General features: G+C 47.0%; 1 protein-coding gene across 1 annotated transcript; it reads right to left on the bottom strand.

The window, feature by feature from the left end:
• Positions 1–9,907: 9,907 nt before the first annotated feature.
• ARHGAP25 (Rho GTPase activating protein 25) lies at positions 9,908–54,743 on the bottom strand. The gene is made up of 11 exons (XM_030551982.1): positions 54,264–54,743; positions 35,345–35,544; positions 30,731–30,818; positions 29,218–29,337; positions 24,426–24,633; positions 18,338–18,470; positions 16,902–16,975; positions 15,465–15,586; positions 14,605–14,807; positions 12,691–13,286; positions 9,908–10,964 (listed from the first exon to the last, which is right to left on the bottom strand). Exons 1-11 carry the CDS (start codon positions 54,322–54,324, stop codon positions 10,754–10,756), a joined length of 2,016 nt encoding a protein of 671 aa, XP_030407842.1. The 5' UTR covers positions 54,325–54,743; the 3' UTR covers positions 9,908–10,753.
• Positions 54,744–71,929: the final 17,186 nt, after the last annotated feature.

Below are 71,929 nucleotides of genomic sequence, written 5' to 3' on the forward strand. Positions count from 1 at the left end.
GTATGTGTGAAACTGATTGCTCCTTCCTAAGTGGAGCACTTTGCATTTGTCTTTATTGAACTTCATCCGGTTTACCTCAGACCATTTCTCCAATTTGTCCAGATCATTTTGAATTTTGACCCTGTCCTCCAAAGCAGTTGCAATCCCTCCCAGTTTGATATCGTCTGCAAACTTAATAAGCATACTTTCTGTGCCAACATGTAAGTCGTTGATGAAGATATTGAACAGAGCTGGTCCCAAAACAGACCCCTGCGGAACCGCACTTGTTATACCTTCCCAGCAGGATTGGGAGCTATTTATAACTACTCTCTGAGTACGGTTATCCAGCCAGTTATGCACCCACCTTATAGTAGCCCCATCTAAATTGTATTTGCCTAGTTTCTCGATAAGGATATCATGCGAGACCGTATCAAATGCCTTACTAAAGTCTAGGTATACCACATCCACCGCTTCTCCCTTATCCACAAGGCTCGTTATCCTATCAAAGAAAGCTATCAGATTGGTTTGACATGATTTGTTCTTTACAAATCCATGCTGGCTATTCCCTATCACCTTGCCACCTTCCAAGTGTTTGCAGATGATTTCTTTAATTACTTGCTCTACTATCTTCCCTGGCACAGAAGTTAAACTAACCGGTCTGTAGTTTCCTGGGTTGTTTTTATTTCCCTTTTTATAGATGGGCACTATATTTGCCCTTTTCCAGTCTTTTGGAATCTCTCCCGTCTCCCATGACTTTCCAAAGATAATAGCTAGAGGCTCAGATACCTCCTCTATTAACTCCTTGAGTATTCTAGGATGCATTTCATCAGGCCCTGGTGACTTGCAGGCATCTAACTTTTCTAAGTGATTTTTAACTTGCTCTTTTTTTATTTTATCTTCTAAACCTACCCCCTTCCCATAAGCATTCACTATGTTAGACATTCCTTCAGACTTCTCAGTGAAGACCGAAACAAAAAAGTCATTAAGCATCTCTGTCATTTCCAAGTTTCCTGTTACTGTTTCTCCCCCCTCACTAAGCAGTGGGCCTACCCTGTCCTTGGTCTTCCTCTTGCTTCTTATGTATTGATAAAAAGTCATCTTGTTTCCCTTTATTCCCATAGCTAGTTTGAGCTCATTTTGTGCCTTTGCCTTTCTAATCTTGCCCCTGCATTCCTGTGTTATTTGCCTATATTCATCCTTTGCAATCTGACCTAGTTTCCATTTTTTATATGACTCCTTTTTATTTTGTAGGTCATGCAAGATCCTTGGTTAAGCCAAGATGGTCTTTTGCCACATTTTCTATCTTTCCTACCCATCGGAATAGCTTGCTTTTGGGCCCTTAATAGTGTCCCTTTGAAAAACTGCCAACTCTCCTCAGTTGTTTTTCCCCTCAGTCTTGATTCCCATGGGACCTTACCTATCAGTTCTCTGAGCTTACCAAAATCTGCCTTCCTAAAATCCATTGTCTCTATTTTGCTGTACTCCCTTCTACTCTTCCTTAGAATTGCAAACTCTATGATTTCATGATCACTTTCACCCAAGCTGCCTTCTACTTTCAAATTCTCAACGAGTTCCTCCCTATTTGTTAAAATCAAGTCTAGAACAGCTTCCCCCCTAGCAGCTTTTTCAACCTTCTGAAATAAAAAGTTGTCTGCAATGCAGTCCAGGAACTTATTGGATAGTCTGTGCCCCGTGGTGTTATTTTCCCAACATATATCTGGATAGTTGAAGTCCCCCATCACCACCAAATCTTGGGCTTTGGATGATTTTGTTAGTTGTTTAAAAAAAGCCTCATCCACCTCTTCCACCTGGTTAGGTGGCCTGTAGTAGACTCCTAGCACGACATCACCCTTGTTTTTTACCCCTTTTATCCTAACCCAGAGACTCTCAACACTTCCGTCTCCTATGTCCATCTCCACCTCAGTCCAAGTGTGTACATTTTTAATATATAAGGCAACACCTCCTCCCTTTTTCCCCTGTCTATGCTTCCTGAGCAAACTATACCCATCCACACCAACATTCCAGTCGTGTGTATTATCCCACCAAGTTTCAGTAATGCCAACAATGTCATAGTTGTATTTATTTATTAGTACTTCCAGTTCTTCCTGCTTATTACCCCTTACTTCTCGCATTTGTATATAGGCATCTAAGATACTGGTTTGATCCTGCCTCCCAGCTTTGCCCTGACCCTCCTTTCTCTTTAGTATTAGAAACAGAAGATTAGTATTAGATCAGAAGATGGTCTCTTCTGGTCTTCAAATGTACAAAAAAAAGTGAGTTCAGTCTCCAGGGCCCATTCAGCTCTTGGCCTCTCTGATTAGCGTTACCAGATAGCAATTGTGAAAAAATGGGACAGGGGGTGGGGGGGTAATAGGCGCTTATATAAGAAAAAGTCCCCAAAACTGTGCCTGTCCCTTTAAAAATGGGACATCTGATCACCCTATATCTGATGAAACTGCCAAAAATGGGGGAAGGGACACATGTGTGGGTGTGTGGGGAGGGGGGGATTAGTGTCAATTATGAGGCTGAATTTTGTGATGTGGACACCTGGCACTAGATGGCACCCACTTTTCAGAGGGTGATATATGCCACTGTTGCCTAATACTTTGGAAGAAGGAGGATAGCAGAAAGGGTCTTTTAGTGGTCATTTTTAATACATTATTTTAAAGGAGATCAAGTTTTTATAGCAAATGCTAGAACAAAGAACTCAATGTTGTAGCTAGGAGGAGGAAGAAGAGCCAGAAAACACCTGGTAGGTGGTAACAACTTTCTGTCATTTCTACTGAGCGGTGAAGCAGCTGAGTCCAGAGTGTCAGGAGTCCCATTTACAGTGAGGCAAACTATATTTTTCAGTATCAGCAGAACACTTCAAGTGTTAAGAACTCAGAAAGCCATTCCCATTGTGTATCAACAATATTGAACCTACGAACTTATGACCAACACTACCTATTTTTGTATGCCAGTCCCTGGCTCTTTTTAAATTAGCTAGCTACTTATGCGCATATCTACAACTATGTACCTACCTTTGATACAGAACTCTTGTAACTGTGAGGCCTGGTCTAGGGAAAGCAAGTTAGCACCTTTTTGAACATGTGGGAGAAGTACATTTAAAAGAGTTCTGGTTAACACAACTTCTCTCTAATGTAGACTGGGCCATTGTTTGGCATGGAGAAGATCTGCATGAGGAAGAGAGGCCAGGGCTGCTGATCTGAAAATTTTCACCAGTAGCAGGTTCACTTTAAAACCTTGGTTTGATTGACTGGTTGATTGATTGAAGTGGAAACACTTATTGGAAATCAGACATGAGAGAAAAATGAATGTGTGTAAAGAGGGCCCTGAAAAATTCTCAAACAGCGCAAAAATCAATGAGCACATATGGAAGTGTTTGGCCTAGGCATATATACGGTCTTCCACGGACTTCTAGGACTACCACGGTCTTCTATGAGTGGGGATCATATTACAATGCTAGATGGAGACCTGTAGGTGGCAGCATGGATGCACTCAAAGAATTGGCATTGCCATGTATACTATTTCTTTTGTACAGAGCACTCTGACAGGCCTTGCAGTCCTATGCATGGGGCTTGGAATGCAAATCTTGGATGTGGTCAGAATCATTTCTCTTAGATGCTCTGGAGTAGAGCGTTAAACTCTCCTGGGTCCAGACTGGAAACCCGAAGTGAGTCCTACTGTGATTCTGATATAGGCACTTTGGAGATTTCTGCTCCCGGAGAGAGGAACAATGCAAACTCCAGCTGCTTTATCTCATGCCTTCCTTTTAGCTGCTATTCATGTTACACAGCCAATCAGCATGTAAATCACACTCGGGCTCTGAAACCTGTACTAATAGTGATACTAATACTAATAGTGCACTGCAAAAAGTAATTTTCCCTCTGTTGATATTCACCCCTTCTTGTCAACTGCTGGAAACTGGCCACATCCACCCTAATTGAATTGGCCTTGTTAGCACTGACTAGGGTGACCAGATAGAAAGTGTGAAAAATCAGGACAGAGGTGGGGGGTAATATGAACCTATATAAGAAAAATGTTCAAATATCAGGACTGTAAGGCAACAATTTTTCATGTGCTGTGCATTTATTCCTGCCTACTGTATTTTTCCATTCCATGCATCTGATGAAGTGGGTTATAGCCCATGAAAGCTTATGCCCAAATAAATTTGTTAGTCTCTAAGGTGCCACAAGGACTCCTCATTGTTCTTGCTGGCCTGGTCCACATTACGCTGTTAAACCGATTTTAACAGCGTTAAATCTATTTAACGCTGCACCCGTCCACACTACACTGCTCTTTATATCGATTTAAAGGGTTCTTTAAATCGATTTCTGTACTCCTACAAAACGAGAGGAGTAACGCTAAAATCGATATTACTATATCGATTTAGGGCTAGTGTGGACGCAAATCGACGTTATTGGCCTCTTTCTTTTACAGTAGCTACCCACAATGCACCGCTCCAGAAATCAACGCTAGCCTCGGACCATGGACGCACACCACCGAATTAATGTGCCTAGTGTGGACGCGCACAATCGACTTTATAATATCTGTTGTATAAAATCGGTTTTAGCTAATTCGAATTTATCCTGTAGTGTAGACGTACCCGCTGATACAGACTAACACAGCTACCCCTCTGAAACCTGTACTAAAATAAGCATTACTATAACAGGTTTTAAAACAGGGTTTAAAAGAGAACTAGATAAATTCATGGAGGTTAAGTCCATTAATGGCTCTTAGCCAGGATGAGTAAGGAATGGTGTTCCTAGCCTCTGTTTGCCGGAGGGTGGAGATGGATGACAGGAGAGAGAAATCACTTATGCTCTTATGTAAATTGGTGCAAAGTGACAGTACCTTCTTCTGACTTCCATTTCCTACCCAATTAAACACTGGGGAAGGAGTCTTGCCCCTGGGGTTGTAAACACTCCTTAGCTGGCTGGAAGAGACTTTGCAAGCATGGGGGAGGCTGGGTGTGGGAGTGAGCAGCACACAACACTGAGATGGTTTTGAGTAGCTCAGTTCACATCACTTCCTTAGCATCTGTCTGCACCGGGGGAGACTGCAGCATGTATAGATGGAGCCAAGCTAGCTTAGATCTAGTTTGCTTGAGTAACAATAGTTTGCATGGGCTAGCCACTCAAGTACAAACCCAGGGGCCCTGGTGCGCTCATACAGCCCCTCCAGCAGCAGCTTCACTGTTATAATTACTGGAGCTAAATCAGCTCGCTCAGCTCAGGTATGTGTATAGGTTCTGCAACCACACCTCTGATTGCAGTGTAAACATGGTTATGCTAAGAACTGCTTCAGGCCCTAGGTCTGGGAGTTTTGTGCTGTGTCCCTCAGGGTGGATGTAGCCTACAGCTTATGACTTACAGTGCTGAGCGTAGGAGCTAGATCTAGGTCCTGCTCTGTTACAGACTTCCTGAGTGATCCTGGGCAAGTCACTTAGTCTCCGTGCCTCAGTTTTCCATCTGTACAATGAGGATAATAGCATTGCCCTGCCTCACAGGGGTGTTCTGAGGATACACACATTAGAGATTGTGAGGTGCTGAGATACTACAGTAATGGGGCCATATCAATACTATAGCCTGCTACGCACCTGCCATGTAACTTACCCCTGTTGTTTAGGTCATTGCTGAAATTAGCCCATGAAAGCCTCATCTAATTACTTTTGGTTCAGGCTCTGACCTACTGGAGGTGACTTTCAGACCAAGTAATTGTGTATTCTGGGAAAATTATTGTTTCTCATAATTAAGATTGCAACAAGAATGCCATTGTAGGGAACAATCCTCCAACCCGCAGGGGACAGAGAAAATAACTTAATAGGTCTTTTTCCATTATTAATTTCTATTGTGGGAGCAGGAGGGAGGCGAGGACATTTACCTTGGTAAGGAACCTCATTTAGCAATGTTTTTACTTTTATTATTTAAGGCCAAAGGTGTCAATAGTGCTTTAAAAATACTTAGAAAGACAAGGTCCTCTCCCCCGAAAATCTGCAGTCTTGCTCTGGTTTTATAATCTATTTTTAAGTTAGTTAGTGTTCCAGCTACTAAGCCACAGTTCAAATGATATCAATCTTGCTATCTTATTCTGGGTGTGGCTGACTTTATGTACATGCTACCTTGGCTAGAGAGTGTTGACTAACCTTTCTTTAGCTGGGAAATCACAAGAAATCACAAACACAAACACTGCCACATTATTTTTCAGGGCTGTCTGCTGTTTCTGTTTTCTCACATGGAGTATCAGCTTTGTAGGCGCTAATCTCCATAGTTCTTAGAATAGAAAGAAAGTGATGGAAGATTTTGAAACAGCTTCTCCTGCGCAGTGGAGACAAACTATCTACATAGTTCTAAGGTGAAGAATCTTGATAAATTTATGAAGGGGATTACAGGAAGGGATTGCCTGCAGTAGCAGGGGACTGGACTCAGTGACCCATGGGGTCCCTTTCCCTCCTACATCCCAAGGAAAGGCCGTCCTATCATCTATTGGCCAGATCCTCAGCTTGTACCTCCAGATAGCACCGCTGAAGTCAATGAACTTTCGCTGATTTACACCAGGGGTTCTCAACCTTTTTTTTTCTGAGTCATCTCCCAGCCCCAACATGCTATAAGAACTCCATGGCCCAGCTGTGCCACAACTGTTTTTCTGCATATAAAAGCCAGGGCCAGTATTAGGGGGTGGCAAGGAGGGCAGTTGCCTGGGGCCCTACACCACAGGGGGAACTGTGAAGCTAAGTTGTTCAGGCTTCAGCTTCAGTCCCAGAGGGACTCAGGGTCTTAGGCTGCAGTCCCGTGTAGCGGGACTTCGGCTTTCAACTCTGGGCCCTAGCAAGTCTAACGCCAGCCATGCTTGGCAGACCCCCTGAAACCTGCTCGCATCCCTCCCAGGGGGCCCTGCACCTTGGTTGAGAACCACTGATTTACGCTGCTGGAGAATCTGGCCCTGTTCATCTAAGTCAAAGCACTACTGTGATGGGATCCAAGCTAAGATCCTAAATTCCCAGGCTGATGGGGTAGAGGGCATTATAAGACACAACTCATGATTATCCCCTCTGCTGGATGAGCTGACTGGCTGTGGATTGTCTTGCATCTGACTCTCCTCCCTCAGAAGGCATATTTGCAGTAACAGCATTCAAGACTCCAGAGGCCCCATTAGAAAAAATAATGACTGCTTTTAATTAAGAAGCTTAATTCAACTGTGCTCAATTCAAATGACACAGGCAAGAACATTCTGGCTTATCCACAGCTCCCTCTCACAAGCTACTGAGTGACAACACACTGGGCCAATAATCATTACATCATCGGAACAAGCTTTTTCTGGCAATGATACAGACTAACGCTATTTCCATCATGTAGGTTTTGGGAGGGCAGTATTGAGGAGCACTGCAGATTTTGAAAGATTCCTGGAGCATTGGCGATGGGTGAACCTGATGAAGTAGGAGGATTTTTTAAACCCAATGAACAACTTTTTTGGGAGGGTTCCCAAAAATAGTTCAACTTCCCCAAACCTTTCTGTTCCCTTTACTTGAAACTCAGATTTATCATGAGGCTGTTTCAGTTTAAAGACATGCCAGCGTGATTTCTAGCTTACAGAGCTTGGGCTGAGTGTTAGGGACAGAAGGACCCTACTACAGCTAGGATGGCACAAATGGATACTTTATATACAGAGAAGACATTTGTCGTTTGCATTAGCATTGTCCCCACTCCTCATTCCCTTTCACACTGTCTGCATTCGGTTGTTTTTTCTCTGCCTTTTTTTTTCTCATAGTCTTTCCCAAGCAGAACTTAAGCCAAACTTTTGAGCCAATGAGGTCAGATGAATGCACCACCATTGACTATACAGTACATAGGGCACCCAGCTGACTGCAATGGAGCTACACCTTGTGACGCCAAACCTCATCCCTTTTCATGTCCATTAAGGCACTAGTCCAGGGATCTGCAACCTTTGGCACGTGGCCCATCAGGGAAATCCGTTGGCTGACCGGGACGGTTTGTTTACCTGCAGCGTCCGCAGGTTTGGCCGATCGCAGTTCCCACTGGCCACGGTTCGCCATCCCAGGCCAATGGGGGCTGCGGGAAGTGGTACAGGCCAAGGGATGTGCTGGCCACCACTTCCCCCAGCTCCCATTGGACTGGAACGGTGAACCGCAGCCAGTGGAAGCTGAGATCAGCCGAACCTGCGGATCTGCCAGTAACAAACTGGCCTGGCCCTCCAGAGGATTTCCCTGATGGGCCGCGTGCCAAAGGTTGCCAATCTCTGCACTAGTCTGAGGTGCATTTTTGTACTGTGGGTAAATTCTATGGCCCATGTTATGCAGGAGGTCAGAGTAGAGGACCACAGTGGTCCTTTCTGACCTTTTAATCTATAGGTCTATGTATGAATCATTCCCATGTCTGAATGTCCAGTGAAAGAATGGGTTTTCTTGCAGATGTATTGACTTGATTCCTAATCTGAAGCTTACAGCAGCGACAGAGCCCTATGAGCTCCTAGCCAGAGGAACTGGGCTGCCTGTGAGGGACCCACTGGTGGAAAGCAGAAAAAGAAGCAGCCAAAGCAGCAAGCAGCCAAGCTAATACCACAAGGTATTAGGGCTTAGGGCTGAATCGTTCAGTCCTTAAATTGAGTCAGCGAACGCATTATCTGCAGAAAACAGCCCTGAAGTTCTAATTCTGATCTGAACTGCACACTGGTGTAAATCAGGAGTTGCACCAGTGTAAATGAGAGATGAACCCAGCCTTTACGCTGCATTTTCCACACCCTAGCCTGTCTCCATGGTAAAAAATAAAGTGAAACCATATATAAGTTCAGAACTGTTAAACTACAGAGAGTCTCTCAGGGGAAATGGTGCAGGCCCCATTGGCTGTGCTAGTTAAGGTTGTGGGTCACCCTTTGTATTAAAGTTCCAGTCATATACGTAAAAGGTTGTTATAGAGAGGAGGGTGATACATTGTTCTCCTTATCCACTGAGGACAGGACAAGAATTAATGGATTTAAATTGCAGCAAGGACAGTTTAGGTTGGACATTAGGAAAAGCTTCCTAACTGTGAAGGTAGTTACGCACTGGAACAAATTACCTAGGGGGGTTGTGGAATCTCCATCATTGGAGGTTTTTAAAAACAAGTTAGACCAATGTTTCCCAAACTTGGGATGCCACTTGTTTAGGAAAAGCCCCTGGCGGGCCGGGCCGGTTTGTTTACCGGCCGTGTCCGCAGGTTCGGCTGATTGCGGCTCCCACTGGCCGCGGTTCACTGCTCCAGGCCAATGGGAACTGCTGGAAGCAGCGGCCAGTATGTCCTTGGACCTGTGCCACTTCCAGCAGCTCCCATTGGCCTGGAGCAGCGAACCGCGGCCAGTGGGAGCCGCGATCGTCCGAACCTGCAGATGCGGCAGGTAAACAAACCGGCCCAGTCTGCCAGGGGCTTTCCCTAAACAAACAGCGTCCCAAGTTTGGGAAACACTGGGTTAGACAAACACCTGTCATGGATGGTCTAGATCAGGAGTAGTCAATAGGTGGACTGTGAGCCAAATCCAGACTACCAGACGTTTTTAAATGGATTCCGAAATCTATATATTTACTTATTATTATTTTATTATTATTATTATTTTCTCTGGAATCTGGACCCTGAGTATACCTCGACCAAGAAATTTGCACCTTGACAAAAAATAAATGACTACTCCTGGTCTAGATAATACTTAGTCCTGCCTCAGTGCAGGAGACTGGACTAAGATCATATCAAGATCTCTTCCAGTCTTCAATTTCTATTATTCTGTGAGTTATAAATGGTTTGTGAAGAGTTAATAAATGACATTATAAGCAGCTTACATGTGTTATAGATGGTTATAAGCACATTATTAGCATGTTATGTTTATAAGAAATCTATTGGCCTATTGGAGTCCACAGCAATCTAAAATGATTGACTAACCATTTATTAAAACAGTTATGATTTATTAACCTGTTATAAACTATTTATAAATGGAATCTTAATATAAAGTGTGACAGGTAAAATATACTCTGGGGAACAATTCTGCACTGGACTTCTGAGGAGGAGGGGTGCATAAGGTGATTTGTTTGCTTTTATCCATCTTTCTGACAGCAATACTAAAACGTAGACTTTATTCTGAAAACTGTAATTTCACTCAGCCTAGGAGCAGAGGATGGAGAAAAGGGGTTTAACCGTAGAGTGCAGTACAATGTCCAATCTAACTCAAAGCAGTCACCTATATAATGATAAGGACACAGGCTCTTCCAAGTTCCTGGGTCCAGTTTTTCAATGTTATTTTTTTCCCCTCTGAGAAACTTAAAAACCATCAGTCCTTTCTCCCAGGACAAGTGTTATCACTCTTCAGGCCAGGGAACTGGTGTGTGACAGAGAGATTCCTTCAGGGCCACTGTGAATGGGCATCCTGTACAATCAGCACGTGGAACTCCCTGCCACATGGTATCATTCATGCCACGTATATGGATAACTTGAACAGAGCAGGAATAAAAAAGCAAAAGAGAGTTTTGAAAAAGATGTAAACCCTCCTACCTCAAGGCATAAACCAATTTCTCACTACTAGAGGTCAGGAAGGAACTTTCCCTAGAGGAAGATTAACCTGTAGGGCTCCTTACACGCTCCTCTGAAGCAGCTAGTGCTAGCCATTCACAGCAACAGAATTCTGGACAAGAGAGACCCCTGGTTCAATCCAGTCTGGTAATTCCTATCTGAAGGGGGAGGATAATCCACCATGCAGCTGTACTCCATGTGTGTGCACATCCAGGTCCATTCTTTTATTTTCCTTTGTCCCTGGGACCACTCATGGATTTGACAAAGTCCTGGATCTCCTGCTCCAGCACCTTGTTCCTCTTCTCAACGTCTTCCCATGAGCGCTCCACATTCTGAAGCTTCAATTCCAGCGCCACAAACTTCTTCTTCTCTTTCTCGATCTCTTCATTCAGTCGCACCACTTTGGCCCAGACTTCATAGTTCTCCTTCTGGAGGCTGCAATGGGAAGGACAGGGGACAGCCCTGGAAGGTCATCATGTGGCTCCTGGTAGCTTATACCTCCATGTCATTCAGCAATACAATACTCGGCAGTGCTACCCTGAATGATGCACAGCCTCGTTACCCAATCCCATAACACTTTGTCACGTCCAATGAATCCATAGCAACTAAAAAGCTGTGGGGATAATTATGAACCAAATTGTGTCTATTGGCTACAGACCTATACTGGAGGTGGGACATAGCTCCAGTGACCTAGAAGGAGCTTTGATGCACTACAGAAGGATCTACCATAGTGGTTTTTGACCTTTTTTTCATTTGTGGGCCCCTTTGGAAATTTTGAGTGGAGGTGCGGACCCCTTTGGAAATCTGTTGTCTATATATAGCGGACATTTGTTCAGTCAGTTTTCAGTCTAAGTCTTTTGCTGACCCTTTAAACATAGTGGGATCTGCAGACTACAGGCTGAGAACCATTGGCCTAGCATGTGCTCCCCTTCACTGGCAGCAGCAGGGATGAATGGAGCTGTGAGTTCAGAGTGTCTATGGGTCACTAGAAAGGGATGCAGTTATGTCTGGTCCTTACAAAGGGGACAAAAAGGATGAGAGGAGCAAAGATGCATGCACCTTTCTCTGCTCTTGCAAGCTCACAAAGGGGCCTGCGGCACTGGGGCCCTATAGATGGGACCCAGCTAGAGCTGGTCGGGTATTTTTCAATTAAACTTTTTTTGCTGGAAAATGCCAGTTTGGCAAAAACTGAAACTTTTCATGAGAAAAGGCAAGTTTCAACAATTTCTTGACTCAAAACATTTTTGAAGCAAAGTTTAGAAGGTGTTGACACATCCCATTTTGGTCAAAATTAAAACAAAACCTTTTGAAATTATCAAAAAAACTCATTTTGATTGGCCTGATCTAAAAAAAAAAAATCAGATTATCAGTTCATGAAAATTTTCACAGTTTTGACTTTCATCCCAATTTCGGATCTCAATTTGAGACAAGAAACATTTCCAAAAACCTCATAATTTTTTTGTGAAATGGGAAAACGGATTCTCTCCCAGTTTTAGTCCAAACCAAAATTTCAGATAAGCCACCCTTAACTCTGCAGAAATTTGGATCCAAATCCAAGTTTCATGGCTGGCCTCTATCTCTATAATGGCCAAGTCTATAGTAATTAATAATGCCTAATATTAATATGGTAATAATATGATACTAAAAAAACATTAGCAATTACAGCTATATGATAGTGCAGTAACACTATTAATTAGCAGTATTAATTGAGTGATATGATACTGTTGTAATGTAAGTAATCACTACTTCATGATACTATAGTAATACTAGTAATTACTCATGTATAGTATCGATACTATAATAGTATATTATAGTAACCTTAGAAATTACAGAATACTATAGTAATACCAGAAATTAATCTTATATAATATTAATACTATCATATTTACAATAAAATCAGTAATTACTACTATATGATGCTATAGTAATACTAGTAATCAACCCTTTATAATATAATACTATAAGAGTGTGAGTTGAGGTTTTCATACTCTCCTGAATGCAGTACTGAAAATTATTTACCTTAGAGAGGAGAGGTGGGTGAGGTCATATTTTTTATTACCAACTTCCAAAAATCATAATAAAAGCTATTACTCCACCCAACTTGTCATTTTACTATCCTGGGACCAACATGTCGACAACAACACTGCAAACCATCATTTACCTTTTTATTTGCTCTTCATAGTCCTTTTTCTGCATTTCCATTTCTTTTTTCAGCCCTAGGATCACCTTTCGAAGGGACTCCTGGTTCTCCTGACCAGAGCCACAGTTCTCAGCACCGATGTTTGGACCCAATAGTTCCTTTGGCACAAGGCTAGGGCTTTGGTTTTCTAACAAATCTTTCTTGGAGCTGCTGCTTGCTGTGCTGAGAGGGCTAGTGCAAGTGCTCTCCCCACTCTCTGCCTGGCAGGTAGGGACATTGTCATAGGTCGAAGTCCGGTGACGGTCGAGCAGCTTAAAAAGATCCTGAGACAATGTTCTTTTGTGTTCCTTTGGGGAAGTCGGAGAGAACTGACTTCCTGAAGATGTCCAAAAGTCATTGCTGAATATGTCATTTTTATCGCTGCTGGCTTTCTCCCCCTGAGAGGAAGCAATTAGGAAGGATTTCCTGTTAGGAAGGGTCTGAGTTCTTTTCCTGGACTGTATTTTCCACATTTCCAACATATCTTTGGATTGGTTTACATCATTATCTTCGAGGGATGCGTCCAGCCTGACCGCAGCTCCAGAGGAAGTGGGACTGCTGGTATCTAGGTCATCTCTCTGAAAACATAGCCAAGAACATTAGAAAGTAATTTCATTTTCATTCACACACCGTACAGATGCACAGTGTGGTGACAAAAATAAAGCCACACTTTATATACAAGTTAATTTATAACTCGTTAAGAAATGATGAGTGGACATTGTGAGGAGGGCTGGTAAAAAAAATTTCCATCAAAGGATTTTCTGTGGAAAAATGGATTTTCCACTGAATTAAAATTTCTGTGGAAAGTATTTGCTTTCAAGGGACAATTCTGACTTATTGACAAAAAAAACAAACCTCTTTTTTTTAGTTTTTCAGCCAAAAACCAAAACATTTTCATCTGAAAATTTAACTTTTTATTTTTGCTGAAAATGTTTGGTTTTCAGTTTTTCAGTGAAAAGTCTAAATTTTTCATCTAAAAGAAACCCATTTTCCAACCAGGTGTAGTTATAGTCATATTGCAGGGATGAGTAGTATTCGCTGAAAGCACATCAGGATGATGGGATTATAGATGGTTATTAGTAAACTCTTAACCTGTTTGATCCTATAACAAACCGTAGAAACAGATTAACCCTTTATTAAAATATCCATTAATCATTTACTTACCATTTATTAACTAGTTATAATTTGTACCTTAATATAAAGAGTAATCAAAATATCACATGTGGAAAAAATATCCTCACTTACGTTATTAACATGAAATAATTTCATGTTTCATGAAATAATCCTGGTAGGACACCTGAGTTGCTTGAACCTTTTTAAGTTGTCAAAAATTCATATTTTGATGACAAAGAAAACCAGAAAAAAAAATCAAGAATAACTCTTCCCCCACCCCCCCTTTTTAAAACACACAGCTCTATACTGGTAAAATATTTTGAATTTTTGAAACGTATAGAATATTTGTCATCAAAATGGGAAAAATGCAAAAAATTTCTTGATTTTTTTCTTTCCTCTCTCCTTTTTTTTGACCAGCACTAAGTAAATTTTTCCCACCCATAGAGGCAGTATTGCCTAGTGGAGAGAACACTGGACTGTGCCTCAGAAACCTGGATCTTTTCATGGCTCTGCCACTGTCCTACTGGGTGACCATTGGCAAATCACTTCACCTCTCTGTGCCCCAATTTCCACACCCATGCAATGGGGATAATAATACTGACCTCCTCTACAGAGCATTTTCAGATCCCATGGTTGAAGAAGTGGGTTTTTTACCCACGAAAGCTTATGCCCAAATAAATCTGTTAGTCTTTAAAGTGCTACCGGACTCCTCATTGCTTGCATGGTTTAAATATGCTCTAAAAGAGCTGGGAATTATTATTATCTCACAGGATCGAGTCTTACCATTTGGCCATGGGTTACAGTGTTTGCCTTGGACGCTGGTGGATCTTCTGCAGCATCCCAGCCCACAGAACTGCGCGGCACTTGGATCTTCTTGGAATCATTCCTTTGGGCAGGTGGAGAAGGGGGCTCATCTTTTGACAAAGGGAAGAGCTTGGCATGGTCGCTTATCATCACAGTCATCACTCTCTGGATTTGGGGGGTGCCTGCAATAGAAAAGAGACACATTTTACAGCACCCAGGGAGAACTCATTCATACCATTATTTTAAATCAGTGACTTAACCCTAAATCCTTTCCTCCCTAGAATTCACTGCACATTATTAAAAAGAGAGTGGAATTTGGGTTTTGTGTGAAATTCTTCCCTGTAGAAAGAGTGAGACTTAAGCTTCACTTTCAGTGGTCACCATTTCTTAGCTCTATGGTGTGAGTAAATCTTACACACCCAAAGCATTTCTCTATTAGTTCTGGTGCAGTTCTCCCCAAGGCCACAAAGTTCAGTGGAGAGGTTGAAATGTCTGGATCATCTTGAATGACTATTTTCCAGAGTTCCCTGTGTGGTTGCAAAGGTACGAAAGAATTCCACACCTTTCTGAGGCCCAGAACATTGCTTATCAGCCCTTGTATGGATGGAATGCACAATACAAGGGCTAGGTGTTATTATTGTAGGGCCATTTGTTGCCTGATTGACCTGCCGTTGTGCTGAGATACCAGGCAGAATGTTTTCTATCCAGGCAAGGTGGTGTTTTGGCTTCTATACTGCGTCTGATTTAGGAAGTTCATTGTTTTAATCCTTTGGATACAGTGATCTCTTGAATACTGCAAGGGCTGCCTAAGTTAATGGTGTTACAGGATTCCATTGTACCTCTCATAATAACTGAAGGGTCCTCTATCTTTGGCCTGATGAGATTCACTCCAATCACTGTTGCCAGGTTATCCACACTCATCTTGTTGACGCTGGAGTTCACCTGTATTTCATGTAGGAACCTGCCGGAATCCAAGGGGAAAAATTCCACGTCGGAAAACAAACAGTCTGAAGATAAATCTGCTTAAGGTGTTATAAAATCCTAATGATCCACCCAGCACTTGCTCCAGGCCCCCAGGGACAGAAACATAGATACATGCCCCTTGTTATTTCAGAGCACACTGAGGCTTTGTTTTTTAGGCATCTCTACAGAAGCCAAATCTGTCAAGTGGTAAAAGAGCTGTGTCCCCCAAAAAACAAAAAAGAAACAAAGATTGGTTTGATCCTTAATGATGTTGCAAAAAAAAAATGAGACAGCAAGCAGGCCGGGGTGGGGCGAAACTCAGCAGTTTCACTATGCAAGAGTTCAGATAAATATTGTCCTTGATTCTGATTCTTGTGGATTCAATGTGCTACACATGGGAGTGTACATACAAGGCCAAGTTGAGCTCACCGCAGTCAGTGAATTCATAGGTTTTAAAGTGAGAAGGGGGCATTCTGATCACCTGTTCTGCAGATCATCTATTCTGACTTCCTTTATAACAGTGGCTAGAGAATTTCACCCACAAATTACTGCATCCAGCATAAAGTTATGTCTCCGTTCACCAGGGCTAGATTTAAATCATATAGTTTCCCTCTCAGTTTTGGGCCAAGCAAAATTTGTGACAACCCCTGAATTTTTAACAGGTTTCTCATTAAAACTAATTGAAACCATGTGTCAGGTAGTTTTTTATGAGAATCCATAAACTGGCTCATGCTTATTCAAAGCACAAAAAGGTTTGTGAATTTCTGCTCAAGCCAGAAAATCCAGACCCAGGTAAGAAACCACCCAAAGTTTGGGAGTGTCCAGATCTGAGATTTGGTTCAGGCCTTTGCAATGTTTTGATTCAAATTCATGTTCAGATTTCAGACTCTCCCAGTGTCCTGGGCCATGTGGATCCAGGAGGTTGGTGAGAGCCCATCTTTTTGCACCTGAGCTGAATTTCAAGTCTGTAAAAGAAAAAAAGAAAAGAAAAAAGAAAAGAAAAGAAAAAACCCAAAGCAGGTGAGTTTTACATGGTTTGGGATTTACTGGTAGACAATTTTGTTCAAATCTCTTCAGCTCATCTGTTCAGTTACAGAGAAATTCAACCTTGTGCAGGGGGCTCACAAAAGAGGTTAGTCACCTGAAGTTTTAAAGGGTACCTGAGTGGAGCCTAAGGCAGTCCAGTGTTTGCTCTCTGCACAAGTGTCAGTTTCACCTTTAGAGACTAAGGCCAAGATCCACAGATCTGGGTCTAACTTCTCACGCACCATGATGAAAGTTGGGCTGTCTGTACATTATGAAAGAGTACATACCTGCAGATATAACTGAGGAGGTTGTAATTGACTCGGGGAAGCAGAGACAGCTGCTTCACTAGCTCCTGATGACCCTAAACACAATTTTAAAATTGCTTTATAAAGGCTCATGAACATCTGAATTCCAAACCATCTGTGAATTTTCCCAGTCTCTCCAATGACATCCAGGTGTGGTATCTCCTCTCAGTGCTTGCTCGCCTTTGGAACTGAATCCACATACATTATCATAGTCCCATTAGTGTGACGGACAATACTGATTAGTCTGATCCAGAATGGCAATTCCTGTGTTTCTATCTGAGTGACTGGAATGTTAAAAGAAACCCACGGGTTCTCAGCTTCTACATATATAGAACTCCCCTCAGACCCCCACAGGTAGCGACCCACAATGGCTGGTTGGTTGGATATGAGAAAGCAAGGCTGAAGTCATCTGTTGGACATGTCACCCACAGTCCTTCTGCTCTGTTCCTGGAATAAGCTTTTTGCTACGGGGCCAGCTGCTAAGAAAATTCTGACCCCAGTGACTCACTCATATTTCCCCAAACCATTGTTCCCATCAGTTCTTTGCTTCTCTCAGCCCCTTCATTTGCCCCATCTCCTTTCTTGCTCACCCCATCAACTCTCCTGCTGACCATCCTCTAGACTCAGAGTGATATGAGGCATGCAGGATGTTGCATTTCCTTTCTCTGATAATTGTTTACACTTTTCATTTACTGCAGGAACTCAGCTAAAACAGGAAATATGAGAGATGGGGCAGCTTTCAGGATTCACACACCCTGACAGCTAAACCTTAAGATAGGTAAACCCATGCTGCCAGATTGGGGAGCTAAGTTTACTTATTTTAACGGCAGTTCAGACAGGAAGACATTCTGGATTTAAAACCCAGTTAGTCACATACAACTCCCTCTAGCGTGCAACTGAGCATACCCACAGACACTCTTCTGCTGGAAGTGATAACAAGGTGAGGTCTGCAGGGTGGCTGAGTCAAGGGGTGAAGGGGAGAAAGCAAATCGTCTCTTTCCCTAGGACACCAATACTGGCCAGGATGCTAGTGTATCTTCTCAGCTACTTTTTTGAGACTGTAAAGCACCAAATTTGTCCCCCATGTAACTCCATGGCAGTCAATGAACCCCAAACTTGGTAGAATTACACCAGAGGGATAGTTATTAATAATATTTACTACAGTAATGCTCTAAGGGCCAACCAAAAATATGGCCCATTATGCTAGGTGCTGCACAGCGTAGCAGACAGTCCCTGCCCCAAATTGCGTCCCTTCTTTTCTATCTAGTTCCATATCCATCCCTTTAGCTAATCTATCTAGCACGTCCAACTCCATTGTATTTAAGCACTGAATTGTAGATGCTTTTGATTCATAAAGCACTTCCATTTCCAACAAGTGTTTTTTAAGGGGGGTGGAATAAATGCATGGTCATTGGTACCTTCATTTCATCAGCATTCAGAAGCATTCCACACAGGAGGAAGTCCTCATACTGCAACCACGGTACAACCGGCTCGGGGAGTTCCCTCAGGTAGAGTTTGAACAAAGAGGCCACTGTATGTACATCTGTATCGCTGTAGGACAAATGGTGAGATTGGAATAAAAGGATCCACTCAAGTGAGATTCAGACGCTCTTGGCTAGGGAACCATATATCTGTTTTGCTCATCTTGGTTGTGTGAATTGAGCGTTCAGGAAAGGTGCCTATTTTGAGCAACAATAGCCTCCCCCTCAGGAGAGGAGAGAGGCCACAAAGGAACAGAGGACAACTAAAGAGTGGGGACAAATCAAAATTGTAGGAGCAGGCCACCAGTGGGGGACACCAGGCAGAGAACCCCAGGCAGCACCCATTGCTTTGAGACTGGACTAAAGGAGACAGTGGAAGAAAAGTGAATGCTTGGCAGATCTTTCTCCTCTACCATAGTGTTGGTGGTTTCCCAGCAGTCATAATCAGGGTAGTGTTTTCCTAGCCTACCTTTGAATCATGGGTGTTTTTATGCATTTACTTAACAGGCAAATATTATCTAGCACTCACATATTTGGCAGGCCTTTTCCATTCAGAGTTGGCAAAGCTTGTCTGGGTTTTTAAGGTTAACAGCAATTACAGAACATGTTCTACTAGGACAGATGTTTGCAGCTTTGTGTACCATATAGTTTATATTCTGTCAAAAAGAACACTGTCAAGATAGGTTTCTGTTTTGACCTACCTTGAAGTTGTTAAACTGTTATAATCTGCTAGCAAGAATCTACCAGGTCATTTATTTTTTAGGTTGCGTTTTTTCTATAAAGCCTACCACTCACTCACTGAGAAATGCTGTAAAAGCCACCATTTTTGTAGACCCTACCAAAACAAAATGTCATGAGCTTCATCTGCCTGCTCAGCATCAACACTTTGCTAATAAGCACCATGCCACAGTGCTGTGCTGGCAAAGATGACCACACAAAATAGAGAGAGAGAGAGAGGGAGACTTGGAAAGGAGACTGAAGTTATCGAATTGTTGCTGTCGTTGTTATATCAAAAGAGCCAGTGACTGGTCTTCCCCAATCTGTCCCAGGGATCAAAGTAAGAGGAGACAGAGGGGAGCACAGCTCTGCTAAAAACAGATAAAGCAGTGTATGAAGAATCTAGTCCTTTTGCTTTGATCAGTGTTCTAGGTGGCCTTACTGTGACATCTACTCACCTCCAAGACCTGAGATTTTGACAACGCACCTTTGCAGAGTCTAGATCGAAGCTGAGAAATGGTAACACCTGTTTTCTCTTGAGTCCTGACCCACATACAGGCCAAGGGATTTCTTTCCTATTGCTGCAGACAGAACAGTCCTATAAACATGGCACTGGACATGCATGTGTGCTATTGCACCCAGGCTGACAATATGTTGTATACTGAGCTTTCTGGGTCTTCTTTTCAAATCTGCTAGTGATGAAGGTCATCCTTCTCAAATAACATCTAGACCAGGGGTATAAAGTAGGTTCCATTCCTGGCGCTGCCACGACTTACTGTGGGTGTGTCTACTCAGCAAGCAGCAGCCTCCAGCCACGCATCTCAGAGCCTGGGACACCACACTTGGGCTTTCACTATGGTGTTAAAAATAACTGAGTACATGGTCAGGCTCTTAAACCTAGAGAGCAGGGTGAGTGGCTTCAAGCCTTCAGAGCCTGAGCGCCAGCTCAAGCCACAAAGTCTACTATGGCTGGTTTTGAGTTAGCCCCGCGAGCTGTTGACCTGGACCCTGAGACAAGCTTAACCGCTCTGTATCTTGCCTCTGTACCTACCTAATGCCTGATCCTGTCAACACTTAGGCCTTATCTCCACTAAAAAGGGATTGCTGGTATAGCTGTACCAGCAAACCCTCCGAGTGCAAACACAGCTTATGCCAGCTAAAGTGTGCTTTTGAGCTTATACCAATTCCCCAAAGAAAATAAGCAAAAGGGCTTTTTTGCTGGTGTAACTGTGGCTGCGCTAGGGCTATTGCTGGCATAACTCAGTTGGTCAGGGGTGTGATATTTTTTAACTAGCATGGCCCTCTGCTTTACTGTGAATCAGTGAATGGCTCACAGGCTAAAAGCTAAGCATGTATGTAAGTATTTGCAGGACTGGGGCTCTTCTGAGGACTGCTGTGAGTTGGCTAGACACAGATTTTGTACTATAGAACTAGAAGTGTATGTTGTTGCTTTTTTTAACCATTAATGTTATACTGGTGAAATCCCTAGGGTGGATTCAGTTATACTAGTACAAAGGTGCCTTCTGCCAGTATTGCTAATTCCCTTGCCTATACAGGAGTAGTTATCCTGGTATAAGCACCTTTATACAGATATAATTTAGTCCATACTATGCAGGTTATACCATTCTAATTACACCAGTATAGCTAAAGCAGTATGACTTTTGTGTGTAGACAAGCCCAAGACCTGTGTCACTCAAGTCAATGGGCATTTTCCCATTGGTTCAGTGAGAGCCAAATCACTCCTGATGTTTGTAAAGAGCTTAAAGATTCTCAATTTAAGTGCAAAGTATTATTACCATCCAGTGATTCCTAGGAACTCACACATTATTGGTCCCACATCCTGTGATACAAAACCAACATTACAGGGCACTGAGAAAACAACAGCTAATCCAAGTTTTTCTTCTGTGTCCCATTGCAAAGCAAAAAGGCTTTACCTTCCTGTGAACCCAGCACAGGTTGTAACAAGAGAATTTGCCATGGATGTGCCAGGTTGTGATTCAGAATCGCAGAAAGCCAGAGCTGTTCAGCTCCAACAAGCTTCAAACAGGTTTCAAACACAACGGACACAGCAACTTTCAGAGATCAGCTTGGCACAGGGATTATTTTAAGTGTAAGGGCTGTGGGTCACCTAACTGCCTTTATGTGAACTTTCCTTTCTATATAAGGAACAGTAACAAAAAGGAAGGGTGGTCTTGTGGTTAAAGTGTTAAGCTAAGATGTTCAAAAACAGTGGTTCACTTCCCAGTACTGCACATGGGGGAAATTAATCAAAACTTTCCATGGTCTCTAATTTGGGGGCACTGCTCTCTTTTCGGGTGCTCAGTTTAAGATACCTCATGCTAGATTTTCAGAAGGCCCAAGCTCTTGCAGCGCTGTTTGATGTCATCAGGAGCAGCCCCTTCAAAATCAGGTTCAGGGTGTCTCAAAGCTGAGCTTCCCCAAAATCAGCAGTCAGTTTTGAAAGGATTGGCCTAAACCTTGCTCCTAGTGGGAACGTTGCCACGATGTGAGCAGGACTCAAAGGAGGTGCCAATGCTGCAGAGGTCAGGTAAATAACCCCAGGTCTGGCCAGTGCCAGTAGAGAAAAGAGCACTGGCATGACTGTGGGGGAGACAGGTTCATCTATGCCCTGCACCTCCTTATTTCCAGTATCGTGAGTGGGTTGGGAGCTGACCAAGACCAGAATCCCTGAGCCAGGCTGATCTTCCAGTGCCCTGCACTTCATAGGAGTGCTTACACCTGTGGCACATGTTCTGAGTCAACAGCATTTTGCACTGCCATAGGTAACTACACCAGGCTCAGGGCCTGGAGAATCAGGCCCTTATTTATATGGCACCGAGCACCCCGATCCTTCATCAAAAGCAATCACAAAGGGTTTAACCCCATCTCCAAGCAGGTGAGAAGGGTTAGAGATAACGAGACAGGACAGCTCACTAAAGGGAAGGGATTCAATTAGGAACTAATGAGTCAAATCAGGAAACTTTATAAAGAGAAGCCCAGAAACCTTACTCCCCTCCTTTCTTTTTGCAAGGCCTGTATTATAGAGTGCAGAGAGGGAAGGTAGCAGTTTATGCTATTACAAGAACTTCTACAATAGCACATACATGGAGGGAGGGGAGCTGAGGTATAGAATGAAGCCCTTTATTGGTGATTGCATTGGTTGGCAGAATGTCCTGAATCTGAACTTTGTGTTAGCCTTGTGTTAGGAAACACAGCATGGTTTGGAGGCTAGGGGGGAGGGATATAGAGTGGTATGAAAAGGATTTACCCCATTTTGGAAAAAAAATAAATCCTAGGGCTGGAGGGGACCTCAAGAGATGATTTAGTCCAGCCCCCCATGCTGAGGCAGGACCAAATGTTACTCCTTGTCATTCATTATTATTATCTGGATTTCTGTAGTGTAATGCCTCAGAGACTTTGTTATGGACCAGGACCACATTGTCCTAGGTACTGTACCCACACAAAATGAAAGGACAGTCTGTGCCTCCAGGAGCTGACAGTCTAAATATAGGACAAGAGACAACAGATGGGGGAATACAAGGAAACAGTGAGACAATATAGGTCAGCATGGCAGGCAATGGTCTCTGCACATCAACAGCCTAGCTGTTAAGTTTTTTTTATAGGCATCCAGGGCAAAGGAGAGTTTTAAGAAGGGATTTGAAGGCAGATAATGAAGTAGTTAAATGGATGTGTACAGGGAGTAACTCTCAGGCATGTGGGGCAGCATCGGAGAAAGCACCATGGTGCTTGTTAGAAAATTTAACAAGTTGCCAATGGATGCTAACATCCTGGGCAGATCAGAGGCAAGGGTCGACAGGTCAACCATGAACAAAAGATGCTACGAAGGGAAAGGGCTGACTCTGAAGGGCCTTGAAAGTGAGGACTAGCAGCCTTTGTTCAATGCAATAGAAAAGAGAAAACCAGAGTGGGATATACTTGAAAGTAGGAAAGAATCAGTGGGAAAAGCAACTGGGGGGGAGGGGAGGAATAGGATCCTTAAAGATTTAGAATGAATGAAATAAGACCCACCCAAAATCATAGAATATCAGGGTTGGAAGAGACCTCAGGAAGTTATCTAGTCCAACCCCTTGCTCAAAGCAGGACCAACACCAATCTTCTCCACTGAGCCTAATGACAATCCCCAGTTCACTTCCACCTCACCCAAGCATATCCCTTTAATGGCTGACTGCAAAGGCAGATGAGAGAAAATGCCATTAATGCTGAAGAAGTTGATAGCATATCATATTCAACTCCCAGCACTGGCAGCTTCCCTGTATCCCTCACTTTAGGGTTTTGTTTCCTATCTGTGTCTTGGCAGGTGGGAGAATGAATTATTAAAATGGCTCCTCCTCATTACAACATTCTGTTCCTCAGTTCTGCATTTACCCAATTTGATTAATCCCAAATTAATCCCAATTTGAAAAATTACAATCATAGAGATTAAAGCCAGAAGGGACCATCCTATCTAGTCTGACCTCCTGCACATCAGAGGCCACTATACACCATCCAGCCCCTGCCACAAAAAGCTCAACAACCAAAATTTGATCAAGTATTACGTGATAGTCTCCTTTTGAAAGCAGTGTGTGATTGCTGATAGGTAACACCTCCTTGGAATCCTTCGCTAACCTGCCCTTCCACATTTAAAAGGAAAGGTCAGCCATGCCTGAATGTTCCTATCATCTTCAGCCTATTCGGGGACATTTGTGGAGTGAGTTTGTGGGTCTCAGTCAAACCCCTCATTAGTGGCCGTTTGTCCGCATCACCCAAGTCGCCCATTACAGTCAGCGGTAACTGGTGGTTTCAGCAGATGGGCCAAAGCCTGAATGGGTCATGAGGACTAAACTACACCCTAGAGATGGTTCCTCCAGGCAGGATTGGGGCACTTTGTCAAGGCAGAGTTCGTGGGAAAGATCTGCACTGTGGCTATTTGCTGACCATGTTCTGTAGGTAAAGAAGGGACCTGGATTTTGGTCAGTCCAGTGCCTTTCTCCACAGGGCCCCCAGTAACTTCTTGTGATTCTTTTCCTAAACAATGAGCATTGTTGTCTGCCCAGTGTGCCCAGTTATCCCCCAAACCCTGCTCTCACAGCCCAGGCTTTGACTTTCAGTTGACCCCATCTTTTTTTGAACCCTCTTTTCTATTTGGGGGAATGATCTTTCATGCACAATGGGCAGGGTCTTGTCTGTTTCTCCACAGAGATCAACCAGGCCAGTGACTTCCACAAGTCTGCAGTTAACAAAAGCAGTAGATAGACAGACTGAACCCCGAAGGGCTTAGCTGGATAGAATCAGGAAATATAAACATTACCGGTCAAAAGATGGCCTTTCCCCAGCGTCAAATGCGTCCCTCAGCTGTTTCACCAGGTTGTCCTGGCCAGGCAGTCGGAAGATGCCCTCCTCATTCATGCCGTGTTCACGTATGAACTCTGCACATGTCTCCATCAAGAGGGGGACCAGGTGCTGCCCAAATTTCTGTTCATACGCCACAGTCTCAGCCAAGCGCTGGCCAAATACCACTAGATAGAAGAAAGGTATTGTTAATAAAGGATAGAGGTAGGCCCAGAGGCAGCGGTGGGATTTATCCCTTGTCCGTTGTAATACTGTCATTGTATGGAGCTTCTTTCAATGCTGAACAGAGGTTTGCTTGCTAGATGAAAATAAAGGGCCAGATCCTCAGCTCAAACACCACTGACTTTCATGGAGCTATGCTGATTTACATCAGCTGAGAATCTGGCCCACTATGTCATCAAAACTTAGAAACTGCCAGACCAGACCAGACTAGAACTATGGTCCATCTAGCCTAGAATCAGAGGCTACTGCAAGAGGTTTCAGGCAATACACCAAAGGGTGCAATGGAGATGTCGTCTTGATGCTTATGCTCTGTCTGCCTGCTTGTTGCAAGCTTCTACTGAAACTCCCTTAAAGTAAATCCCTGCCCTCAGATAAGCAGAAAAATTCAGCTCTGGACTTCCCCAAAGTTCAGGGTTTGAGACCATGGTTTCAAATCATTTATTCATGTTTCAGTGGTTCTCAAACTTTTTTGTACTGGTGACCCCTTTCACATAGCAAGTCTCTGAGTGCAACCGCCTCCTTATAAATTAAAACACTTTTTTATCTATTTAACACCATTATAAATGCTGGAGGCAAAGCAGTGTTTGGGGTGGAGCCTGAAAGCTCATGACTGCCCCCCATGTAATAACCTTGTGACTCCCTCAGGGGTCCCGCCCCCCAGTTTGAGAATCCTTGGTTTAGAAGATCCCTCAGCTCTGCACAGCAACCAGCTGGTAATGTTAATATGCCATGGGATATGGAGATTGGGGTACCCCAGGCAGAAGTTTACTTTATCTTTGTCTTAAAATATCCAGTGGAAAACAATTTGTTACAAACATTCCTCTTGAGTGTTTGGCAGATACATCAGGAGAAAATCTAAGCGAAATCACTGAAGATTTTCTTCCACTGAATTAAATTAACCTGTGTTAAACCCTTTCCTGCAAAGAGTGTTAATACTTTACATCTTCAAAGTGCCAAACAAATGTTAAGGAGTCCTTCCCCACAACACCCTTGGATTAAGTAGTATTGTCAATGCTTTATAAATGAGGAGCCTGAAATACAGACAAGATGGAGATATAAGGAAAATGCTGGGGGGAGACTAAGTAAATATGAAAAATGTCAATAGGATAGCAAAAATGCAGAGGGCTGAGGATATGTCACTTCATTAGCTGTGCCACTGACAAACACGCAGAGTGAAGGTACCTGTGAATTAAGAGCCAAATTATATGGGTTACTTTGGGGATCTGTCTCTTCAATCCCCCTGCCACTGTCACACATCATGGAGATGCCTATGAGTTAACCCCAGGTGAAGTCAACGGCTCAGCAGTTCTAAAAACTGGGCCCTTCTATGTTGAGCAAGCTGCTAACATCGAGTCAACGTCAGACCCAGGCTAGAACTCAGGGATTCTTGGTTTCCAGTCCCCTGCTGGACCTCATTGACTCTTTTATTCAGAGACAAGAGATCACTAGTAAAACAGAGGTCTTAAAACTAAGATGGCAAAAGAAAAACAGCCTTGTAATGCAGCTCCAGCTGAATTTGGGCTGGGAGACTTTCCCTAGCCTAATCTCTAATGTGTCCTCTGCCAGTCAGCTATATTTTTAAAAAGGGGCCAGTACCTTTCCTCCGGAGCAAAGGCTTTTTCCTCCTGAACTCCCAGCAGAAAACCATCCCTAAGGCTGGAATGCAGCAGCCCTCATCCCAGCTCTTCATCCTCAAGGCTTTAGGCATGATGACAGAAGAGATGCCCCAGATGCAAGTGGCTCCAGAATACTAATGGCAAAGGGTCCCACGGCCTCCTATTATATTTTTCCCCGTAATGTGTTCACCTCCTGTTCCGAAGGCTGAAATAATCCCTGAGTATCTCTTGCAGATCAGCATTATGCTCATAAATACTCCCGTCTGGAACCACAAGACTTGTCAGCACCTGCCTTGTGGTGTTTTTTTTCATTGACACAAGACTCCCTTTTGCTTTTAAATAATGAACATAAACCTGTCATTGTACTCAGTAAAAGTATAAATGGCTCCTTTTTTTTAGTAGCTCATTATCTGCTATCACCCTGGAGGATCATAAAAATCAACCCTCTACCTACATGGCTCTATACATCAGTCATTCCGTCTGACACACTGTTAGCACGTCAGCCAGCTCAAAGATGCTTCTTGGGTGTCAGGCTGGTAAAGGGGCTCAGAGGCATTTTGAAAGATTTCATTTCACTCGGCACAACCTCTCCGCTTTTTAACATGGAGCAAATTGACAAACAGCTGCCTTATCTACATGAGTCACTGGGGGCATTTCTCAAGGGCAATGCAACCCAAGCCTAAGGCATGCAGATGTACAAAATAGTCTATGTCCTATTCTCAAGCCTGCTGTTTGGGAATCCATTAACCTCCAAGTTAATTTATACCATGGTATGGGTCAACATCACTGAAAAGAGGCTTGGAGCCTTATTTACAGTGAGGCCTCTTTACACTCGCTTTAAGGCTGCTTTACCCTGCCAGTGCAATTCCTTAGTGTAAATGAGCATCAGGCCTGGAGTCTTTATTTGCGATCATGTGACTTTTTGGGAGGCTGATCTTGGAAATCCCTTGCTCAAATGACCCTAGCTTTGAACCACTGATGATACTGCAACTTTCCAAATGATCAGAGGGGGGTTTAGAGCACTTAGAAAAACTGGCTTTTAAACATTAACCTAAACTATAGCAGAGTGACCGGCTTGGCTAGAATAAAGATGCTCTAATCAATGCCAACCACTAACATCAGGTCTTCATCTGGATATAGTTATTATTTGAATCACAGTAGCACTGAAAGGCCCCAACTGACTTCAGGGCTCTGTTGTGCTATGAGCTGTATAGTCACATAGTGAAAGGCAGTCCCTGCCCAAAGAGCTAAGGGCTTAAATAGACAAGATGGACAAAAAGAGGAATGAGGAAACAGAGGAGGAGAGAATTGTCCTGGTCAGTAATAAACACAACCCATGTTTAATCCAGTGCTCTGTCCATTGGACCATGGCCCATGCTGTGTGTGTGTGTGTCTCTCTCTCCCCTATATTTTTATATAAAATACTCAGTTCACTCCTATATGAAATACGACTAATTCTGAAGATGAATCATTCTTGATTGCAAAGCCCGTCAGTTTGAGCCCACCACAGAAGGTTCCTCTGTTGTAGGCTTTACCCTGGGGCTGTTACAATGTCACTTGCGGGGAGTGTCAATAATGCTGTAAGATCATGAGCAAAATACTAACTTTTTTTTTTTAAATGTTTAGTTAGTATTATAAAGCACTGTCATGGTCAGATACCACAGTGATGGGCACTCCTGGAAATCCTTAAGATAGATGGATGAGATCAATATTCCCATTGCCTCTGGGTGTAGCTACAACACTGGCAAATTTACAAAACACTCCCCCTCCTCCCCCTTTGCACAGGCATAAATAGCTGCACAAGGTGCTGGGCTGTGGGGAACCAGATGCTATAGCTCTCTTCTGCACCCAGCAGGGGGAGGGGAGATGACCAGGATGCCCATGTTACAAAGACATACCTTGTGACTCTGCTGAGAATGGGCCAGATGGCTATGGGACAAAGGGACGCAGTGTGGTCTAGAAGTTAGAGCAAGGGAATCTATATCTGGATTTCATGAGTTCTATTCTTGGCTCTTCCACTGACTCACTGATTGCTCTGGCTAGAAGTTGTTCTAGGGCTGGATGCCTACTGATGTCAATGGGAGTCTCTTTCCAAGGGATCAGGTCCATAGCACCCCACTTACTTTTGGGCTGTTATTTACTTAAAATGCAAATTCTTTGGGGCAGGGACCACCTTTTACCTCTGTTTGTACAGCGCCTGGTGCAGTGGGGTCCTGATCCATGAGTAGGGATCCTCAGCAATTGCACAATACAAATAAATAATAATATATAAATAAATAACACATAACCCTTCCGTGTTCCCATTACAACAATTTACCTACACGGCAGCTATGTTGAAAGGTTTAATTAGCATATGTAAAGTGCTTTGATTTCCTTGGGTGAAAGTTAAGAACATAAGAATTGCCATACTGTGTCAGACCAAAGGTCCATCTAGCCCAGTATCCCATCTTCTGATAGTGGCCAATCCCAGGTGCCCCAAAAGGAATGCACAGAACTGGTAATCATCAAGTGATTCATTCCCAGCTTCTGGCAAACAGAGACTAGGGACACCATCCCTGCCCATCCTGGCTAACAGCCATTGATGGATCTATCCTCCATGAAGCTGACTGTGTGGAAAAAATACTTCCTTTTGTTCGTTTTAAACCTGCTGTCTATTAATTTCATTTGGTGATCCCTAGTTCTTGTGTTTATGAGACAGAGTAAATAACACTCGCTTATTTACTTTCTCCACACCAATCATGATTTTATAGACTCTATCATGTCCCCTCTTAGTCGTCTCTTTTCCAAGCTGAAAAGACCCAGTTTTACTAATCTCTCCTCATATGGCAGCCATTCCATACCCCTAATCTATGCTATAGAAGCATAAGATGTTATTGAAAAGCCACCTCCGGGGCCATTTCAGCTCCCCTTTACCTCCTGATGGAGATCCCACCACTCTTCGGATCGACTTAACCCACTCATCCATCTCGGATTGGGAGTTGGCCATCAGTACATAGGAGTCTTGTCCTGTTCGATTCTGGTCTCCTGAGACCCCTGCAAAAATAATTACTCGTAAAGGGAGTTTGGTGTGGAACAAAGACACATGCCCTTATTGATTTCTTAGCTAAGTGCTATGGGCCCAAAAAACCCATTATCCCATTCATCTCGATCTGGCTATAAAATGAGGTGGTGTCTCAGGGAGACGTGTTGTTTACACTATCTCTCCATCTTTAAAGCTTTCCACCAATGAAATAAACTAACAGAAAATGAACATCGCAGTGGAGTGAATAGTTATCCTGTTTTCTCTCAACGCTCTGCTTGGTGCATTTACCTGGTACTTCTCCCAAAGTATTTTCCAGAGTGACTTACAAATTTGGGGCCTGATTCTCTTCCCCCCCCCACAACAATGTCTCTCCAGCGACTGTAGAGGAGATACTCTTGGTTTACCCTGGTATAAATAAGAGGACAATCAGGTCCCATATATACTTACACAAATCCTTTAGCCACCAGTGAAAAGCAGCCAACTCTGGAGTGGAATGTGGCAGTTCTTTATCAGTTTAAGACTGAGTGAAGCACAAATGGCAAGTTGAAATTAGTCATTTTTATTTAGACCCAAATTGGGCACTTGTCAGGACACTGGAGTTCTACTCCCAGTGAGTAGAGCTGGCTGGAAAATGGAATTTCTGTCATTTCCTGACATTTCAAATTTTGTTTTTGTTATGAATCAGAAACAAATTGAAAATTATGAAATTTCTCACAAAATGGAAATTCTGAAAAATTTAAATTTGGAAGCATTTTGTTTTGATAATGTTGAACCATAATGTAATATAAAATATTAGACTGCTAGCAGCTGAAAGCCTATGCTATTGCATGGGTGTAGTTTGTAATATCAAATGGCTGAGAACTTAAAACTGGAGGGTAACAAACTGTGAATCCCAGTGATGGTTGAACTCTTGATATTCTGAACAAAAAGACCTCTTGACCATGTTTGTAGCAGTTTCCATTATTTCACACTGAGTCAACAGACATTCTAGGCTTCAGAGTAATGCACACAGAGTGACAATCCTGGAATCTTATTATACAGACAATATAAAATTCAACAGGAAGTCAAATGAAATGAGAACATTGAAATAAAACATTTTACCTTATGACATGTTTTGATATTGAAATTAGATGAGAGAGCCAAAAACATTCATTTTGACACTTTTCCCATCAAAATTTTTGCCACAATCGATTGTTTCCAGAAAACATCTAGATGTCAGCAAAACTGCATTTTCTCACAGAAAACCATTCCATCAAAAAAATTTCAAGCAGCTCTCCCAATGAGTCTCCCCCATGCTTGGTGGATCTACAGGTGGGGCACCATATTAAGCCATAAGCATGAGATGTCTAGCCTTGTGAGACAAGAAGGAGACGGGAGATCTCTGTATTGTGTCATTGTGCTCACCTGGGATGATTTCAAAGATAAACTTCCCAGCTTCCTCTGGGTTGCTGACTGCCTCCTTGATAGTGCTTCCCTGCAGAAACAGGCAGCCCTAGAAACAAAGACAGCAATAGACTTGAATCAGCCATTTAAAAATAACTCTCCTCTTTGCATCTTGTTGGTAATGATGGATCGAACCATAGCAATTTCGGGCTGGAAGGGACCTCCAGAAGTCATCAGGTCCAGCTGCCTGCACTGTAGCAGGACTGAGTAAACCTAGACCATCTCTGACAGGTGTTTGTCAAACATGTTCTTAAAAAATCTCCAATGATGGGGATTCTACAACCTCCCTCAGAAGCCTGTTCCAGAGCTTAACTACCCTCATAGTTAGAAAGTTTTCCCTAGTTTCTAACCTAAGCCTCCCTTTCTTCAGATGAAGCCCATTACTACTTGCCCTACCTGTGGTGGACATGGAAAAGAATTGATCACCACCCTCTTTGTAACAGCTCTAAACATATTTGAAGACTGTTAACAGGTCCTCTCCTCAGTTTTATTGCTCAAGACTGAACAGGCACCGTTTTTTTTAACTTTTCCTCATAGGTCACATTTAAACCTTCATCATTTTTGTTGCTGTCTTCTGGACTCTCCCCAATTTGTCCACGTCTTCTTTAAAGCATGGTGCCTAGAAATGGACACATTACTCCAGCTGAGGTCTTGCCAATGCCTAGGAGAGTGTGCCAATTACCTTCTGTGTCTTACATACAACACTCCTGTTAATATATCCCAGATTAACATTAGCCTTTTTTTTTTTTTTGCAACTGCACCACATTGTTGACTCTCATTCAATTTGTGATCCACTGTAATCCCTCAGATCCATCTCAGCAGTACCACCATCTAGCCAGTTATTTAAGAAGAATATCCCTTTGGCTGGCCACACGGTGAGAAGGTTTGAAGAACATCTCCTTTAGCCTGGATTCTCTCACTGTGGATTAGGGATGCACCAATTTCAAACTGACTGAGCAGATTACATTCTATTACAATAAAGGCCACAGCAGTTATCACCAAGATCATCAGGCTTATGACTCTTGTTTCCACGTCATCAGATCACATGTCCAACCTAAAAAGAGATGTGGACCCAGGCTGGCAGACATAACTGCATGAGTCAGCACAAGCAATGTCTCAGAATAGGGCTGCAGAGGAGAGTAAGAAGTGGTGCCATGGATGGCAACAGAGAGGGCTTTAGCTAATTACATGTTTATGTAGCCCACTTTGCTCAGGCCACATGTGGGGATTACACCCAGCATCTTGGCAGTGCTAAAAGAATGAACCAGGCTGTTTATAGTAATACCAATAGTAATAATAATTAATAGTGAACTTCTACCGCTGCAGGCTGAGGTTCTCAACAGAAATATGGATGCATAGTTCCCTTTGAAATTAATGGGAGTAGTATCTCTACATCCCCTGGATAGCTCTGCCAGTCTCCATGTTCTAGCTAGAAGCAGTAGCAGACTCATATCTAGAGTTGACAGGAATTTTGTCATCAAAGTAATTTCAACAAAAAAATGGCTTTACATTTTCCACAATTTTTTGGTTTTTTATGTAATTTTCATTGACATTTCCTACAAAAAAAAGCAGAGTGTTTTTTTTTGCTTTGATTTGGGGGGGGGGACCCATGGAAAAAAATCAGTTTGGGCTAAAAATGCTTAGTTTTTAGTTGAGTGAAAAATGGTTTTCAGAAACAAAAAAAAAGTCAGTTAAAAAAACAACAAGAAAAATTGCAGGACATTTTTTTCCAAAATGGAAAAGAGAAAAAAACATTTTTAAATTTCCTCCACAAAATATAAAATATATATATCTCTTTTACCAGCTCTACTTGTATGTGGATCAGCCATTATCATGGGGATGTGTAACATATTAAACCAGGGATTATGCTTATGTTTTGGAGACAGCAGCTGAGTTAAAGGCAGTTTGGATGTTAAAAGCTGACTGATAAAAACACCTTGTGTAGCCATTGGGATGGAAGACAGGGTACCATGCAGAGAGAGGCTGGTCCTCTCCATCAGGGAGGCCACTCTACATACATGGCCCATCATAGCATTTCATAAGACCTGTGGCCTGCTTCAACACACTATACTAATGGCCAGTTCATTAGAGGTTTATTATTATGTTTACATCAGTTTAGTTTATGCAAGTGTGTAAATAGACAATACTGTACATAGAAACAACCTATCTAAATACACACAAAACAAGCTGAACTTTAAAATATAAATCATTATAGGTGACTATTCATATTTTAATAAGATTCACAATGTTTGGTCCACTTGAGATTGTGCTTAGGCCCTCCTGTGTAATAAGCTTGGGCACCACTGTTCTACGTTATTAATCTTCCTTCTCTCAAGGACACATGGAGCTATAGAAGGAGGCAGGGCCATGTACCTGCATTACTACCCTGGGAGTTTGTGATGTTCTATTTTTGTGTCATTCAGAGGAGATTTAAGCAGGTTCAGAGACCCAACTTGGAAGAGTCAGGCAGCTCCTTTAAAAGAAAGATCCTGCAGCTGTGGGTGAAATTCCATCTAAGTCACTGGAGCTGTTCCCCTATATACCAGCAGCAGTAGCAGATGAAACCTTTGAAGTCAAGGGATCTGAGCCTAAATGGACCAGCAGGAAATCTCCCCACCCCCACATGCGGCCATGCAAGTGAATTGTGAGCTGTCCAACCATGGCCATGGCTTTGTAAAGGTTGTTTGAAATGTTAGCTGCTGTTAACACCTCTTGTGCATTCAGCTGTGTTGCAAATGATGTGGCAGGGAGGCATGGGGGTGAGGAGGCAGAAAGGGATGAAAGATAAGTGGCAGGGCATGAATAAAGGCCTTCTGAGCTCCCCTCCTATTTTGTGACTATGGCAATAAACCCTTAGGGAGCTGGGGCCCACAGAAATCAGTATAAATCAGATCTACTAAAGAATATATTTCTGAAGAGCAAATACCCTGGCCTTGGAATGCACCAGATTACATGGTGTTATCACAAAGGATCCCCTTCCCAAAGGGTCGTCCCTGCTCTGCAAAATTCAGACTACATTTTGCCCTGAGTTTTTTGTAAGCTCTATTTTTTGCCCTTTCCTTCTTCACCTTATTCCCTCCAGCTCTCTTGGATGACCAGGCTCACAGTTGTGGTGCTGGCCACCCCAGGGTGCCAGTAGCTCTGGAAGCTCTGTAAATGGGCCCCATACATTCCCTACAAAGCTGCATAATTCATTCTGCCTCACTGCACATCTGCTAAGGTCCTCCCCCCACTCCCCATTTCATAACCAGAGAAAACAGAGTTCTACATCAAGGCTTGGCCTAAACTTAAACCCTGGAGCGGAACAACCCCAAGACAGGACCTGGAACCCAACATTAGAGAGGCTTTCTCTTCCCGGATCTCTAGTTGTCAGCTCAAGTGCAACATGGCTAAAACTATTCTTAATCTTCCCCATCTCCTTTCTCAATCACTGTGAACAACACCGCCATCCTACCAGTTACTCAGGACCGTAACCTGGGCATCAGCTTCGACTCCAACCTCTCTCTAGAACCTCACTGGCAGGCTATGTCTAAATCTTGCCAATTCTTTCCACAACACGTCTCTAAGACACGGCCTTTCCTATCCATCCACCCCACTAAGACTCTAATTCAAGCTCTCATCATGCTGCATCTCCATCACTGCACCATCCTTCTCACTGGCCTTGACAAATGCAAACTTGCCTCTCTCCTAGGGTGACCAGACAGCAAGTGTGAAAAATGAGGACTTGGGGAGGTGATGGAATAGGAGGCTGTATAAGAAAAAGACCCAAAAATCAGGACTGTCCCTATAAAATCGGGATGTCTGGCCACCCTACTCTCTCCTATCCATTCAGAATACTGCTGCAAAGATCATTCTCCTAGTCTGTTGCATGGACATCAGCCATTGTTGCCTCCCTCTTCTTTCTCACCTCAAACACAAGCTGCTTGTCTTCACTTCCAGGCCCTTCATGGCCCACCATCATCCTTCCTATCATCTCTCAGTCACTATCAAAAATGTCGACTCTCACCTCAGATCAGCCCACTGTGCCAGCCTCTATCATCTACTTCTTACATTTTCAAACAAGCAGCTTCGTGCTTTCTCGCATCCTGCCCCTCACACTTGGGATAAGCTTCCCTTAAACAGCTGCAAAATGAACTCGTTCGCCTCTTTCCGAACCCTCCTTAAAGCTCTCCTTTGCCACAAGGCCTAGAAAACACTTGTCAGCGGTTAGCACACCGGCGTGCTGAGACCACTGCCTGTTACACTGACCAATATTGTCTCATTGTTACCATTGGTCTGTCTGTATCCACCACTTATCCATATCCAAACTCTTATATGTAGCTTGTAAGCAGCTTGGGGCAGGGACCCCTTCTGTGTTTGTACAGTGCCTAATACAATGGAGTCTTGGTCCCTGAGTGGGACTCCTCAGTGCGATGGAAAGACAAGTAATAATAAATAGTAATATCAGTACGGCAGGGAGCAGAATATTCAGGGGCTTACCTCTGTGCTACATCGTCCCTGCCAAAAAACATCTCCCCTATGCCTACCTTCAGGACCCTTCCTAGACCTAGGATACAAAGTGCTGGCTCACTGTACCTGGGGCTTGGCATCTTCCTCATCCTTGTAGTAACACAACTGCTGGCCCCTCAGTACAAAGTACCGCTGCTGCCAGTTCTTGACGATGGAGCGCTGCTTCTTCAGCCAGCCTATCTTCAGGGGCCGCTCCAGCAGGTTGGGAGAGGCTGCCCAGTTGCAAGCTGCCATGGGATCACCCGTCATCACGCTCCTGGAACGAGCTGGAAAGAGGAAGACAGACATATACTGACAGAGGGACATGGGATTCAAAGGAGCTCCCAGGTAGAGATTTTCAAAGCTGTCCCATTAGGGGAAAGCCCACCGTAGCATGGAAAGTGGGTCTCTTCAGACAGAGTTAAGTAAAACCTGAAATCAATTGCTCTGAGGCAATCAGAAGCAGCTATCTGTCCCCTCTGCCTGTGTAAAGCCAACGGGCTAGAGGCTTTTAAAGGAAGTGGCTGCAGTATCTGTCAAAATATGCTTCCTTTTTCCTGCGTGGGAGTTACTGTCTCACAAATGAGAGAAGACAATAATTAGCATCTATATGGGACTGTTTCATTTAGACTCGTTCCAAAAAAAAAAAAGACACAGCAGTGATGGGGGAACTTTCAAAATGTGTTTTAAAGCAGTGGTTCTCAGCCAGAGGTACACATACCCCTGGAGATATGCAGAGGTCTTCCCGGGGATACATCAAGTCATCTAGATATTTGCCTAGTTTTACAACAGTCTACATAAAAGCACAAGTGAAGTCAATACAAACTAAAATTTCATACAGACGACTTGTTTCTATCTCTCTATATACCATACACTCAAATGTAAGTATAATATTTATATTCCAATTGATTTATTTTATAATTATATGATAAAAATGAGAAAGTCAGACTTTTTTTCAGTAATAGTGTGGCTGTGACACTTTTGTACTTTTAGGTCTGATTGTGTAAGCAAGTAGTTTTTAAGTGAAGTGAAACTTGGAGGGTACACAAGACAAATCAGACTTGGGAATGGTTAAGAGCCACTGTTTTTTAAACTATTTACACTGGCTGATACTTCCAAAGGTGCCATCTGCCTTTTGAACAGCTCACACAACACATAACATATCTGAAAGGCCAATGAGATTGCGAACTCTTCAGGGCCAGTGCTGTCTTTTATTGTGCGGTAGAGAGGTTCCTGGCATAAAGGGGCCCTGATCCTGATGGGTATCTCTAGGAGATACAGCAATGTCGAATACCGATCCGGGGAGAACATTTCCTAAAGAGGAAAAGTATCACTGCTCCTTTCATTTTCATCTGTGGGACAGTCATCTGGGCACATAAATAGCTGTGCATCACACTCTGAGCATCGCAGGTCAGATTGTATTGTCATTATGTGCATGGCCAATACCGTAAAAATACAGTGCAACTCTGTTTTACTGGTCCCTGCTTGTGGTAGCCATTTGACTTTCTGGGTGTGATTGTCCTCTCTCCTCATCAGCATAAATGGGGAATAAGTGCACTGACGTCAACAAAGTAAAGCTGCTGTGAGTGACCTAGGACTCAGGCCCTCTGAATCATCAGTCACATTTCAAAAGTCATTTCCTGTTGGCATGAATGTTCTTGCTCTTTATGCAATAGTAATCATAAAATCTACATCTCGTCTAGTGCTTTTTAGAAAGGAGGTCAGTATTGTTATCCCTATTTTACAAATGGGGAAACTGAGGCACAGTGGGGTGAAGTGACTTACTCCAGGTCACTGAGGAGCAGAACCAGGGACTGAACCTAGATCTACTGAAGCCCAGTCTAGTACACTGGCCAAGGCCACAGCAGGCTGTTCCAAGAGGTTAAAGTCTGCAAAGTTAAAGACCTTCATACCTCTTCAGAGCTGCTCAGTTGCTCTGTCCACCTATCTATTTATATGGCCCCCACTACCATCTAAGCGGTTCCCATTTACAAGTAAAAATAACAATGACTCTCTCTCTCTCTTCCTTTCCAGCTTGATTTGTTTTGTTTGTCTGCTTGCTTCCATCTGTGCACATGGTGAGCAGGCACATCCTATGTCTATGTGCAGACATGTGCGTATGTTGGGCGTGTGTGTTGTGCACATGCAAGTGTGTGTTGTGGGCTTGTGACCATGCACCTTTGGTGGAGAAATTATTGAGGGAAGTCTGAGCCAAAGAAATGAGTTGTGTGTAGACTTCTGAAAGTGCTTCATGGTTACTTCTGTGGTCAGGGAGTGTTAGGGGCGCTGGAACAGTTTGTACAGTGGGGGCTGAGAGCCATCTAACCAAACTGTAAATGATGGGAACCACTTCAAGCCAGGAGGTGCTGCAGCACCCCACACATCTCTAAGTCTAGCACTTATAGGGAGCGTTGCAGTTTAGGGGACTGCCAGTGAGGGTTGAATACAGCCCAACTCCCCCACTTTGCCATTAAAACACCTCCAGAAGAAGAGCCCACTCTGTCGTTGCAAAACAGAAACCTGCCTCTTTCAACTCATCTAGTCACATGCACCGGGGCGGAGTGGCTGCACAATGCTGCCGGTTCAATTATGTTTCACACTTAATTTGCACGAGTGCAAAGAACTCCTCCAGGTGTGAGGCAGCAGAGAATCAGGGTTTTTGTTCCTGGGCGTGTGTTGATATGGGAAGTTCCCCAATATACGGATCTGGATTTAGAGTAGGCTTTTCAGAAGGGACCTGAGTTAATCTTTCAGTGGGATTTGAATGCCAAGCTCCTTTACAGTATATTTACGGTGCAAAAATAAACCTGCGGTGCTGAATCTTAGAGCCCGGGTCAATTGACTAGAGCTTGCAGGGTGGAGCTAAAAATAGCAGTGTAGATGTTCAGGTGTGGGCTGGAGCCCAGATTCTGAAACCCAGTTTGTGGAGAGGGTCTCAGAGCCCTGGCTCCAGCCTGAGCCCAAATGTCTACACCTTCACTTTTAGCCCTGCAGCCCAAGCCCCGTGAGCCTGAGCCAACTGACCCAGGCTCTGAGATGCAGTGCCATGGATGGTCCTTTGCAATGTAGATGCACCCTGAGACCACAGCCCTAACAAGCATGATCAAAACAGGGGTTTCCTGATCAGAACCTCAGCAGTTAGAACTATTCAAAACTCTATTGCTAACACATCTGTTATTCAAACCCCATGAGAGAGGCTCAGAACATGCTAACAAAACACCTGCTAATTTACAGGAGCATTCCTATTCCCTGATCACATCCCTTCATGCCACACAGGGGATGTTCACTACTCAGCGGGTTAGGATTTTTAGAGGATGATGCACAGCATGAGGGCTGGACAGAGTGAAAATCTGACTTCATTAAACTGAATGTTACTGTCTGGAGAGCGCAGCCCTACTAATGCAGAGGCCGTTCTGCAAATGTTTGTTTTGCAAAACCACAAACCGCTTCTAACGTTTTAAACCAGGACTGGGCAAATTGGAAACCATTCCATCTCTGTTGTACTACAAGCCACGGTCCCGCGCACAGCAATCAGACAGCGCACGCTCTTGGCTGACAGCTCCATTCTGATGAAAAGCATCCTCCAGGCGGCTACCATAATAAGTCAAATGAGCAGGATGAAAGGTGCTGTCTATGAAAAAGTATTCACTGCAGAGTTAGCCTGGGGTAGTTTAGCGTGAATGGAGCGTCCCCGCTACAAACATCTACCCGAGCCAGACCCGTGTGGCAGCATCCACAATGGTTCTGTGCTGGCCCATGTGTCAGGTCGGATTTCTAGCAAGATATCCTGTGGTTTTTGGTGGTGCATTGAAGTGGGCCACTCTATGAGCTCATTTGCAGAGTATTGTCTCATCTGTCCTTCCTACGGTAATGCTCGTGCGGGTCTTACTGACATCACACCACACCAGAAGGCAGGTATATCAGCTTCTGGCCAACTGCAGCACAGGAAATGGATTTCTTGGATGGCATGTCTCTGTTCCAATGCTGTACAAGTGTAGCAGGGATAGGCTTGACAGACTAAGCACCTGGGCTGGATCAGCCTGAGTTCTCACTGTAAAGTAGGGAGGTTGCCAGCCTGGGTTGAAGTAAAACCCAAGATGTAGCCTATAATCTCAGCCATGCCTGCTAGCCTGATGTTAAAGCACCCTCAAGCCCGGGTGACATGTTCTGTGTAGATTGAAGGGGTTGGGGGAACACCCAGGCTAACTCTTGGGTCATCCTGTGTGCAGAGTGATACTACATCAGAATGCTCCAGTCTCTCAGGCGGTACAATGGAATTGAAGGGGATGGTCTTATGGTTAAGGCACTGGACTGGGACTCAGGAGATTCCTGGCTCTGCCACAGTTTCCCTATATGAAATGGGGCAAGTCACTTTAACCTCACTATTCCTCAGCTCCCCATCTATACAATGGGGATAATGATACTTGCTTTCTCCCACCCTTTGTTGGTCTTGTCCATTTGTAGTATAACTTAGGGACTGTCTCATACTACGTGTATGGACAGCAACTATCACTCTGGAGTCCTGACCTCAGTTGGGGTCTCTAGACCCCACTGTACTGCAAATTTTAATAAACGCTATGCTTACTTTGCACAGGCACAAAGGACTACACAAGGCAGCAGGCACTGAAGAATCAGGCCCATCATTTTCATCATTGTATCCCAAGCCCATGTGTGGTACTGTAGCTGTCATCTCCAGTAATGGTGATTCCTCATACTTCCCTCAGCAGATTGGTCCATTCTCTAATAGTTAGGAAGCTCAGTGGTACCAGATAACAGAACAAGGAGTAATGGTCTCAAGTTGCAGTGAGGGAGGGTTAGGTTGGATATTGAGAAAAACTTTTTCACTAGGAGGGTGGTGAAGCACTGGAATGGGTTACCTAGGGAGGTGGTGGAATCTACTTCCTTAGAGGTTTTTAAGGTCCGGCTTGACAAAGCCCTGGCTGGGATGATTTAGTTGGAGTTGGTCCCGCTTTGAGCAGGGGGTTGGACTAGATGACCTCCTGAGGTCCCTTCCAACCCTGATATTCTATGACTCCTCTTTAATATTAAACTTTAATTTTCCTTGTTGCAGAGTAAGCCCATTATTGGACCATGAGCATGGCCTCCTTGACTAATGACCTCTTTACAATCCTTCCCATTTCTCTAGATAGTCATTGTGTGCCTTATTTCAGAGGCAAAGGTAGCTAATGCAGCAGCAACAACAGAGATACCCCAGTGGTAACAGCAGCAGTAGCTCCTCGCTCTGTACAATCTACTAATCTACCATCTCCTAACAGGCATTGCCATGCTGGGATGGATCGAAATGAATGCATAGGTTTTTGGCCAGGAGTGCAAACCCCGTGTGTTCACACAATTTTCACGAGTGCAGTCTGACACCAGTACAGCTATACCAGTAGCTTGGCAGAGACAAGGCCTTCAATTGCTCTTCCAGGTGCTATAGCATCACTTGAGTGTAGGGTGACCAGATGTCCCGATTTTATAGGACAGTCCCGATTTTGGGGTCTCTTTCTTGTATAAGTTCCTATTACTCTTCCTACCTCCGTCCCAATTTTTCACATTTGCTGTCAGGTCACCCTACTTGGGTGTGAGCCGCTAAGATGTCCACTCCCATTGCAGAGCAAAACAAAGACCTGCACAGAGCACTGTTATGTGAACTGAATGCCGGCTTGAGCTTCCCACGCCACATGTTAATACACTGAGAGCCTGGACTCCTGGCTTCTCTTCTCAGCCCTGCTTTTCACTGGGACAAGTTATTTAACCTCTGTGTACCTCACATTCCCCATCTGTAAAATGGGGATTTTAGATTTACCCTACCATGCAAGGTGGTTGTGAGGAGTAGCTAACTAATGGAACTATCCTCTGAAGGCCTGTCCACATGGGGGTAATGCGCTCCCTGAGGTCTGATTTCTGAAGCACACTGACATGTTGCACACTGGGCAAGTGTAGTGGTGCAGGTGGCCCATGCTAGCAGGGGATGGGGCAGAAGCAGCCAGGGAGGCTGTGGAAACTTGCAGCTAATTAGGGCCAGGCTTGTTAGGAGCCAAACAGGAGGCAGCTGCCTGGGCAGCCCAGATATAAGGCGCTGCCCAACAGAGCAGAGGGGAGTTTCTCCCTGCCAAGCCAGGGAAGAGGACTGGCTCCCACGGATGGTACCTGAGAGAGAGCAGTGCTGGACAGGCTCAGGGGAATGGAGGGTGAGCTCTGGCCTGTTACCTGCTAGGATACAGGCCCCTGCCAGAAAGGGCCAAAAAGGTGCAAGAGCCAAGGGGAAGTGGCCCAGGGATGATAGGCAGACAAGGGGAGAGGAGGGCAGAGAGAGGCTGCTGCTAGAGGGTCCTTGGGTCGGGACCCAGAGTAGCGAGTGGGCCTGGGTCCCCCCACCTTGCACCGCACATGGCCATGGAGGCGCATGGCCAATACAAACTGCAACTTGCCCTGAAAGTGAGGGGCTAGACTTTGGGTTGTGGTTGGCCCCTGTGGCGGGTGCAAGCCAAAAGACTGCTGTGACCCCCCAGAAGGGGGGTGAGAAAAAAATAGTGGGCACTGCCAAAGGGCAATGTCCTGAAGAGGGCATTGCCAAGCGGGGGAGCAATTAAAGTCCAAAACAGTGGAGTAGAGCAGACAGCGGGCAAGACACCAGCCGCAGAGGACGCTCCAGAGCTGGACTGAGCTCATTCCTGGAGCAACCAGCAGGAGGCGCCACAGTGGTGAGTCCTAACAGCGTTATAGACAGGTAGACTCTGCTGGTGTGCTTTAACATAGTGCTTTCTGAAAAGCACACTAAGGCACCTTTAGTGTGCACCAGCAGGATCTACACTGACCAATTAATGGGCAACACTGCACAACATTAGTGCACTTCAAAATGTGCACCCCCATACAGCACCTTACCCCATCATGTAGACAAGTCTCTAGTTATGCTAGTCCAGCATTTAGGATTTACTCCACTATTTGTTAAATGCTTGGAGAGCCTCAGGCGAAAAGTGCTATAAAACAGCAAAGCATCATTATCACTAGAGCAGTGAGAATGGCTGCCTGAATTTTCAGTTCACTGATGGAACCAAATAATCAGAAGGAAAAAAATTGTTTTGGATGGACCTAAGACGTTTCTAAGTCAAAAGTCATTTAGATTTGAAAAAGCCAAATTTTTATGTGGAAAATGTCAGAAATGAACCATTTCCATTTTTTTTTCTGAGTTTCTTTTTGTTTGTGTGTTTTTTTTCTGACTGATGCAATTTGACACAAATTCCCAAAATGTCAGTTCAAAATGTTCCAGGTTATTCATGGATTTTACACCCTGCAGTTCAGTTCAGATTAAGGCCTGAATCTGCATTTTACTGTGGGGGGGAAAAGTTTGGTCTGAAAATTTTTGTCCAGGTCTAATTATTACAGTAAAGCCTTTAATGATAGTCAGTAGATAACTTCCTGGGCTCAACATTGCCAGGACAATGTTTTCTCACTGTTAAAGATCTGTCCCTAGTAGGCTACCAACTTTTATTGAATGTACAGGGATGGAGCTTGGTCCCATTTAGGCAGCTGAGTAAGGCCCAGATTTTCAAACATGCTCAGCAGTGCCCGGTATGTTAAGCATTTTTGAATATCTGGCCCTTAGGCCCAGGTTGCTGTATTACTATTGCTGGTGGTATTAGCAGCTCTAGGTTCTCCCATACCCAACCATACTCACTGTAGGTTTTCAGAGTCACCTGACTCACCAAGGTCAGGCTGTTTGTACAAAGTTCAACACAGGGGCAGAGCTGCCTTTATTTTGGGCATGGAGGAAGCAGTCAGATGGACTTTATGCATGGCTCTTGCAAGCTAAACCCTGCTGCAGTCTGCAGTAGGATGAGGTTAGACTGTAGGGGTAAGTCTACACCACAAGGCTCCCAGCTCATGTCCAGGCTTGTAGGGGTGGTGAGTTATATGGGCCCCTGGTGCCGGGCTCCAGCAATATTCAGGGCACAGGGGCCAGGTTCCCCCAATGTTCGGGGGCTGGTTCTCTTCCCCAGCCCCGCCTGCTGCCCCCATGCACCTCCCACAGAGCATCCCCGCCTGCCATGCTCCCACACGGCCACTGCTGGCTACGAAAGGGAAGGGCACCAGCGGCAGGCTGAGAGAGGAGGCGCACATGTGATGGCAGCCCCCTCCCCCTGTCACTCACCACAGGGGAGGTGAGGGGGCCCTAGGAGCATGTGCAGTGACAGTGGTGCGGGGGGAGGGGTGCCAAAGGGGTGAGGGAGGCCTGTCCCCTGGAGCTCGCTGTTGCTGGTGGGGAGATGGCTGGGGCGAATCCTCCTCCTCTGACCCCAGCCTCGGGGCAGCCTGCCTGCACCCCAAACTCCTCATTCCTAGCCCCACAGCAGAGCCTGCCCCCCCAGCCAGATCCCTACCCTCCCCCACATCCCAACCCTCTGCCCTAGCCCATAGTCCCTCTCACACCCAAAATCCCTCATCCCCAGCCAGAGCCCTCACCCCCCCCCATGCATCCCAACACTCTGCCCCAGCCCTGAGCCGCTCCCACACCCCTAACCCCCCTCATGGGGAGGGTGGAACTTGGACCCATTCTGGGCACCACCAAAAATTATACAAACCTGCCACCCCTGCAGACTTGTGTTAGCCGGAAGTGAGCTAACATGCTAATAATAGCATCATGGCCATTGAAACTCCAGCCGCAGCTCAAAGGGAGTCATGTGGGTCTAAGACCCCAGCTCCACCCGAGCCGCAGCATCCACACTGCTATTGTTAGCATGCTGACTTGAACCCCGCCAGGGTGAATCTGGCTGCCTGGGCCCTACGCATCTTGCTTTTGTGTTTTTGTTTGGTTTCAGAATAGCAGCCATATTAGTCTGTATGCACAAAAAGAACGAGGAGTACTTGGGGCACCTTAGAGACTAACAAATTTACTTGAGTATAAGCTTTGGTGGGCTACAGCCCACTTCATCTGATGCAACACTGCATTGGATGCAAATAACACTGTTGCTAGAGCACTTCACTGAGGAATCTTCATCAATGCCCATGTTTAATTTGGTAAATCCCAAACTGAGGTTTCTTCCTTAGCCAGAACAGGCTCTTGCTGCCCTGTGGTGCGTTCCAGGTGACCAGGCACTCATTCCGTGAGACTCAGTCATGAGGTGTACAGCTAGGAGCTTTATTGCACCTCATGGGTATCCCTCTTGCACTCCCCAAATCCTGTCCCAGCATCCACAGTCCTCAGTGTGAAATCTGGGCTGGATTCTCTGAGTGGAGTGGTGGGATAAACCTATTCTTTGGTTGGTCCAAAGCCCTGGTCAGGGACTCTGGAGAGGTTACACCCTGCAGTTAGGAAGATACAAATGCAAATTTTTCTGGAGGTCAGATTGAGGAATTTGGTTTAGCCCTTACAGAGAGAGGGGCCAGCTGTGATCTAAACTTCCCAAAGTATAGTGTGTATGGAGCCAGGTTTTGCTTTGCGTCCACCTGTAATGAAGACCCAGACAGAATGCCTCTTCTTCTGGTTGTGGGCAGCATAAGATTATATACTCCCCAGAGGACCTGGAAGTCTCAGCGTAGGAAAATTTCTGTGCTTTTTACGCTTCCTAGGAATATGGCACTAAAACCTATCCCATTCCAATGCCTTCCCCAGTGTTTACATATTTGCAAATAAGTTCAGGGCCTGGGGAACAGCTGTTTTCCTCCACCAGCTCTACCATAAAGTCAGTGAGTAACTTGCCTTAGAACCATTCTCTCTGAAACAGGATAGATACTGTCAGCAGGCTGTCAAAGTGAAGGCCAGTGCTGTGTTCAGCTGTAAGACGCCACCGCCTCCAGGGAGGGATGTGTTAGCCACAGTGGAATATATATTCTAGTGCGCATAGAAAGGAAGCTGCATTAGTCTGTTTTCTCAGCATATTTACAAGCCTCTCCAACCTCGCTAAGCTAACAAAGCCTAGGGAAATAGGCCATGCTTGGAGCTAGAGTTTTGCTTTGATCCCATCTCTAATCCACTATTCTTTGTTAAGGTTTTAAGGAGTAGTTTAAGTACCATGATTACTGGTAGGCCAATGAAGATAAATATGATACCAGCGCATCTGGAGGGGAAGGGGGTTGGAATCCTGAATTTAGGACCTGGTTTTGTAGCTGCTCCCTTGCTGTAGCATGCACCAAGCTCCAAACTTGTTTGGCTTTTAGAGGTGCTGAAAATCCAGACCGGTCTCTGAATTTTGCAGTATAAGCCCCTATCCACTTCTGATGTCTGATGCAGAATGGAATGCGGTAGCTGAAGTAACCATGCGGAGCTGTAATAAGGGTAAATCAATCAAGACTCACACCATGGGGAGACAGTGTTGTCTAGTGACTTGGATACTGGACTGGGAGCACAGCAGAAGTGGGTTCTAATCCTGGAGCTACCACTGACTTGCTGTGATGTTATGTTAGTCATTTTCCTCTTGTCCATTTAGACTGTATGCCCTTTATGGTAGGGAGTGTGTCTCACTATGTGTATGTGCTGCCTCTAGCCCGCTGGGGTTTTGATCTTGGCTGGAGCTACTGTAGTATGCAAAAGCTTATGCCCAAATAAATGTGTTAGTCTCTAAGATGCCACAAGGACTCCTCATTTTTTTGTGTGTGTTTGATTGCTTTGTTTTTGGTCTCTTTTTTTTTTTTTTTAACACATAAACCAAGGAAACTTTAGGCCCTGTCTATGCTACAAATTCTCTGAACTGGTAGCCAGTCAGCAGCATTGACTTGGCTGCAAACCAGCTTCACACCCACTTACAACATGCTGAGTACCTGGTTAGTAACTATTGTGCCTTGGTCTCTACACAGCACTAAGATGATGAAGCCACACAGCTAATGTGGGTCCCAAATAACTGTTTACTGGCTCCATATAAACATAAAAGGCATACAGATATACACAGCCACTGCAGCTCTGTTAGGTTCTGGTGGCTTCTGTAATAAAGACACTGAGATAAGGTGACCAGATAGAAAGTGTGAAAAATCTGGACAGGAGGTGGGGGGTAATTGGCACCTATATAAGAAAAAGCCCCAAATATCAGGACTGTCCCTATAAAATCAGGACATCTGGTCACCCTACAGACAGGCCCCAAAGTAGAGGGCTCCCAAACTATTTAAAGGGATACCACCCAATTCCTCTACTCTATTGTAACTATAACAGGACATGTGTCCATACCAGTGGCCTGGACTGTGACATAGTAGTTTGCCTGTGGGTGTGGATTGTCTGGTCCTGCTGCTGCCGCCCAAATAGCTGTGCTGTAGGGGAAAGCAGTGCTTTGTATGCTACAGGCACAGCTCTCTGTGTCTACCCTGCAAGCCTTCTGTCCCATGCTGAGGCATTATGGACTAGCTTTCCTAGCTTGCAGTGATTACAAACAATCTGGGTAGCAGGTAGGATGGAGTGTGAGTTGCATGTGGCTGTGCTGTGGGGGAAGCAGCAAGGTGGACACAAACCTGCAGGCAGCTCAGAAGAGTGTGTCTCAACCCGGCTGTGAAAACACATTTGCACTTCTTAAGGAGGCAGGGCCAATCATCCCTGACCCCAAAGCTCTGTCCAGGGCCTGGCACTGATGCTCAGTTGGACTGTCCCTGCTCTCAGGTCAAGGATTTAAGTTGTGTGTTCCTGTATTCTGGGGCAATTTGGGGCCAGCGTCAGGGCTACTCTCACTTACACTCCAGTTCCCCCTAGTGGGCTGTAGGAAGCAAAAGAGTATCTGGAATGCAGCATACTCCGACCACAGCCCAGCCTGATCACCCCACACCATCCGCCAACCTGTGACATTCCCCCAACCCTGGGATCTGGGAGCACAGCTGGTGTCAGGAGCTCCCTGGCTGGGAGTATTTCTTGGGACTGTTTTTGCCCCCTTTAAGGCCCCTCTATGCTAGTAGGGGACTTAACACAATGGAGAGTCTTCTGTAATTCACTCTATATACCTGCTCCTGGAAATTTCCATTACATGCATCTGAGGAAGTGGGTATTCACCCACGAAAGCTCATGCTCCAAAACGTCTGTTAGTCTATAAGGTGCCACAGGATTCTTTGCTGCTTTTACAGATCCAGGCTAACACGGCTACCCCTCTGATACTTCACTCTATAGGCAGAGCCATGCATAAGACTGACTCCCTTAGCAGGTTTCAGGCCAGAAACCACAGCTCTGTGGGTTCCCGCTTTCACAAGCTCGGGCCTCCGTGTGCAGAAAGGCCCCCTCAGGTTTGCGAACAAAACCTGTTTAAAGCTTTCACCTTCAACCCATTTCCGTTCCTGTGCTTTGTATTGCCAGTGCCTGGGGCACCTTTGCCTCTGCTTCTCTGGATGGTCCCAGCGGGTGGGCTGGTAACGGTTCAGCTCAGCCCTCTTTTGGCCGCTGTTGCGGAACAGGAAGCTGATAACTGTGAGTTTGGCACATTCTGAGCGGCTTTCTTTTGTTAAATGCTTCTGATTTTGACTGTTTCCCTCTAAACACCCTGGCTGCACCTCCAGCTAGGAAACGATGGGCCATGTCCACATGCACCCTGCCTGTTCAGTGCTGCCTCTTCACTCAGCCCTCCGCCCTCTTACACGTGCCTGGGAGATGTGCTGCAAGCCATGGTGGCGTTCTTCCTCCTGACTGAGGACGAAGCCTACTGGCCCAGCAGAGTGATTGCAGGGTTACTCTGCAGGTAACTGAGCTGCCTTGGTTCCAGTAAAAAGTAAAGGAAGCTCTGCACAAAGCGGGGTGTTAAACCCGCTGCTCTGATCCTATTCAATTTTGGGGTGTTGCCTCTTGGCTGCCTAAAATTCCACCTGCGTGGTTTTAGTGAGCCAGGCTTCTCCTTTGCATTCAGCACCAACTTCCTGGCCAGAGATGCTGCTGCGCATTCATAAGCAATGGCTGCATATCGTTCCCCCTAAATAACTTGCCTTCGGTGACAAACCCACAAGCTGGCCACACAGCTCCTTATTACATGTGCCCGTTTAAAGTCCTGCTCTGTACAGAACACAGAGGCTGCCACAATGCCTCCCGCCCCATGAAAGTGGAAACACAACTACAGAGCGCCCTCTGCTGGCTGTTGAAGAAGCTGACCGGGAAGTGGCCAGATTTTTGTACTGTTGCAAATTTGATATATGCTTGGTATCAATATAGTAGGGTTGCCAACAGCCCCTTGTTACAAGGCACGTCCCTTATTTTTTCATCTCTGTACAACAAGTTGCTGAGTGCTGCAAAAAGCAGCAAGAAATACCCCTGGGGAATGTAGGTGAGTACCACTTATAATGATGATGATAAATTATTTACTGATAATATTAAGAGGTAGGGAGACCAGACAGCAAATGTGAAAAATCAGGACGGGGTTGGGGGTAATAGGAGCCTGTATAAGAAAAAGACCCAAAAATTGGGACTGTCCCTATAAAATTGGGACATCTGGTCACCCTATTGGGAGGAGGGGTGTGGCAGGGCTGCTAAGAAAACAGTCCCTTATTTTTGAAATACAGTGTTGGCAACCCTAAAATATGGTGATTATGGGTGTGAGTTTTTACTACTATAGTGTAGATGCTGTTATGCCAGCATTCAGCTGCTGCATCGTGGTAGTATAGATTGTTCCCCTTCCTGTACAAGATAAGCTATACTGTTTTAAGCTCATTTATACTGTTTTAAGCTGCATGACTGAACCACTTGAAAAGTAATGTTGCTGAGTCAGTAGGTGGCACTCTTCCACCCAAGTCAGGGCTACATCCATCCCCAGCATGGGTTTTAGGGGTTCCTTGGGAGGTGCATAAAATGAAAAGCTGCCATCTGTCCCATAAAAAAGCACTCTAACAGCATGGTAATTGCAGTTCAACTTTTCTGTGTAGGCAAGACCATAGAATGAAACAATGCCCAATCAGTTTTGGGCTGGTTTAGTAAGAATATCTATCATCTGTCAATCAACAAAAGTTCCTGGTACTACTGTTGAAAACATCCATTTTCCTTGACATTGAAAAAAATAACCTGAAAACCCAAAATGTTTCAGATTTAGGATTTTCAACAAAAACTCAAGCCATTTCAATAAAAACAGACAAAGCTTTAATTAAAATAAGGAGGAGTCCAGTGTTAGATACTTAGTATTTAAGGTGCCACCAGACTCCTCATTGTTTTTGTGGATACTGACTAACATGGCTACCCCCTGATACTTGGTACCATGCAAAACTTTAATTGAAATTCTTGGCAAAAACAGTTTGGGGTTTTTTGTGTGGTTTTTTTGGGGTTTTTTTCAACCAGTTCTAGTTATAATTCTGTTCATTTGTTAATGCCTAGCCTAAAATAGTGTTGGTGTCAAAACCATCAGGAGACTTGAATTTCATACAGTTTCATAGAATAATAGGAATGTAGACATCATCTAAGCCATTCCCCTATACCAAGGCAGGACCAAGTGAACTTAAACCACCCCTGCAGGTGTCTGTCTAACCTGTTCTTAAAAACCTTTAATGACGGGGATGCCACAACCTCCCTTGATTAGCTATTCCAGTGTTTAACTATCCTTGTGATTAGAAAGTTTTTCCTAATATCTAACCTAACTCACCCATGCTGCAAAATAAGGTGATGACTCCTTTGTGGAAATGGAGAACAACTGAGCATTGTTCTCTTTATAATAACTTTTTATATATTTGTAACCCAAGGTAAAGGGCTGAGTATAGGCTAAACGAAACCTGCTGGGGTTTCAGTCTGTGGTTCCTGGAGTCTAGGTGTTTCCCTCCTAAGGCTTAGAAGAAAAAAATCCATCTCTCTCCATTAGCTATAGAGAGTGACAACAATCACATCCCTGCTTGAAGCTAAGAGAGACGTGAGCTGAAATTAGGATGTAGGCAGGACCAATAGGGCAGTCGAGAGTAATGTGGGTAAGTGGAGTTTACCCACGTCTCGTTGGGGAAATATGGAGTTCGGTTTTGGGTAGTTTAACCACTTCTTTTTGCTACCAGTACATCCCTGGGCAAGTCGTCCATAAGATTTTTTTTAAACCAGACGGTCCTGCTTTTCTTAGGTTTGTCCCCCAACCGATACGAAGACAAAACTGGAACATGGTGTAATCCAGTATTGGACAACACCATTTTGAAACATGCCCCTGCTGCACCTGGCCGGCATGCCCTCACACGCATAGTCACAAGGTCACATGGACGGGGAGGTGGAGTCACACGGGCAGAGGCAGCTGGGGCAGGGAGCTTCACTCTCCAAGAGGGTGTCTCCTGTGGGGTGTGACTTTGCACTCCAGTATCATAGGAGCTTCTCCCACATTTCTTGCCCCTCTGCTTTTGTTTTTTCGTGACTAATGCTTTATATTTTGGAGGTAGGTGGCAACCAGATATAGAACCAAATCCTGATCCCACTGAAGTCAACAGGCTTTTGTCCTGACTAAGAAAGTGCAGGATTTGAGCCCAGTCTCTGAGCGTTGCAACGGCCCTGCTGTAAATATCGGCCCCTAGTTTCCACCAGAGAAGAGGCAGTTTGGCTCCTGAAGGCGAGTACAGCCATCGACTGAGATGGGAGGTGCAAGGTGCAGAGAGAATAACATTGGAGAACAGGAATGGAGTGGCACTAGCAGCAGCTAAGTGCTGGAAGCCAGTTTCACAAGGCCTTCTGTTCCCATCCCTCTCTCTGCTCGTATTGTGAGCAGAGTAACATCTGCAAGTTATGAAGTCATTTCCTGTTGCTCCAAATGCACACAGCAAGTATGTTACACACCTCTCAAGCAAGGAGAGTAGGCCTGCACTGCAGCATTAACCTAGCTGACCGGCCTCAGGTTAGCCTAGCCCAGCTGCACTGCAAAGCCCTGGCTGACTCATGGCATCTTTCCCGCTGTTGTGCTCCTCCATGAATGTCACTAAGGATGTTGGGGGCCGGCTCCCAGGAGTCTTTGGGCTGCAGTGAGCTGAGCCGCATGGTGGTTCTTTCCCAGTGAATTGTGGGAGAACTTGTCTGTCCTTCTGGGCACAACAGGGGAATTGTGGGAAGGCACTAGGAGACTATGAGCACTTCACTGGATTAGCCTGCATCCTCATCGCAAAGTGGCAGCTTCCAGCCCAAATGAATAAGGCCCCCAGGATCTAGCCTATACCCCCAGTCAGACCAGCTAGCACTGCTAAACTCAGGTGAGGTTTTTTTGTGTGAAAGGAGGGGCTCAGAGGCAACACACAGGTAAGAGCCCAAGTTAACTGTACAGCGAAGACAGACCACCTAGTGTGTAAGAGACCCAGGTGGAGCAGGATGGAGCAGCCTTCAGATTCCAGCCCAGCACAGTAGAGACCAGATCATCCTTCAGCTCAGGGGAAATCAAGGGTCTGATGTAACAACTGTTGTGTGGAATTCACCTCTTTGCAGGGAGCCTGTACCACACTTGTGCACTTACCAAGTGGTCTTCTGCACACCCATTGCCCATGATGTTTGAATGTTCAAAGCACCCTACATGACATCTCCCCTCACTCCATCTCAGGAAACAAAAGTTTATCACTTGCTCCATTTTGTAGATGGGGAAGCTGAGGCCCTGAAAGGGAAAGTGACTGAACCCAGGCTTACAAATGGAGTCAGTGTCAGAGCTGCAAATGGCCCTCAGGAGTAAGAGGCATCTGAGTCTTATGCTCAGACCGCTAGATCATGTGAACTAAATGCCACAGTGACTCAGCCAGAGCTGCTGTGTAATACTGAGCAGAGCAGGTAAATAGAAACATAAGGAGCGATCATAGGGAAACTAAACAGGGACTGTCAACAGGCTAGATCAGCAGGGTCTCCAAAAACCTGTTCCATCATGCAATGTCCTCAAACTGCTGCCTCTCTTTGGGACTGCCAGGTTAGGGCAAAGCAGACTTGAGGCAGACTTTTATCCCTGGCAAATGCCAACAACAATTGATTTCTTTTGCTCTGGGTTTGTACAGCACCTAGTGCAGTGGTGTCTAGGGCCACACCTGAGGTGCCAAGGTGCTGGGAGACAAACAATAGCTAATAACTCTCTTTCAGAAGACCCAGGCTCCACACCTTCAAACAGGAGCAGTGGGGGCAAGCAGCTAGTTTTAGCATGATAAGTTTGTGAGCTGGATTATAGGATGCAGTTGTCTGCCATAGCAGGAGAGTGGACTCAGTGACTCAGAAGGTCCCTTCCAGTCCTATGTCCTATATTCTGAAGCCCCTAGTGGGGCTGGGGGCACTCATTTTAGCCAGCAGAGCCATGTGAATTCATTCACAGCACTAGCTACAACCCTGGTGACCCCCATAAAGAGCCACTGCCCCCTTTAAATGTCTCAGCCTTGTGCCAGCCCTGACCTATCATCTTCAGAGCCAATGACAGGTGAGTCCCTTAGCACAAACTCTCAATGGGACCGGAAAAAACTGGTTCCTTAATGGCGGTGGCCTTCTAATAAAGGTGGAGCCGAACTGCGCTTACCAGATGTCAGATTTGGGGAGGTCCCTTAAAACAGGAGATTACCTAATAAGGGTGGCGCATTGCATAGGCCTCTCTGTATGAGGGAACTCTTTGATCATTCATCAGCGGGGGCTGGTAACACAGGCAAGTGGGTCAACAAACCCAACACAGAGTCACTGTTTCCTCTGGGCGTAGGACCCTTTTTCTTCTCTTACTTTCATTCTGACTCTGGTTTGCACAGGCAGCTGAGGGGGTACAGTTCTGTATGCATCCTCAACCCACCTTCCACAATGCAGAGCATCTCTGAAGGAGACAATGCTATTTGGTCCCCGCTAGCCAGGTCTGTTTTCCAATAGATGATTGAGATTTGTAATCAGTGAGAAGAACATCTAGTGTATCACTCTAATTTCTTTTCAGGTCTGGGTGTATAAAGGATGTCTACAATATCATGACATCAAACTCAATGATCAAACAGTCTTACTGCAAATCAAGAAGAAATGAGCTTTCCAGCAATATAGGGAAGGGTCTGAACCAAACCCCTGAATCCAAACAACCCAGTCTTTACCCAGAAGAGATGCAATGTATCTAGCTACCTGTTTGTCTGGGTATGTATATTGTGTCCATCAGTGTGAGATCTGAGCAGCTGTATCCAAATCAGAATCTGATACTGAATTTGTAGCAACCTTTGTGCTTTAACAGGCCGAACTGATCTGAACATGTAACCCACACACCACCTGGGTGTGGTGTTCCATCCCATCTAATGGCCTGAGACCACTTAGCGAGAAAGAGAGAGAAAATGAGTCTGCTCTACAGACTTAGCTAACAGCCAGGTGGCTTTTTAGCTCATGCACTAAGCTCTAGAGGTCCCAGGTTCAATTCCGCCCACTGACAACTGGGGTGTGTCAGTGTTACAAGTGGGGGCTCGTCTGGGATTTCAGCTGGGAAGTCTCCGCAGCTTGGGATGTGGTTCATCAGTTAGGAGAAGTATGTAACCCACACATCTAGAACAGAGTAAAATATACCTGCTAAATGGCCCACTTGCTAAAATGGTTGACTCCCTTCTCTTGGGATAACCAAGGATTCAAATACTGTTAACCCCATTTTACAGCTGGGGAACCAAGCCACAGAGAAATACAGAGCTAGATTTTCAAAAGAGCTCAGGGACAGATTTTTGAGTGCTTAGGATTGAATGTGGATGCTGAGCCCGTCTGAAAATTCTGGCCTAAGTGCCAAGGTCACGCATCAATTGAGTCAGTGTCAGAGGTCAGGTTTCCTCATTCTCAGTCCTGTAATAACCAGATCACACTAGTGGGCCATCATCATTAGCCTTCATTTGGTCAGCAGTCTAGAAAGCACCAGGCTTCAGAGAATGAAAGCACAACACTGTTGCCAACCCCTCTGAATCCAAGCAAAGATGACTGAGAAACACGCTCAAATGTCTCAGATCTCATGTACGTTGCTTTGCCCTAAAGCCCTCCAGATCCCCAGCTGATATAAAGCAGCGTGAATTAACACCCACAGAGCTACACTGATATACTCCAGCTGAGGACTTGGCCCACTGGGGGCATACAGGCTGAAGTCACTTCATCAGACCCATTGGCCAGACAGGCCCCTGATTCAGGCAGGAATTTAAGGGTGTAAAAAAATAACGTTACCTATTTTTGCAGCATCCAGTTTCAGATTGAAATCCCAATTCCGTGGCAGCTTGAGAGACATTTTGAACCAAGGTTTTATTTTGCTTTTTAAATGTGGCTATTTTTCCAAGCGTCTCTGTACTGTGACACTTCTTCTAATCCCGGGCCCTGTTTTGATTCCCTCCAGAGCTCGCTTGAAAAATGAAGCCTCGCTTAAGGTTGATTTGCCAATGCACTTCCTCCTGGGCTCGGTTGTAAGCAACCCCATAAAAGTACTTTTCTAGCTTTCTTGCAAAGCTTTCTCTTTTGCTTTCCAGATGCACCATAAGCCTCTTGGTTGGCGCTTTTGCAGGTCCCCCTTTGGTAATACCTCAGTCACACTTTAATTCACAGAAGCTGAAGTTACGGCTGCATTTCATCCACCAGCCCCTGGCTTCACTGAAAAGCACTGATAAATAGCACAGCTTCTGGGTTTGTTTTCTTTGCATTTGAGGAAGTGGGTGTCCTTTCTGTTCAGTTGATGAGCTCAAAAAGACTGAGCTTTGCCTTGTGGTGGAGGGGTATAGCCCAGCATTCAGTTTCGGGAAATGTTAGACTTAGAGCAGACTGGCTGCTCTGGTGACCTGCTGCAGTTCTACCAACTAGCTCATAGGCAGGTCAGCTTGGCTGGGCAAATATTTAGGTAATAGCTGTGCCTGGCCTGGAAAACTGCATTTTTTCTAAAGACACAAGGGTCGGTTTGCAGTTGCTTGGCACCTTGAATCATCCTAGACATACATGCAAAATGGGGTTAAGATGGTGCCAGATCAGAACAGCAGTGTTTGCACACACTTTGCACTAGTGCAGACAAATGCACTAGGTGCAGGGCACTGTTGAAGCTGGCCCTACTCACCCAGACCTTGTGCACTCTGCAGCACACTAAGGCCTGTTCCCAGCGCTTAATGTTTGCCAGGGCTGAGCCCAGCACCCCTAGGCTTGGCAATTCATAGCCCCGGCACCTCTGGCTTGCTGCATCAGGTATGAATGTAAAAAAATTGCTTAACCTCTGGCACCTCTTTCGTTACAATTAAAGCACTGTCTGCTGCACTGCCTGTGAAGTCGGGGGGTCGGGGAGTGAGGGAGCAGGGGACATACAGCAGTGAAAGCCAAAACACTGTCCTGGTGGGTGTGAGGTGGATGGCCGATGGAACTCCTACTCCTGAGCAGACTTTGGAGCAATACACTCTGCTGCAGGGGAACGTGAATTACTCTGAGGGCGGGCTGGTTATGATTACAAGCGAGCAGCATTAGCCAATATTTAGAGCAGGGACCTAGACATGAAATCCTGTCCCCATTTAAATCAATAACAAAAACTCCCATTGATTTTGGCAGGGACAGGAATCCACCACTGGGTTCTCTACCTGATTCAGCCCCTGACTCAACATGTGGCCTGGGGAAAGTCACTTCACCGTTCGGTGTCTCACTCCTTCCTTCTGCAAAATGGGGTCAATATCAACTATTAGCGGGAGCGTCACATGGACAGCACCACGTGGAAAGGGAATCGGTCGCCATTTAGGATTTCACAGCTGTCTTGATCCTGCTCACTCATTCATGGAGTGCAGCTGAGTCAGACCCTAGAGCCTCCAGCTCCAAGATCCTCCACAGGAGCTAAATAGGCATTTAGCTGTGAGCAGTGTGGGGTCTCTGACACACATCCTTACAGTTCTGATTCCATCTAGCAGAGGTCAGTGATGTGCATTAACCAATTCATACCAATACTTCAGTGCAAAGCATCATTATTTGCAGGGGGACTAGGAGACTTTGTTCACTTTGAAAGGCTCGCCTAGCATTCCTGAAGCACTGTGCTTCACCTCTGTGTAAAGAGATCCATTGCAGTATAAAAAAGGAAAAGCAAATTCACCACCTTCCAGTCCTATCAGTTAAGAAACAGCTTGTCAAACACATGGTAATGTAGAGCAATCATTTCATGGCCAAACGTCAGTGCACATACTGGGAGCCCCCTGAGGCAGGGGCAGAGAGAAGTTGCCTTGACTAGGAGGAACAGCCAGGCCATGAGCACAATGCAATCAAAGCAGGCATGGTCTGTTTCCTGTTACAACTCACTGTTCAAGGGCAATGCATTTTAGAAGCGTGTATCTGGGGTGCAGTGAGCAGGCGGTAAGTAAAGTGCAGCATATTACCATAACATCAGGCACCACACCACGGAAATGTCTGTATCCACATACAAGGCGTGGTTCTGCTCCTACCACCTAGTGCTGTGCAGGCTGATAAGAGACTGTCTCATTGAGCTCCATACATATCCCCAATTCTGACTCAGTGTTGCCCCAACATCCGCCACAGTTGGGCTCAGAACACACACTTCAGGCTATCAAATGAAATATACAAAAAGTACGGTGACAGACCCAAACCAGTGGAGTACAGGAGTCTGGTCCTATTGGTATCCAGGAGGTGGGCAGGCAAAGCCCACCCACTTCTAAAGGACCTCCCCCCAGCCTAAGGGGAGGATCCACAGGTCTGTGACACCAACTAATTCCGTGGGACAACTAATGAAAAAACAGGATTGGAAGTGAGGTCACAGGGCTAAACGAAGGGAACCTGATGGGGACACAAAGTAGAGAACCCTGGATAATGCCCACTGCTCCTCGAAGGCATCAAGGGAGCCAGGGGACGCCGCCCACAGAAACTCTGCCCGGATGCGTGAACGGACGGAGGAGCAGAAATAGGCCCCACAGTCGCAGGAAATCCCTTCGGCCAACCTCCTCTCCCTTGTTTTGTAGATGGCTAGTTTGGCCAGGGCCAAGAGGAGGTTGACAAGGAGATCCCACGACTTCGTGGGGTCATGGATGGGGAGCGTGTAGATAAAAAGGTGAGGGGAAAAGTGCAACCAAAAACGCAAGAAAATATTCAAGAGGAGCCGGAACAGGGGCTGCAACCTGGCACACTCCAAATAAATGTGCGCCAAGGTCTCCTTCTCGCCACAGAAAGGGCAGGTGCTAGGGACAGGGGTGAACCACGCCAAGCACACGCCCGTGCTCACGGCCCCGTGAAGGAGCCACCAACTGACATCCCCACCGGGGCTTCTCACTCTCAAGAGGTGGCAGAAGGTCCCACCATTTGCTATCGGGGTGGGACGCGAGGGTGAGGTAGTGAAGGGTGTGGAGCACAAGCATGTACAGATGTTTCCGTGGCGTGGTCTGGAACACAACCAGCTGCAGATCGTGCAGCTAGCTGGCAGTGAAAGGGTGAGGGGGCCGATTGGATCCAAGGGGCAGGGGCCCGATAAAAATGTCCACGGGGCCTGGGGTGGAGGGTGGGCGGGGCATGCCTTCTCGCAGGACCCGGTCGAGGTTAGCCTGAGAAGCAGGCAGTAAAGCGGCCTTCACCTCCTGAAGTACACGTTGGGGAGTATGAGGTCTGGAGAGCCCCATGCGCTGAGCGAGCGTCAGAGGATCCAGCCAGTCTCCCCAGTCGTAGTCCAGGAGGTCTCCGATTCTGGTGACTCCCGCCAAGACCAGCCTCTGGCACACCGTGGGGGACTCCGCCACCTGCACACGAAGCTGGGGATTGTGTAGCAGGGGCTCCGCGAGGAGGTCAGCCCCTACGGTGGCCGCCACAGTCCTGGTCATTGAAAAGAGCTTCCAGGTCCTGAGGTGGTCGTGGTAGGAGACCGGCAGCCCGGAGAATTCTCGCGGAAGACCTCTCGGATGGAGGTAAAAGAGCTGCTAGTTGTATCGGAGCCCTCGGAAGCGGTGGAGGAAAGCGTGCGCCAATACGCTCCACGCCGGACTACCCGCACCAAACAGGAGCCTCTGCAGGGCCTGGAGGCGGAAGACATGGACCTGAGCGCGTAAGCACTTCAGGCCCTGCCCCCCCTCCTCCAGGGGCAGGTGGAGGACCCCTGCAGAGACCCAGTGCGTCCCTGGCCAAAAGAACTCCAGAATCACCGTCCGGAGGTTGGCCAGGAAACCCGGGGCCGGGACCAGGGTGTTGAGTCGGTACCAGAGCATGGACAGGACCAGTTGATTAAGCACCAGTGCCCTCCCCCGAAGGGAGAGGCACCGGAGTAGTCCTGTCCATTTCCGGAGCCGCTCCGTCACCCTGCCCTGCAAATCCTGCCAGTTCTCCGGCGGAGACGGATGCGTGGCAGAAAGGTAAACGCCGAGATAGAGCAGCGGACCCGCGCTCCACCGGATGGCCTGAAGCGCAGGTGGGAGGGAGCTCGCCTGCCACCCGTCCCCGACCACCAGGCCAGAGCTCTTGACCCAGTTGACCCGGGCAGAGGAGGCCGCCGAGTACACAGCCTGGCAAGCCTACACCCGTGCCAAGTCGCCCGGGTCCTAGACCATGAGGAGCACATCGTCAGCGTACGCTGACAGGACCAGCCGCAGCTCCAGCTCCCGAAGCACCAACCCCGTCAACCTCTTGCGGAGGAGACAGAGGAAGGGCTCGATCGCCAGAGCGTACAGCTGGCCCGAGAGGGGGCACCCCTGCTGCACTCCCCGCCCGAAGCTGACCGGCTCTGTCAGGGTCCAGTTGAGCCTGACCAGACGCTCCACAGAAGCATACAGCACCTGAAGAAAACCCACAAACGGGTCCGAAGCCAAACGCTCGCAGAGTGCCAAGGAGATACCCGTGATCCACCCTGTTGAACGCCTTCTCCTGATCCAGGGACAAGAGGGCGAATGACAGACCATCCCTACACCCTAATTCCAGAAGGTCCCGGACTAGATACAAGTTATCAAAGATGGTGCGGCCCGGGATGGTGTAGGTCTGGTCTGGATGGACCATGTCCGCCAGCACGGACCCTAGCCGCATCGAGATGGCCTTCACAACGATTTTGTAGTCCGTGCTGAGGAGCGAGACGGGACGCCAATTCTGTAAGTCGCGGAGGTCCCCTCTCTTCAGCAATAAGGCGAGCACGGCTCGCCTGCACAAGAGAGGGAGGACCTCATTCTGCAAAGACTCGGCCCAGACGGTGACCAGGTCTGGGCCGAGGACGTCCCAGAACACGCGGTAGAACTCCACGGTCAGCCCGTCCATGCCCGGAGATTTATTGGTGGGCATGCGACGGAGGGCTTCCGAGAACACGGCCAGAGTGAGAGGCAGCTCTAGCCGGTCCCGGTCACCCGTGCTGACCATCAGAAGTCTGTCCCAGAGCACTCTGCAAGCGTTAGGATCGGTCAGATCCAGGGGGAAAAGAGTCGCGTAGAAGGCCCTGGCCCTCTCGCACATCTCCACCGGATCCCTGACGGGGGTGCCGTCCTCCACCAGGAGGCAGGTGACATGCTTCTTGGCCCCTCTCCTTTTCTCCAGGGCGTAGAAGAAGCGGGAGCTGCGATCCATCTCCCGAAGAAGGTGGATGCGGGATCGAACAAAAGCACCCCGGGCCCGATGGTCTTCAAGGGCCTGGAGCTCCTCCCGCTTCTCCCGGCACGCTCCGCAGAGGGATGGATCCTCGGGGCTGGCGGCCAGACGCCTCTCCAGCTCCAAGACCTCCCGCTCCAACTGCCCTATCACCACATCCCTCCGTCGGCTGGTGCCCCAGGTGTAGTCACGGCAGAAGAACCGGGCGCGCACCTTCCCCAGATCCCACCACCACCGCGCCAAGGAAAAGGCGCGCCTCCACCCTTGCCAGGCCAGCCAGAACTCCTGGAAGGACGCCACAAAGCCCGCATCCTCCAGCAAGCCATTATTAAAGTGCCAATAGGCCAGCCCCGGCCTCTCCGCGCAGAGAGAGGCCGTCACGGTGGCAAGGTGGTGATCCGAAAAGGGGGCCGGCCGAATGCTGGAGGAGTGGGCCCGTGAAAGGTGGAAACACGACAGGTAAATACGGTCCAGCTGGGAGTGGCGCGACCGATGGGCCTCCATCCGGACGAAGGTGAATGTCGAGACGTCGTCCGGGTGGTGGTCGCACCAGACATCTACCAGGGAGTGATGTTCGACGATCTCCCGGAGGACATCCGCGGTGGCCGGGCACTGCTTGGTCCCCGAGCGGTCCCGTTCCTCGAGGGTGGTGTTAAAGTCCCCTCTCAGGACCAGGCACTCACGAGGATCCAGAGAGCCGAGGAAGGCAAATGCCTGCTGATAAAAATGCAACCTCTCTGGGCCCGATGTCGGGGCATAAACATTGATGAGATTAACCACAAGCTCCTCCATGCGGACCCGGAGGTGCAGCAGGCGACCTGGCACAGCCTCGGCGACCCCTAGCACCTCGGGCCGTAGGTCGGGGGAGAACAGGGTCGCCACTCCAGCCGCGCAGACAGAGAAGTGGCTAAAGTAGGCCCCGTCCCCCCACTCCAGCCGCCAGCTAGCTTCAGCGGCCGGATCCGTATGGGTCTCCTGCAGGAAAACCACAGAGTACCCCCCCTCCCGGAGGAAGGAGAGCACCTGGCTCCTGCGGAGACCCATCCTACAGCCTCGGGTGTTTAAGGTGGCAAGGATGATCGGCACCATGAGGAGGGCTGGGGGTGATCCTCGCTGGCAGACACGCCCATGGCCTCCGGCAGGCCGCGCAGCAATCCGTGACCAACCCCGAAGGTGAGAAAGGAGTCACGGAAGACACGGACCCGCCGGTAGGCCGCGGCGGCCTGCTTCCCGGTCCTCTTACCCTCCCCCATGAGGGCCCTCGTGGCCCGGAGGACCTGATGGAAATCCCCCCCACCGCTGGAGCACAAGATGGACTTTGTTTCGGGGAGCCACGGACATCCTCGAGGAACTCCCGCAGCTCCTCCCTCAGCGCATCGGGGGGTGGGGTCACTGATCGATGACTGGCCCCCAGTGGGGCCCCCGTCACAGCCCTGTGACCCACCAAGGCGGGTAGGCAGGGGGCAGATCCCCAACGTGGCAGCAGATGGACCAACTCCACACGACCCACCCCGCTCCCAGAATCAAGAAGGGGCGGTGGAAGGGGAACAGCAGCCCCTGGGGGGTCGGGACAGGAAAGAACTAGTGAACCCGCTCCCTGGGAGGGATTGCCAGGGGCGGCACTGGCATCACAGGAAGTGGGTGGGGACAAGGACAGAGCCAACAGGAGTAGGGCGGGGATCAGGGAGAGAATCCGGGAAGGAGGTAGAGGCAGGAACCGGAGCCTCCATAGGTGAGACGCCGGAAGGTGGCTCCTCCTGGCCAGGCTCAAGGATCTGGGAAGTGGGCAGGGGACCCCTAACGATGCCGGGCTCAGCCACTGTGGCACGTGCGGCAGCCTCGGCATCCAGAGAGAGATGGTGGTCAATGGGGTCCCCGCTGGGGAAGGAGGGCGGGTCTTCCACACCAAAGAGGGACACCCCCTGGGAAGCGGGTCTCGGCAGCGAGGCACTGGCCGTCGCCCCAAGGGGCTCGGCAGCTGCCAACAGAGTGCCACCCGCAGCCGAGTCGAGGGAAGATTCCAGGGGACCCGCAGAGGTGGGAGCAGAAACAGCGGGTAGGGGAAAGGAACCCAGGGACAGGGGGGATGTAGTGAGGTCACCCAGATCGAGGCCCGCCGGCAGAGGATCGTCCTCCCCCTGCGTGACCGCGGTCAAACCCAGGGCCTCGATTTCTGCGTAGATGGGAGGGAGATCACAGTCCACCACCCCGGGGCCCTCCCCGCCAGCACCCGAGGCGATACCCACCGCGGCGCTCTCAGAGGCATCAAGTGGGAAGGGGGCGAGAGAGGCTCCCTCGGGGGCTTCCACGGGAAGGGACCCCGGAGGAGGGGCGGTGTTACCTTCCGGTGCTGCCACGGCGTCCCCAGCCAGCTCCACACAATGGGAGTCATCAGGGGGCAAGGCAGAAGACTCGTCATCGGTGCCCCCCTTCCTGCTCTTCCGGGGGGCCTCCGAATCCGAAGGATGTAAGCAAACTCGAGCCTTCCGCTTGCCCTGCTTCCCCTGCACTAAGGACCAGCCCTCCATGGCATCATCCGGGGGCCGGCTAACAGGGGTCGGCTCGGGGGGCAAGGGCAATGGCTCAGGGACTCGGGGAGGCAGTGGTGGGACAGCAGAAACCGGGGAGGATTCCCCCTGGGACGAGCCCTCTCCTACGGCCGGCGGTAGCCCCGCCACACCCTCCTCCACAGAGGTGGACCGAGAAGGAGGAGGAGGGGCAGCTTCGGGTGCTGGGCAGCCAGGGGCACCGGCAATGACAGGGCCTGCGCCTTGCCGGGGCTCGGGGGTCCCAGACGCTCCTCCGTGCAGGGCCAAGGGACAGTCCCTCCGGACGTGCCCCATCGCCCGGCAGAGGTAGCACCGGGCCTCCCCTGTTGAGTAATGCACCCAGTAGTGGGCTCCCTGGTAGGGGACCAGGAAGGACCCCTCGAGCGCCTCTCCGCCACGCGCCGCCGGCGGCAGTTGAAGCTGCACTTGCTGGCGGAACGAGAGAACGTGACGGAGGGCGGGGTCCTTGCAGCCCAAGGGGAGAGGGCTGATGACAGAGACGGGGCGTCCCAAGGCAGAAAGGGCAGGCAGCAGGGCGGCATTGGGCAGGAAGGGAGGGACGGAGGTCAAGATTAAGTGGACCCCCAGGTCTTCCAACGGCTCCAGGGGGACGAACACGCCCCCCCCACCGCCAGGCCCGTCTCTACCACTTCCTGGGCGGCGGCCTCCGATGCCAGGAAGAAGACCACCTTCCCGTACATTTTGGAGGCTGCCATGATGGCCGTGGGCCCCATCACCCTCGCCAACGCCCGCACGTAGGTCTCCACGTGGGGCGAGGCGGGCACCAGGAGGCAACGGACGCCGTGCTTCCTGGTCAAAGTGGGAAAGGGGCCCCAGCCGCTGTAGATGTTGGCGGAAGCGGCAGTCGGAGGAGCAGCAGCAGGCGGGGGGGCCGCCGCCACCTGGGCGTACGCCCTGGGGGCCAGGGGAGGGACACCTGCAGCGCTCGTGGAGGGAACAGCGGGGAGGGATGCTGCAGCCGGTAGTGGGGCTGCGGCAGCAGGGGCAGTCTCCGCCATGGAGGGTCTGGTCTTTTTAGCGGGGCCCTTACCCTTCTTCCCACCCCGACCCTTCCCACCGGCTGGGAGGGCTCCCCCCGAATCAGAAGGGGCGAGAGACGTGGCAGCAACGGAGGTCTCCCCAGTACTCGCCGCCGCCAGTGCCCCGGAAGGGGCGGTGGTAGGTGGATCGGCAGCGGCGACCGAGGTAGTGGCTTGGGCAATGGACACGGGGGCAGGTGGAGGAGGGGCAGTGGGAGCATCGCAAGGGGTCTCCCCGCCGCATCCCCCGCCATAACGAGAGCAGGGAGGGGGACAAACAGCGAGGGGAGGGGAAGGAGAGGAGGCGGCCACCCCTCCCCGCTAGGCTGCAGGCAGGGGAGGAAGGCGCCAGAAGGGGAAGGCTAAAGGGGCGTGGGGAGTAACCAAGGACCTAAGGGTGGGAGGGTTTCAGGGCACCAACGCAGAGGGGAGTTCCGGCTCCTCTAGTTGCACTAGAGGTTCAGGGGGGATAGCGGCATAGGGGGGTGCAGTGAACAAGGGCAAACTCAAATGGGGGAAGGGCACAAGCGCATGGGAGGGGGTATGGGTGCACGAGGGGAGGGACCAATCAGGGCTGGGGGATCACAGGGTAGGGGGGCAAGGGCGAGCTAGGAACAGGGTAGAGGGACCACGGGGCTAGCTGCAGCGCTGGGGCAGGACTATCAGGGCCGCAGAGGGAAATAGGTGGGGCAGACAAATGTGGCAAAGGAAAGGGGTCAGTCCAGGAGGAGGGGGAGGGGGAGGTGGTGCACCCACAGGCACTCATGCAAAAGTCAGTGGTTGGCTGCTGCTGCTGCAGGCCCAAATGATGGAAGCGGGTGTGGTGAGCCAGGCGAGCAGCTCAGTCCCAGAGGCAGAGTCTGAAGCAGGAGGAAAACAGCCAGCGGCGGTGGTGGAGGTGGCAACAATGGTGGTGGGGGTGTCAGGGACTCTAACCCCGACGGCAAAGTTCGTTGTCTGACCGCGAGAGAGACAGGCAACACCAGCAAGGTCCGATCAAAAGCTCTTTATTGACAAGTGCACGCATCAATAGAGAGCAGCTCGTCTCCAGAGAGAACCAGCCCCCTCTTTACATCTTAGTATAAGCCTATATAGACAGTTCCATCGCGTCATAAATTATTCACTGGAGCAACCCACCCCCTTCTTTTAACAACTAGAAACTAGACACCTTTACTATACATGCATGCCTAAAGTTAGAAATGTAGGGGAGTTAAAAACAAACAAAGAACAAAACCAGGGAGTGAAAACAAGGAGGCTGGGAACCTAGGGCTCTTATCAGTTCTTCGAAGGAGCTGCCCGAACACAGCACATCTGGTACTATGCCAGGAATGGAGCTTCTCTTTTATCTCACTTTTTCCCAGCGCTTGTGAGACATGCTGCTGCTTCTCAGTGTTTTCCACTCAGGGATTACCCACAAACCTCTGTTAGCCTGACTTTGGTCAGGTTGGCATACCTGGTTTTGTCTGCAATATCTTTATTCAGGCCTAACAGGGGCGAAGGGGGACACGGATGGACCGGGGGCAGGCTCCACGCTACACCCCCGGTGTCCCAACAGACACAATCCAAACCCCCACCACAAGAGCACAGTTCGAAAAAGACTCAGTCCAGGAATGCCCCCTCCACAGTGGTCTTCAGGCGGTCTCCCAGCAGCGGGCGGTCCCCTTCTCCTTCTCCTCCTCCGGGCACCAACAGCTCCCCAGCAACAGCCCCAGCTGCTCCAGGTGGTGGTGGTCTGGTGTCCAGGCAGGAGGGACCCCGCTCAGATGGTGTTCTCAGCAACAAGAGCTGGGGTCCCTCACTCCCCTCCTCTCTGGGAAGCAGGCCAGCAGCCCCCCCCCACTCCAAGGGCTGTAGATGGAGTAACAGCAGCAACTGAGGGGGGAGGGGAATCTACTAGCCAGCCAGTAAGCAGATAGCAGAGAGAGGGGTGGGTGGTGGTGTCTAGCCCAGCCAGGGGAGCAGCAGAAGCAGGAACAGCAGCAGCAGCAGCGAGGGCCCAGTGCTCAGCAGGAACAGCAGCAGCAGCCCTCTTCCTTCTTCCCTCTACGGCAGAGGAATCGAAGGGAGATCTACTGGCCACAGAAGAAGCAAGTTTCTGTTCCCTGAGTGACCAGAGCAGGGACTGCACTAGAGTAATCAGGAACCTGCTAGACAGTTACAGGCTGATTAGATCACCTGCAGCCAATCAAGGCAGGCTAATCAGGACACCTGAGTTTAAAAAGGAGCTCACTCCAGTCAGGTGCGGGAGCCAGAGGAGAGGAAGTGTGTGAGAGCAGCTGGGAGCAAGAGGCACAAGGAGCTGAGAGCAAGAGAGTGTGTTGCTGGAGGACTAAGGAGTACAAGTGTTATCAGACACCAGGAGGAAGGTCCTGCGGTGAGGATAAAGATGTTTGGAGGAGGCCATGGGGAAGTAGCCCAGGGAGTTGTAGCTGTCATGCAGCTGTTACAGGAGGCACTATAGACAGCTGCAATCCACAGGGCCCTGGACTGGAACCTGGAGTAGAGGGTGGGCCTGGATTCCCCCCAAACCTCCCAACTCCTGATCCAACACAGAAGGAGTTGACCCAGACTGTGAGGAAGATCACTGAGGTGAGCAAATCTGCCAATAAGCGCAGGACCCACCAAGGTAGAGGAGGAACTTTGTCACAGTACATAGTGAGACAGTGGACACAGCAGGGCTCTGGGTGACAAGACACTTATGCTCAATCCTTGAGGCAATGCAGGGAAGATGCGACATTGTGGTGGGTTTTGTCATGTACAGATTGTGCTCCTTGAATTGAAGACGCTAAGGGCTTGTTACACGTGAAAGACTATCAGGAATAAGGTAAAATGTGAATTTAAAGTGGATTAACTATTTCTGATTAATGCCATGTGTGGACACACTTTTTCAGAGTTATCCTAATCCACTTCCAAAGCAGATTAAGATAATTCAGAATAGAAAGTGGATTAAGAGCATCCACATATGGAGTTAATCACTCAGTCAGGAATAGCAGTTGTAGAATAACAACTCCCTGTAAACCTCACAGGCAACCCTCTAAGGCTCACAGGTGGCTCCATCTGAACTGTATGTGGGGATGTAAATGATAATGTAGAGGTGAAAGCTCCATAGCTTATTACTCATCAGCAACCCACCCAGCTGTCACTTCCCCTCTAAGGGATCTTTATTGTTCACCAAAATAACAAAGCCAGATAAACATAGGCTACTGCAGTGTGTTTATTCTTAAGACTATGTTTCCTGTCATTTAAATGCATGCTGCATGTATACTTAAGGCTAAATTAAAAAATAAATGTATTTCTATACAGGCCAAGCACTTTTCTATGGCCAAGCCATATATGGCCCAGGATCCTGTAGCCAGAGAGACAAGTCAAGTATTCCCCAGTCTCAACTATTCCATTGTGAAAAACACTAATACATGACATGAGACGGTTATGGAAAGTACAGTCACCACATTAGCTTCGCCCCCATTTCTGAGCCTGAACTTCATTAACCCTGGAGTCTTGGCCAAATGTCAGCTTTGCATGCAGGCTATGTAATTTCCCCCTTGGGTTGCAAATGGATATGATAATGTCCTGTCCTGCTTTGCACTATTCTCACTTCCCAGGGCCCACTCAAGAGGTAACCGCATGTCAGTGGGGAGTGAAGTAAGCCCTCGCTGTAGTTTGGCACTTTGATTTCAGTTTGCAAAGCATGTTGGGAGACAGGGGAGTAGCCTGAATTATCTCAGAATAAGTTTGTCCACACATGGAGTTAATCAGGAATAATTAAGCCACATCAGTGCCATTGCACACACAGGGACTAGAACAGCAGGTTATCCAACAAGGTTTATTCTGAAGATCTGACACAACTGTGGGCTAGGGTCTGCTTCTTTTGTGGCTACCAGGCCAATAGAATCTACTATCCTTTTTGGACATTTATATAAATCTCAATGGAAAGGAAAGGCTCTCTGGATTTCCTTTCAGACACCATTTTAATAGCTTTTTATTTTCAAGAGTTTCTTTCAGCATGAAAAATGCATTTTGTTGTGTCACAAGGCAGCATTTGGGCTTTTGCAGCATTTGGTTGTGTGAACAGGATGTCAGTGAACATTTCTTTCATTAAAAGAAAGGAAATTTGAAAGAAAATTCAAACAAGAAAACTAGCCCAGGGTTTTCTGCAGATTCCATGTGATTGTTACAGCTTAATTTGATTCAGCACTACAATTGCAAAAGAACATTTCACCAAGGGAAATGTGAAAATACCAACTCATAGGACGTTTAAGGTCTTAAAGGCCTTATGACATTACTGCTTGTTGGGCAGTACGTATGAAATACTCCTGAGGATTTGTTTGAGATGTTAGAGTTTAGTAAGAAATGAGTTCCTTTCTATAGAAATATTTAACTCACCCCATGGCAATCAATAATGACTTCTATCTTGACTGTGGAATTCTATAGGCTGATTTGAACACTGAATAGTAAAGACCTCATTCTGCATGGCATTTTAGAGGGCTGTTTTCCTCTGAAAGAGTATCAAGCTTACTGATGAGGTAATAGTCATAGACTGTCAGGGTCATCTACTCCAACCTGCTGCTCAAAGCAGGACTAAGCCCCAGCCAGATTTTTAGCCCAGTTCCCTAAATGGCCCCTTCAAGGATTGAACTCATAACCCTGGATTTAGTAAGCCAATCCTCAAACCACTGAGCCAAGTCAATTGGGATGTAATCCCATCTATGGGGGAGACTACACAAATGATTGTTATTTAGTTCAAGGGTAGAGGCCTGTATTTTTCCAAGGAGAAGGTCCAGCATTCTAGTCCCTGTGTGTCCAACAGCACTGACCATACTGGACAATATAGTCCACTAAAACTGATGTCACGGAGTTTGTCAAGCAGGTTATCCAACAAGGTTTATTCTGAAGATGTGACACAACTCTGGGCTCGGGTCTGCTTCATTTGAGACACCTGAGCTGCAGAAAATTCTCCACTAAACACACACGTAGAAGGCCATCTTGGTTTAGCTCGTCGCAGCAGAAGAATGGTGACATGGCCCTGAGATGATGGGCATGCATTAGAGGACATTGTTTTCACAAGGATAAAAATTGAAGTCATCTTGAGCAGCGTGGCTCATTCACCACTGCTGTGTAAATACAAGCTGCTTATAAGGGCTAAGTGTGGGACTAGATAGGTGGTAGAGGGGCCATTGAGAATGCACCAACAGCTGGTTGGTGACTTGTTCAACTAGAGCACAGGGCTGGAAAGCACAAACTCTGTGTCATTGCTGCAAAAAATAAGGGGTTTCTCACACTGAACTAGCAAACTCAATAGGATGAATGGGGCAGTGGTTAGGGTGCTAATCTAAGATACTTGAGTTCAATTCCCTGCTCTAACATAGGCCAGGTCTACACTACATACTTACTTTGGTATAACTCTGTCGCTCAAGGGTGTGAAAAATCCACCCACCAAGAGCCCTAGTTATAGAAATCTTAACCCCCCGTGTAGACAGAGCTACGGCGGCAAGAGCACATCTCCTGCTGGCACAGCTACCGTGTCTCACGGAGGAGGAGTAACTAAGCCGATAGGAGTGTTCTCCCCCGTTGGCTTAAGGCATCTTCATCAAAGTGGTGCAGCATTTGTAGTGTAGCCCAGACCTGACTGTAGCCTGCCTGTGTGATTCCAGGGAAGTCAATTAGCCTCTCTGTACTTCAGGCCCCCATCTGTAAAATAGGGCTAATGGTGGGAGCTGTATCAGGACCATAGACAGTCTATAAAAACATAGTGAAAACCCAGTAGTTAGTTTGTAGATAGCTGCATCCACTGTAGAGCCCCTACATGGGGTTTAACCTCCCCTAACTACATTGTGATGAAAATAACAGTGCTGTGTCTCCATTAGAATTATTTTCTAGTGTTCTTTTCCTTCAACCATGAAACAAGAGCCAGAGGGCTAGGTTGTAATCCCAGCGCCAAACTCTGGACGTATTTTGGGAGAAGAATGGGCAGGGGAGGGTTTCCCCTCCCAAACTCAGGCAGGCATGGAATTTGCCTTCTCCTCCCCCCCCCCCCCGCACATACCTGTTGGCCTGTCCGGAGCCACACACCCCCTGCCCCCCCCCCAAATATAGAAGTCATACCACACCTATGCTCCTAATACTACCTGCCCTCAAACATGCCAGAGCCTCGCCTGGTGCAACTCAATAGGGTGGCATTGAACACTAGGAAGCTCTGCTGATTTACACTGGCTGGGAGCTGGCCTTTCTGATAACAAGTCCACCATCACTGACTCATAGTGGGGCACCCATGTACCCACTTCCTGGCTGGTAGAAGGCTTCATTAGCACTACCCCTTGAAGATGAAAAGCTCCCTGTACAAATTAGGGTAACCAGACCCATACACAGACATTAACTTGCCCTGGAGGGATTGGGAAGCAAGCTAATAAAGGAAGTGCTGCTGTTTTCTAAAGACCTATTTAGAGGAAGGGAAAAAGTCCCTTACACAGTGTTATGATTCAATTGTGGGTGGGGGCGGGGAGAGTTAGATGAGGACTCACTAGACCTAGGTTCAATTCCCTACTCTGCCACAGATGTCCTGTGTCACCCTGGGCACAGCCCTTAAGTATCTCTGTGTCTGTTTCCACATTGGTAGAACAGGGATCACAGCACTGCCCTACCTCCCAGGCGTTGTAATTAATCTCCCAGGGTGAGGTTAAACACATGACCTGGGTTCTAAAGGTACTTTACATAGTATGACTTCAGCCATTGTAAATGAAGGCCCTGGTATAAGTTAGCTTGGTGGTTAATTAGCCTCTCCTCTAGTAAGTCTGCATAGCTGCACTGTGCGAGCGATACAATTCCTTATGCTGTGTGCAGCCAAACATCATCATTCAGAAATGTAGTGGGTTTTTAATTTAAATTTCAGCGTTAATGAAATGCAATCACTTTAGAGAACTGATGAGTACTGTATTGCACAATGCAGCCATTTTTAGCAGGAGCCAATGTCTCTTACTAGTGGAACAGCTGCAACAGAAGCTTGAGTCCAATTTTTGTATCTCACACATCTTGCACCATCTCCCTTGTGAAAGCAGAAGAAATAGTCACTTATGTCACTGTGCAAAGGGAGGGGAATCTGTTGTGATTTGAACCCACAGCCCAAATGTTAGCACATAAGGAAGGTGCTTAGAGACTATGGTGACAGGCAGCAGCACAGAATCCTGAAACAGTCCAGTCTAGTTTAATGGGGCAAGTGGAATGGCATGTGACCAGCATAAATGGGGGGTGGGGGGCGAGGGAAGCAAATTGCATTTCTCAAAGTAACGCTAGTTAGGACTTATACAACCACCCTCTAGGTCTAGCTGGCCAGCCTAATACACAGCATTACCACAGTAAGTTAGCTGTGCTCTTCCACACAGCCTGAGGCACTTTATGAAGGTAGGTTATCTCCATGTTAGACGGGGGAAACTGAGGCACAGGGAGGGAAGTCACTTGTCCAGGGCACACAACAGGCCAGTGGCAGAAAGAGAGACCTTGAACCCAAGTGTCTTAACCCAGCCCTATATCCCCTGCACCAAAACTGTCTCTAGGCCATTGTGAGCTCTGGGGTTTAAGAAGTTTAAATGGAGTCTCATGGTCAAAAAAATTCTGACTTGCCACACTTACACCAGTTGCAAGTGAGCACAACTGGCCTCGCTATACTGATAAACCAGTAGGGCTTGTTTACAGAAATTATTCTGGAATAAAGGCCCTGTAGGCTGTGCATTTAAAGAACTCTAGCTATTCCAGCCTAGCTCCCTATGTAAACATAGTCCAGCCACTCACATGGTGCAGCTGTTCTGGCCCCTTTCCCCTGTAGCTAAACCCTCAGCCTCTGAGATGTGGCAGGACTTGTACAGAGCCTCTCTTTAATACGCAAAGGATTTCTTAAATGTGTTAACTGGTAGGTGGGTTGGCACTAACTTCTCTCAGCTGCAACAAAGTGGGAAGTGATGCTGTCTTGTGAAATTAAACAAGATCACAACTCAGACTCTGCATATTTATGTATCTAATATACTGTAAATGCAGATGTTTACAGTCCCCACCTAAGACGCAACAGCTACGGCTTACTCAAGGCACTTTTTGTTTTATTTTAAAATTTTATTTTAAAATTTCCCAAGCATCTCAGTTTATTACAAATGAAGAAAATTGGCACACAAATTCCACAGTTTTCTGAATAAATAGCAGGATTAATATTGGAGGATGGGAGGATGAAAAAAAGAGAAAAGTACATACAGAAAATAAAAGCTGTTTAATGCTGTGGTTTATTTCATGAATGTACATTAATATGTATACATGTGTCTGTCTGTCTGTCTTCTACAACAGTGGTTCTCAACCAGTGGTCTGGGGGGCCCATGAGCAGGTTTCAGGGGGGTCAGCCAAAATAAACCAGAGAGGGGCCCGGCCTTAGACTTGCTAGGGCTCAGGCCAGAAAGCCAAAGGCTAAGCCCCACCATCCAGACGTGAAGCTGAAGTCCAAGCAACTTAGCTTTGGGGGGCCCCCTGTGACATGGGGCCCAGGACAACTGCACTGTATGCTGCCACCCTAATGCCAGCAGCTTTTAATCCACTGGATAAGCAGCAAAACCGTTGTGGCAGCACAGGCTGGCCATGGAATTTTTATAGCATGTTCTGGGGGCCTCCAGAAGAAAAAGGCTGAGGACTCCTGTTCCAATATAGGGCGTTACTTTACCAGATAACCTGATATTTACACATACTTCTCCACAAACATCTAAGT

Source organism: Gopherus evgoodei, chromosome 2 (assembly GCF_007399415.2).
Source record: "Gopherus evgoodei ecotype Sinaloan lineage chromosome 2, rGopEvg1_v1.p, whole genome shotgun sequence".
NCBI lineage: Eukaryota > Metazoa > Chordata > Testudines > Testudinidae > Gopherus > Gopherus evgoodei.

Coding starts and splice junctions, on each gene's coding strand:
- ARHGAP25 (XM_030551982.1), bottom strand. CDS start 54,324: ATGTCTCTCAAGCTGCCACGGAATTGGGATTTCAATCTGAAACTGGAT. Junction 18,471..24,425: donor GAAAGGCCATCTTTTGACCG/GTAATGTTTATA, acceptor TTTGTCCTACAG/CGATACAGATGTACATACAG. Junction 14,808..15,464: donor CCCTTCAGTTATTATGAGAG/GTACAATGGAAT, acceptor TTTCTATTGCAG/GCACCCCCCAAATCCAGAGA.